The sequence below is a fragment of the Nyctibius grandis genome, chromosome 1 (genome assembly GCF_013368605.1).
Source record: "Nyctibius grandis isolate bNycGra1 chromosome 1, bNycGra1.pri, whole genome shotgun sequence".
Lineage (NCBI taxonomy): Eukaryota > Metazoa > Chordata > Aves > Nyctibiiformes > Nyctibiidae > Nyctibius > Nyctibius grandis.
This window is the reverse complement of record NC_090658.1, coordinates 7,076,922-7,136,234: the sequence shown is the minus strand read 5'-3', so window position 1 is coordinate 7,136,234 and position 59,313 is coordinate 7,076,922. Positions and strand designations below refer to the sequence as shown.

The following is a 59,313-nucleotide window of genomic DNA, read 5'->3' as shown; positions in this document are numbered from 1 at the left end:
TGGTAAAATGTGGCACTTCCCTACCTCATATGCAAGGCTGGTGTCTTTGTTGCTCTTTTTCCCTTTAGAAGAGCTTAGCAAATATTCTCAGCTCTTTTTTTCCCCTCTTTGATGTCTCTTTTTAAAATAATAATAATTATTAATAATAATAATAAAATCCAATAGATGTAGTGTTGTCTGGACTACCAGACTGCCTTTAAGCCTTATCACTTTGGTAGGCTTAATCAGTTTAGGGACCTGCATATGAAGTTAAGCACATGCCTAAATGACTGCAGGATAAGCTTTCCAAATCCTTGCCTGGAAGAGCCCAAGATGTCAGGATATATTTCAAGGCGGCTTTTAAACACAAAATAACTGAACTCTTGGGAATGGCACAATTAGGAATAAGGTACAATTGCTACACAAAGCAGTAGGAGCAAGGAGTGGGGAAGACATTTGAAGTCATTCAAATGTGAGTCAGAGGCATATTAAGATTGGAAACTTCAGAAGAAACAAAGACCAAGCCACATTTCTCTCTCTACTTTTCCCATCTGTGAGTTATATAGCACGTTACTATAGGCCTCACTGGTCCTGACACTGTTGCAGCAGCCATTTGTTCATGTGGATGAGTTGTTCCTGAAAAATGCAGTTGGCACAGACCATGCTTATTTTTCACACAAAGAATGCAGGTCTTCCTGTTCCACATATTTTTCTTCAATGAGCGTAGTTATTGTTGTCACTGGGAGGAAAATCCTCCGTCTGTCTGCTAAAATATTTGAGCGGGGGAGATAAAACATGAAATCTTTTTGTTGTGGCTGAGGATTTCCTCTGCAAGCCTCCACTTCAGTGATTCACTGCTCTTTTCCAAAAGAAATGCAAAGCTGGGATGGGTATTAATTACGATTTGCAGTCCCGGGCTAAATCCTCGGCTGGTGTAACTTAAATGTTCGCCGGCACCTGTGAAGGAGATGGAGGCTGACCTCGGTGTTCAGAGCTCAAGCATGTGCCACCTCCTCATTCTGCTCTGGGCTGAGGGACAGGACATCACGCAGCCTTGGGAGCGCTGCTTAGTGCCTTTGGTGCTGAGAGGCATTGCCAGGTATGGGGCATCATTTGTGCTGTCCCCTTCGGTGTTTGCATGGCAAAGCTCAAGGCATTACCTGGCAGACGCTCTTCGGAAGTCACCTGCCGATCCATATAACAGCATGGAGTCTGCTTTTGTGTTTTCTTCTTTTAGTGCAAGAAAACTATGCAGCTAATGGAGTCATAATAAATTTTGGCAGGGATGAAACAAAAAAATAGAGGCAAGTGTTCTGATTTTTCCTCTAAAGTTAGAGCTATTGTTCATCTGGGCAACTTTTTGTGTATGAAATGAAGGCAAAGATCTGTGTTTTGGGGGAGAGCCACACTGTGGCTAAGTGCAAAGGAATTCTGCCACATCTTTGCCATGAATTATATGTTGTCTGAAGGATTTAACAATATCACAAAGTTCATCAAGAACAGGAACACTCATTTTCCTATCTTTTTCTGCCAGCAAAATGAACAAGCGATTTAGCTTCCTTAAAGAAATTCCATCCGGTAGCTGTGCCAGCTCTGTCTTCCTCATGTTCGTGTGCGTTTGCTTTGTTCCTGAGTCCCAGATGGATTTCTGAAAATGGCACAGGGTTGCCAAAATGCATCTGAAGACACATATCATCACTATGCACAAATTGTAAAGAATGCAGCCCCTGGAGCGATGTGTGATTTCATCAAAAGTGACTTTCCAGCTACGCTGAAACCTTTCATGTCTCTTGTGCAATCTGCAATGCTAAAGCAAACAATTCGAGTGCCAGATTGTCATAAGTATCTGAATACTTCAACTTATTAAAGGGCCACAAGCTTATCAAATCAGAGAAAATATGAAATCTCAAAGAAGATTAAGCTGCTATAAATACACCCAGGTAGATATAATCAATTTCTCTCCCCTACAAAAAGAACACCACACCCAAACACTTTTAAACCTATCAAGGATTTTTAATTAAAGCACCAAGGCATACTTGCAAACCTTTGAGTTTCTGGAGCCCTTGGGCCACGTTTTTTGTGCAGTGCTGTGCTTCTGGCGGTGTTGGTGGAGTCCTTTTGCTGTCTCACCTGGGAAAGAGCGAGGAGATTTTGGATTTTTGATGGAGCTGTTCAGTGTTATTGCCTACTTTTTGTTTTGGATATGGCAGCCTATATAATCTTAGGTTATGAAAATAATAAGAAATAACAGAGGAAAAAGTGGATTCTGGATGAGTTACGGAAAGTTTTCAAAAGGGTGGGTTGGCAGGAGGGAGGTGTACTCTGTAATACACATTGAAACTGAAACAAGTGCAGGATTTTTTGTTGGAGCTGGGGTGCACAGGGACAAAAATGTGTACACAAAAGTGTACCCTTACAGAGAAACCCCTATGGGTTTGGGCACCACGTTTCGTGGAAAACGAGAAGAAATGAAGTGAGAAGAGAACAGAGGAGAAGGCACAAGGCTAGGAGAGACAAGAGTAAGGGCTTGGTGCAGTAAAACCTCTGGCTAAGTAGAGGATGGCTGCAAGGAGAAAGGGAGGGCGTTGCTCTCCGTGTCTGTTAGCCATAGCAAAGGGTGCACGGCCTTTGAAGCAGAAAGGAAGGAGGCTTATGCAAAAACTTACTGGTGAGAATGATAGCTTGCTCAGGTGGGGAGCAAAACCTCCATCAGGGGCAACTTCTCAAAATACATGGAACAAATATCTGCTGAAACACTGTGTTTGACCTGCTTTAAGGTTTGGACTTCCTTGTGAGGGCCTCTGGAGCCCAGTTTTCCTCTCATTAGTAGCACTGCTGCAGCCACTGACTGCTGTCGTGGTGTCTTTTTGTCGTGTCTAAAAGAGGACGCCATCTCAATGCAGGTATTTGGATACAGTGCATGCTTTTCCCCTGCCCTCCTCTCCTTTTCCAGGCTTTGGGAACAAATCTTAAATGCTCGCCAAGTTTCAAGACAACAAGTGAAGTAGGTCACGTCGTAACTTTGCCAGCTGATTTATTTTAAAAGAGTAAACCAGTGATGAATTCCATACAGCCTGATGGCTCTTTTGGTAAAGTCACCATCTCCTCTTCAACTCAGTTTACGGTGTTAGGAGCTCGGTATTTTCATGGCAGCTTTCCTCAACTTAAAAGGAGAATTTTTTTATGAAGACACTTCAGTCACTTGCTTGCTTTCTTCTATGTTCTTTTTTGAACAAATTAGGAAGGTTTTTGTGTTCAAAGGCAGTGCTTATATTCTGGTTGGAAACTTCCTTTTTTTTTCTTGCTGAGGATTTCAGCTGGATCAGCTTCCTGAATTGAATTGCTGAATTAACACCAGGGTGAATGCAAGGGCTGGCAGGAGAGAGGCAGTGAGCACATCTGGCTGGAGGCAGGGGGTAAGGACAAGAGACAGTCTGGGTGAGGAGAACAAAGCGGATCCAACCCCCTGGTCACTTCTCCAAGAGTCTACCTACACCACCAAAGGAGCTCACAGCTGCGGGGTGGAAACTTGTGAGAGATGGCAATGTAAAGGCACAGCTGTCCCTGGAGCTGATTTTAAGTTGCAGCTTTTGTTTTCCTTCCAGAGTGGGGTTAAGAGCAGGTTCCTCACTGAGGTTGAGACATCTCTGCCACAGCAGCAGCACCTGCAGGTGTTTGCTCCCCTTTCCTCTCCCTGGGTGCTGCTCTGCAGGCAGCCACCTTTTTCCCAAGCAAAAGCCCATTGCTCAGGCCCAATGCAGCAGACAGGCAGGATCCAGTCCTGGCAAAAGGCCGCCCGCCTCGCTGTGGCTCCTGTGGTCGGGCAGGTGTTTGGTCCTGGCGAAGGCTTTGCAATCTGCCGAGCAGAAGGGGATCAGAAGAACGCTGCCCAGACTGAGCCGGGACATGATGCAGCCCTTGCTTCTGTATGGTTTGCAGCCCGCAGTCGGTGCTGTTTGCAATCTGCTCGCTGGTAAAGGTGTCCTGTGCCAGCAGCTATTGGTGGTGGAGCTTTAGGGGTGCTCATCCCTCTTCTCCTCCCTTCCCCTTTTCCTAATTTATCTTTTAAAAGGAGCTGGGGGACAGGGGCAGTGAGAAAGTGGGTTGGGAGCTGATGTTGCCGGTGAGGCAGGGGGAGACAGCACTGTATCTGAGGAAGGTAGATGGGACTCGCAGCTCCCTTTTTTTTTGGCCAAATCTGGGCTAGCAACAGAGAGGGCTTTATAGCTGGTGTTGCAGGGAAGGCTGCGTGCCAGTGTGTCCCCACCACTGTGTCCATACCTGCTGTTTGCTTTGTTGCTCTGTGGCTGGTTTGCAGCCCCTACATGCACAGACCATCTGCCTGAGCCCTCGCTGGCATCGGGTGGGCATACCTGCCCATGCCCACCAGAAGGGCTTTGCCAGGCTCAAGCAATCCTCCATGAAGAAAAATGCATGTCCTCTGTGCTTTCATCATATGCATGCTTACACAACTGGCTTTGTGACTCATCCTTTTGGCTCCTGCGATTGCATTTAATAAACTGAAGGCTGAGGTTTCACCCCACAGAGAACAAAGCCCTCCTGGATGCAGGACGGCATATCATCAAGCTGCCCCGCGAGCGGTACATTCCTGAAAGCCGCCGAGAGCAAACGTCTGCGCCGTCTGCACCGTCTGCATGCACCCTGGTTTGTACCCTTCGAGGCACAGAGGATTTGTATGTGTGCTTCTTTGAGGTGCTGAGAGTGTTTAATATGGGCATAGACTTCTGCCTCACATAGCCTGGTGGCTGCTCAGTTTCTGTCTAACTGATGGTAGAAATGAGACATAATCACAGAAGTCTTAGAAAATATCAGCATTAAAACCACTTATGTTCTGGTGACCTTCCGTAGTAGTGCTATTGCCTTTAGAAGTAAGATGGAGATCTACGGGAAATGTGATTTACAGTCAGTTCTCAGCTTTGCCACAGCCCTTCCTCTCCGACTTTGGCCAGGTTACTTCTCTTGACACCATGGGTTTCCCTAAAAATCATAAGGATAATATTAATTTTCATGCTTTAAAGCTGTGAGGAAAATTAACTGATCACAGAATCAATCAAGTTGGAAGAGACCTCTGAGATCATCGAGTCCAACCATTGCCCTGACACCACGTCAAGTAGACCATGGCACTAAGTGCCATGTCCAGTCTTTTCTTAAACACATCCAGAGATGGTGACTCCACCACCTCCCTGGGCAGCCCGTTCCAATGTCTAATGACCCTTTCTGAGAAGAAATGCTTCCTAATATCTAACCTGAACCTCCCCTGGCGAAGCTTGAGGCTGTGTCCTCTTGTCCTATCGCTAGTTGCCTGGGAGAAGAGGCCGACTCCCACTTCACTACAACCTCCCTTCAGGTAGTTGTAGACTGCAATAAGGTCACCTCGGAGGCTCCTCTTCTCCAGGCTAAACAACCCCAGCTCCCTCAGCCATTCCTCGTAGGTCATACACTCCAGACCCTTCAGCAGCTTGGTCGCCCTCCTCTGGACTCGCTCCAACACCTCAACATCTTTCTTGAAGTGAGGGGCCCAGAACTGGACGATGAATAGTAGTAGCAGCTGAGACTCCTGAGAGGGAGTTAGAGAGGTTTTGCGTTGTGGCATTGAAATGTACTGAGTATGGAGAACAATGCAAACCATAGCGGGTATGGTTGTGGTCCTGCTGCCTAAGCCTGCGTGTCCCACCTGCAGGTGTGTAGGGGCTGACTATTGCTTGTAAGAAGCTTCAGCAGATAATCAATTTTGGTTTTAACATAATGCCCACGTGAGAAAGGCTGTATTAGTGGAAATGCCCCTTCTCCTTCCTCATTTTGTCTGGAAATTCTGCCCATGGTGGAGGAATGCTCTCAGGAAGGGGTTATATGAGCTTTGCTATATGGGTAGAGTTAAGCTAACAGCTCGTAGTCCCCTGAAGCCCTTTAGTTATGTGCCAATAATCTAATGAAGTTTGCATTACCATGGCCTATGGTTATAGGCAAGTTCCTTCGCATGGAAGTACTAAAAAGCCTCACCCACATGTGTTTGTGTGGGATCACCAAGAAGCAGCACAGCCTTTATGTTTGCTCAGGCTTTGAGCTCTTTGTCTAGCAGCGCCAGTTACAACTGGCTTTTGCAGTGGGGCTGTTTGTCCATGAGAATTGAACTGGGACCATAAAATGGTCCCAGTTAGCTATGGTCTAGTTAGCAGTGATGCCAAGACAGCTGATGCCGTTTCCTTCCTGGGGAGAATCTGAAACAGTGGAAAATGTGCAATTTTTCGTTGGCCATTTCCTACTTTTTCTTCCCTCGATGAAACCATCTCACCTTTCTTTCCGAATTTCTTTCATTGACGGGGTGCAGTGCAGTGTGGGTGCGCAAGTGCTCCAGCACCAGGTGAAGGGAACCGGTGGGTTTGTCAGCAGATGTCTGCCCAAGGAGGGACAGAGCCCATGGTCCCAGCATGGGAGCGGGGAGGCCAGCTATCGGGATGCTGCTTCGATTTTGTTATAGGCTTTTCTGTGACCACCACCAACTCTGAAAACTGTCTCTATTTCCAGTTCTTTGCTTCCTAAACCGTTCGCTTTGCAAAACTACTGCAGAGTTTTTGATTCACAAAAGTGCTCTGAGGCCTTGGGTGTGAAATAGTATGACAAAAGAAAGCATTCCAGCTCTTTATTACATCGCACATTTTAAATCATGGAAAATTGGTCTAAAATACAATAAAATTATCATAAAAAGGAATACTTTCCAATTGCCTGTCAGGATCCCTTCAGTCTCATAACTGTTTTCGTGTGAAGCAATGAGTGTAATGCTTGTTGATAGTTGTTTGTTCCCTTGTTGTCTCGAAGTCGCTGGAAGCAATTTACAAGTTACTCTTGCTCAATGTCTAGGAAGAGAATGGAAAAAGTTTACTTCTTTCTTTTTGGTAAAGAGTTCATTCCCAAAACAACAGACGGGGCTAAAGATGATTTGAGCCTCGCCGTTGACTTTGGAGGGTGAAGGATCTGGCTCTTCGTATCCCCACCGCTCGCTATAGGTGGCACTGAGCAGAAATGTGGGTGTCAGGCCCATACGCCCGTTGCTGTGTCTGTGTGTTTCTGTGTCCAGTTGTGCCATTCTTGTTCAGGAGAAGGTTGTTAGGGAAAGAGTCATGAGCCAGCAGAGTGCCCAGGTGGCCAAGAAGGCCAATGGCATCCTGGCCTCTATTAGGAATAGTGTAGCCAGCCGGTCTAGGGAAGTGATCGTCCCTCTCTACTCGGCACTGGTGAGGCCGCATCTTGAGTACTGTGTTCAGTTCTGGGCCCCGCACTTCAAGAAAGATGTTGAGGTGTTGGAGCGAGTCCAGAGGAGGGTGACCAAGCTGCTGAAGGGTCTGACCTACGAGGAAGGGCTGAGGGAGCTGGGGTTGTTTAGCCTGGAGAAGAGGAGCCTCCGAGGTGACCTTATTGCAGTCTACAACTACCTGAAGGGAGGTTGTAGTGAAGTGGGAGTCGGCCTCTTCTCCCAGGCAACTAGCGACAGGACAAGAGGACACAGCCTCAAGCTTTGCCAGGGGAGGTTCAGGTTGGACATTAGGAAGAATTTCTTTTCAGAAAGGGTCATTAGACATTGGAACGGGCTGCCCAGGGAGGTGGCGGAGTCACCATCTCTGGAGGTGTTTAAGAAAAGACTGGACATGGCACTTAGTGCCACGGTCTAGTTGACATGGTGGTGTCAGGGCAATGGTCGGACTCGATTATCCCAGAGGTCTCTTCCAACCTGATTGATTCTGTGATTATATGAAGGACAGGATCATTTGTTGTTTGATACTGTGGTACAGAGTATCTTTCCCTCCAGTGTGAATACAGTCCCATTCATCCGACTTGCTCCTGTGCTGGCTGTGTCATTGGCACTTTACTGCCAAAACCAGCATTTTGCTCACCTTGTGCAATCTGAAGACAGCATTCAAACACTTTCTGATCAGTCCGGGTTTGTTTTCACACGTTACCTTCATGTATGCATGTCTCTTCATAGAATGAGGGATGGCATTTGGAACTGCAATGCAATGACAGAGTCTCTGAGGGCGTTTTAAACCGCAGTCTCCCTTTGCAACCTGCCCAGGGACCCGACCCAGTGCTCTAGGAGAGCGATGTGATCATCTCTTGGGGATTGCACGTCTCCCACAGCACCAAAAGCACCACAGTTTGTTCTTTCTGACTTCCTGCAGACGGTCTAATTATATGAAAGAGCATCACGCTCCATTTGGTCAGAAGATGTATTCTTAGCTAAGTTTACCTAATGCTTTCCTGATTTGTGTGGGTTTTACTTACCCCCCCTCCACCCGCCCTTGAGCTGGACACCAATGTGATCTTAGTCCAGCAATCAAACATGAAAGAGAGCCCATATGTATAAAGTACCCTCCTCATGCTGGAACTTGTCCAGAAGAGACAAATTGTCTTCATGCATGAGGTCTGGTTTTGCCTCTTCCCGTTAAAAAAAAGGAAAAAAAAAAAAAAAAAAAAAAAAAATCTGTCATGAGAAGTGTCTTGGGATAAGGCAGGGCAATGCACTGGGATAAGTCAGGCCACTGCCAGCGGTGCTGAGCTGAGCTGTCAGACCCGAGAGCTCAGAGATGCAGTGATGCCTCTGCCATGTGTGACCATGTTCATGCAAAGCCAACACAGAGCAAATGAGCTGTAGGCGGGGTGCTGTCACTCGTCCCTTGCACCCCAGGATGAGCAGCAATTGTATTGATGTGGTGTCTTTCAGAGGAGGCTTTCAAATGGGCCTCACTGGTTGCAATAGCATTCACAGCAGTCCACATCTGGCTTTTTACCTGAAAAAAAACTCAGCCAGTGGGTAGAAAAGCTGGGAGCGCTGGTACAAAGAAGGGCCTGGCAGCGCTTGGCATTTTTTGGAGGTGCAAATATGTGGTAGATGTCATTTAGCTGTGTGTGGGGTGATAGAACTGCTGTTCCCCTTCTTTGTTTTGCTGCCAATTGTAGAATCATAGAATGAACTTCTCTGGAGGGCTCTGGCTTTGAAGAGGTTGGAAAGCAACTATATGTCTGCTGAAAGCAGTGGGAAATTTTGCAGACAGCAATCTGTGAGAGAAACAGGTGGATATTCTTGGTAGGAAATATCTCGCTGTTTCTATCAGATTTGCTCTTCCCTATGCAAGATCTGGTTAAAGAGACTTCTGCAGCTCACAGTATAATTGCCAGCCTGGAGGTCTCAGATGGACCAGATACAGTCCTGTGGGACTCCCTGGCCTTGCAGATATCTTCTTCTACAGCTAGAGTTATCTGGTCTCATCTCCTCTCTAACACAGGCCAAACACCCCCTGACAGTGCCTTAGACATCAAAGCTCGACTCTCATTCCCAGTGGGTGAGGCCCAGCTCCCTGTGTGGCTGCCTGGGTGCTGTTTCCATCCCAGGACTGAGGTTCAGCTTGGCAGTGTTGGATCTTGCATGCAGCTGGATCTCAAAAAGTACCTCACTCTGAGGGCTTCCCACCTTCCTGCTCTGCATCAGTGCTGGTGACGGTCAGACGTGGAGCACGCTGCTGCTTTCCTTTTGGCTCACAGACTGAATCCGTGGGGCAGTCCTGTCCACTGCAAAAACACCGCTGTGTTTCTAACCAGGCCACCCAACGTAGCAGTGACAGATGCGGTTGTGTTTGAGGTTGAGGTTGGGTCAGCTTCCTCTCCCACCTCCAGCCTGTGTGTCTCTGGTGGCTTCGTGCCTCCTGTCTGTGTGCTAGGAAGATGAGTTTGGGTCTCCCTTTCCTTGTGGGGACAGAGGCTAGTTGCAAAGTGACCCAAGCCAACACCCCTGCTCTGTTGTGCAGCCAGTGGTGCTGGGAGGGGAGCAATCCCACTGTCCCGGGTGGCTGATATGGGCGTGAGAGAAAGGGGGGGTTGACCTTTTGAGCAAAAGCCACATTAAATTACAGGACCACTGACGGCTGTGCCACTATGGGCAAGGGCAAAACATAGTTATTTGTCAAGGTTAACCACCACCATCGACCTCTCATGGACAGCTAAAAGCTGTGGTGCAGCTACCACTGTGCTGCGGCCCCTGTGAGCATGAGGCCGCATGGGCTGTTATTCAGGGAAAAAAGGCTCAGTAACTTTTCCTCCCCTTACGCCGACCGGCTGTACCTTTTAATTTGGCTTTTCAGGTCTTGTGTACCCAGTTGTGATTAAACAAGTGGTGAAATAGTTGGGGAATGAGGCTGTGAGTGTAGGGCAGGCAAGGGAAGCCCTCAGCTTGCTGGGGAGGTAGGCACTGCTTCAGCATTTCCTTTGCTAGGCTTTGTTTCAAGACTTGCTTTGTTCCTTCTGACTTTCCCCTCTCTGAGCCCATCCTCCTTCCCCTCTCTGAGGCCATCCTCCTTCAGGATATCATTACCCACAGGCTGATTTAAATTTGGCGAGCCTTAATGAGGCCACTCTGTAACTCAATGCACTGTTGTTTCCTCTCCACATTGGCCAGAAGTCATTTCCATTCCTGTTACTGTGCATTCTTTCTCAACCTGAAGAGACTCCTCCTGTTTCTACACTCTTTTTCTGGGTGTTTCCCAGGCAGGTTGTGAGATGAGGGCTGTGTAAGAGAACTGGTGCATTGAATTCAGGTCACCATTGCTTTCAGGCGTGGTTACTGCTGCAGAGGTGGTGGCAGACCTTGCTGTGTCTCCAAGCCATCTCTGGCTGGCATGCCTGGGTGCACTGGAATAGCCAGGACGTGCACGTGAAATGAAGCTGCGCTTTTGCCTCCTGGTAGGGGCTGGCTTTGGACAGCGGCGTTGTGCCAGGCTGGATCCCCTGTCCATTTGGGGCGTGACGGGGACTGTGGCAGTGCTGGTAAGCTGCTTGAGATCTGTTCTCACACTTCTTTGGCAGGAGGGAGGTGTGTGAAGCCAGACAGTGCCGTGGTGCAAAGGTGCTGAGGACAGTGGGACACAGGAATCCCTGTGTCTGCATGTTCAAGTGCATTTGCACCTTTCACATCATCTTGGCTGACGCAGTGAGCCCTGCTCAGCCAGGCAGGGCTCTGCCCAAGGCCAGCCATGCCCTGGCTCTGGTTTTTACATCTGAGCAACGTCCCCTCAAGAGCTGTCCCTGGGAAATGGGGAAGGGGGATGGCTGCAGCTTGGCTTTGGGGACAAATGAATGGGTTAAGCACAGCTGTGCAGAGGCAGGAGCCAGCCCAGGAGATGATGCTTGGAGTGGGAACTACTTCCCGAGCCTTCTCTGCTCCCCAAACTTTCTGAGTCACATCCTGCATCTACCACTATGGTGTGCAGATGCTCTCCCTTGCTTCAGGCATGTCTCAGAGTCATACCAGAGCCTTCCTGAAATCCATAGAGTGAAGCACTGTTCCAATCTGAGCGAACCATTGGTCAGGCCCGTAATAAACAGCAAACTCTTGACATTTAACACATGTAATGTTGTTTGCCCAGTTTTAAAAAGGAAACATTATCTAAGCGCTCTTCTGAAAACTAGAGCCACCCACACGTCGTTCTGTTAGGTTTGGCCGGTTTGACCTGCGTAATATTGCTATCGCTTCCAGAATGTAACATTCTGAATCCCTTACCAATTGTGCACTTTACTGAATGAAAAGCTTCTCTGTGTGTTTAAAAAATCCTCCCCGCCAGCTCCTTCTTGTGATAGAGAACAAACAGGGAAAAACTTATAACTCCCTAAACTGATGATAGAAAATTAGCACAGTCATAAAAGGCATATGGGGCTTTAGCAATGCAGTGGAAAAGGAAAAATGACTAAACCTGCCACTCAGAAAGTGAAAGGCAGAGCCGAAGGATGACTGCTGCCATGTCGGCCCCCTGCGCAGGCCGAAAGGAAGCGCTGCTCTGTAGGACTCCTCCTGCAGACACTGTGCTCGGCAACCTACTGTTATAAAGTGCATGACTAGAGGGATATCCTAAATTAATTTACATGGCTATATAAATATATGCATGTGTGTATTTTGTATGCAATAGAAACCAGTGATTTCTTAGCCAACCCCTTAATTTGTCTGAAACAGTGCAGGCATAATGGGAACTGCCCACACATTTTTCCATTAAAAGTTACAAAGGGAAGGGGGGGCGGAACTGGTGATAGAAAAACACATGCTCTCTCAGCTGTCACATAAATGCCATGCAGCCAGACAGCAACACACACTCACACCAGTTTGCTGGAAAAAGTGTCATCTTCAGTCTGGGCTTTCTACTGGTTGTCTTCCTGCTCGTGCCCTCCCTCCTAAGCTCTGCGGGCTCCGTGTGTATGGAGGGGAGGGACGTGGCCGTGTGTGCACCTGGGCGGGTGCATGCAGTGAGGGTAACGATCCGAGCTGGTCTGTATCTGTTTTGCAGCCTTTCTCTTCTGGGTGAAAGAGAGAGAGAGAGAGAGAGACCCTTGCCATGCCACTGCCCCTCACATGGTGCCAAGTGATCGTGTGGGTGACTACAGAGCCTGCACAGCAACTTTGCCTGGGAGGGTTATAAACAGGCTCCCTGCCCTGACAGCTTCTTGACTCTGCTAGGAACGGCACTCGCCAGGTGTCTGCGTAGTCTGTCCAGCCTGAACGTGAGCCATTTTCTCCAAGGTGGATGAATGTGTGTTGTGCTGCTGAGCATAAGCCAAGGCAGTGCCGCCTGGCAAGCACCCGCTGCAGCGAGCCACACCGGCTGCTGGGCGGCTCCAGGGGCACTTTGGTGCAGAAAGTAGGAAGGGGAGCAAGGGGAGGCCTGGGGGAGCACTGGCGGTTCCTCAGCCTCGGGCAGCTCCCTGGGCCATCACCATGAGGTGCAGGCGCTCCCTCACTGCCTTCCTGCTGCCCACCCCAGGGAAGAGACTGCGGCATTAGGGCTCGTCGTGGTCTGTCAGGGGCATCCCCTTGCTAAACGGCTCACATATCCACTGCAATCCCCTGCCATGAAGCAGCAGGTTCTTCATCTGGGACAGGTTCCTTTTCCCCCTCTCCTGCCTTCGACTCCCCGCCTGACCCCCACTCAACTGAAAGTGTCAGGTGCATCAGTCATTCATTGCAACCAACCCTACAATCTCCATGCAAACGCTATATATGGCAAAGGCAGTCCTAGGAACTCACCAGCGTTTTTTTGAAAGCATGCATTGTGTTGACAGTGCTAAACCATTTTGCACAGCGGGGGGGAAAAAAATGCAGCTGGTAACTCATGCAGGACTGTGGGGATTCGTGAATGTGTGTATGTTTTTGTTTTTCGCTATATTGTCCTATAACCCATATGCATCACTGCGGGTTGTGTTAGTGGAATTTTGCTGCTCAGCAGCTGTGCGGGCAACGCGAAGCCAGGCCCACTCATCCTTCTAACCATCAAAGGTACGTGCTCAATCCATTTATGGCTGCCTCGGGGCACTGCTCCACACATCTTTCTCAGCAGCAGTGCCAGCTGAAGGCGTTCCCGCCAGCTCGACTCTAAAGCCGTGCCGTAATCTGGATCTGTTGATTGATCGGGGTTTAAAACTAACTCGGATGACTTGACTGGCTCCTTTTGCTGCACAAACAGCTGTGCTTGCCCAGGAGAAAGGTAGTGCAGAGGAACAAGAGGCTGGGAGGTGAAAACACCCTACTCTGGCTTTGCTGGTGAGAAATAGGTAAATGGAACTGCTCAGGTATGGAGAGGTTGCCTTAAAGTCTGTACTTTAAGTTTCCTTTTGGGAAGCAGGATGGCTGCTGGTGGGGACCTCTCTGAGGATTTCTCAGTGTTGAGACCATGAGCCCTGTTTAGTTCTGCCTGTTTCAATCCCCTTCATGTCTTTCTTTGGTTGGGTCTGATATGCCCGTTCTGTGGTAACTTAGAAACATAACAACAGCTTCTTCTGACTACCGACCTGTGCCTAGGAACGTAAGACCACAAACCCTTCCTCGGGTCTTAGTCTAATACGAAGAGCTCTACATTTAAGAGGCTGAGCCAAATCTGGCCATGGTGAACTCCAGCACCTTGCTAAGGACGACTACGCAAAGTCATTCCAGGCACAATTTTAGTCGTTGAAAAGGAGATAAAGAAAATAGAAAAGAAAAAGCAAGCAGCTCAGCCCTGAATGGATCATAATTTATTGCAAAATAGGACTGACTTTGTTTGCATAAAGTCGCTTAAGACTGCAGAAGTGCGAATACTCTCTTGATCTGTGCTCCAGGACTCATCCTGTGAAAAACCTGGTAGGTCCTTACCAGTGGTTATTAGGGTCCCTCAGAGTTTCTAGCCTTGGCAAACCATGAGTGGTAACAACTGAAACTTTGTGCGTCATTTCATTTATTAGAATAATTTTTCCTCTTCCCTGACACTTTATTTGTTATGTTCAGTACTAATGGTGTAGTAGCATTTCTCAATAGCACCATAATTTATTAATCCATAAACTGCAGCGATGTGTTTTATATTTCAAGAGTTGTGACTGCCCTCTCATCACCCTGCCTGAGAAACCTGAGACTGTTGTTCCCCCCACACTGCTCGGTGAAGTAAAAAGCGGAGCTTTCCCCCCATGTTGCAGAAAATACCTGTCTCCCCTATTGACTGATCCTGGAGTTGCTTTTGCCTTTCATCCATCTGCTGTCAATTTAACTGGCTCCGCTAGCTAGTGGCTCCTTCTTATGACCTTGCAAGAATTTACAAAACCTGGTTTCTATAAAAATTAGGGGGCGATCCCCATGTTTACCCTCTTGCTCAACTAACCATGTTTGCTTACTACCAGCTAGCACTAGAATATAGCCATGTCTCCCCCCACCTCTGACTCAAGCCAGCATCTGGGAAGACCCGATGGCTTGGCCAAGATTTCCAGCTGCTGAAGTTACCTCAGCAGATCAGTTGCTGTGGCATGTGCGCAGTAGCTTTGCCCAGACCGCTCTCTTTCTGGAAACCCAGGGCGTTAAGTGCAGCGCTGAGGCTCTGCAGCCTGTCAGACCAGGGCTGGTAGATGCGGGGAGAGCCTTCGCAGCGTATGCACCACACGTTTGGTCAGAGTGGGTGTCCAAGGCCCAGGCTGCGTTTTAATCCCCTGATTTGCACTGCCTGGGCAGAGCAACACAAGCCTGACACTCCCCAGACTCAGCGGACTTCTTATGCATGTGTTGATGCTGGGGGGAAGCGTGAACGCGTCTGTCCGGGGAGTCACAGTCAGCCAGCACCTGAAAGGCCAGCAGAGCTACACAAAAGGTTTACAGTGTATATGTGTGTGTGTATGGATATAGCAGAAGGATTTGTCTTTCATGGCTGTCTTGAATCTTTCAGCTCAGGCTGACTGCAATGCAAGGCCGGATTTACTGCCGCGGGAGGTTGCACATGCAGTGCACATATGTGTATAACCACAGAACCCCAAAACAGGCATTTCGCTAGTAACACTTAGCCTTGGTTTTTCAAATGAAGACACTGACTTGCAGCAAGACAGCCTTTTACAGGATGGAACTGTAAGTATTTATTTACCCATGGTAATTTTTATCTTTCATAAGAATGCAGGTATCAGCTGCTTAATTACAGGATTACGTATGTAAACTTGCACTTTATAAAAATTTGGAAATAAAACCTTTGCCTAACAACAGTCTTATTTTTGGCAATCAAGTTCCATCTACAGAAGCCTTTCATGTTAGAGACATATCCCACATGTGAGTTATTGTTACAATTCAATAAATACTTTACAAAAATAACGCTAGCTTTTTAAAAAAATTAAGACACTTTAACCACCAATAGTTCCTCCCAGAAAGCCTCCTTAAAGAACAGCTTCCTCTGTAGGACACTGTGCACTCAGCATATGAATAATGGGGGAAAAGGGCTGGTTGCATGCTTTATCTCAGGGAACTTAGAAATGTGTATTCCACTTTTCCTGTTCTTTAAAAAAATAAACTTTCTTTTCTTAAAAGAAAGAAACAAGCAGATCTAAACACTTTTCATATTAAAAACTGGGAAGTAACTGTGGGGTGTTTTTTTTTCCTCTGACATGGTTTCCTTCTCTGGCCTCGCTCCTCCAAAGACTTCTGACACGCTTAGTTTACAGGTAGCTGCCCTGAAGATCTGCTCCCCAGGATAGGATAAGACACAAGCCCTGACAGCTGCAGCTCCATATCTGAGACGTCTCCAGGAGTGAGCTGTTTGCGACTCTTGCAGCACCACTGCATCGGGACCTTTTCTGCTCTGTAGGAAAACCACGGCTAGGTCTCCCGGCAAGCCTACCCCTGATGGACTGCAAAGACCTGAGCGAGAAGGTAACAGGAAGAAATCCATGAAAAAATTGCTAGTAACTGACTGCGTTCACTTTTAAGTATTACCCTTCCACAAAAAAATTCTTCCTTTCTTAGATATGACTAGTCATGAAACCAATTATAGAGCAAAGTGATGCTGTAGGTGCATTAATCTTGTAAACCGTTCCCATATGGAAGAGTACATTCTTCAATCCTCTCGTTTATAACATCTTTTAAATATGTGCCCTCCTCAGCTGGGGCCTTAAGGCCTGACAGTGATGGCAGCTGCCCCCCCCACCCCCACCTCACACTTCTGTTACAGTTGGGGAATAAAATGAAATGCACATTATTAAATGAACGTTATTGCAGTATAAAATCCTACCAGGACAAGTTTTATGTATGTCTGTATGCAAAAATAGGTGTGTGTGAGATAGAGAGATATGTGCTGATAAATTACACACACTATGAAAAATACTTATGTATTATATTACAACTATATACATTCATTAGAAAGAAACTGATCAACCCCTGTCAAGGAGACAATGCAGCAGCCGTTATCAGTTCTTTGGCATCCAGGAAACGAATGCTATTTTGTGTCTGAAAAGGAGGAAAACCTTCTCAGTATTCCCTTGCTTCTTGAAATTGCTTGTAGTAGTCTTCGTCTGAAGGGTTTTCTGTACACTTCTGCCCATTGTTCGGAGGCCGTGCTTCATTGTAGCGGCTCCAGTCCCCTTTGCATATAATCCAAGGCAGAATGTCCACTTTGTAATGGAGTTCTGCTGAGAATTCGATGCTGATCAGGTTTGGTGTACCTGCCCCTTTCCCTCTGGTAATCAGCTGCATATTATCATCGTAGCAGCAGTGCTGTGCAGCAAGCGTTGTGCTTTCCAAAGAGAGCATGGAGCGGATGCAGTATCGTGCAGTGGGCTTATAGATCTCCAGTTTTTCCTTTGGACCACTTGCGTCTTTCCAGCGAAAGTTTTTCCTCTTAACTCGATCATAGATTTCAGCAGTGCTGTATGCAACTTCTCTGGGGTAGGAGCATGGGCAGCTGGGAAGATCATTGACCACTTTGTGCATATATTTCTTCAAGAACTCGCTTTTGCAGCTCATCCATCTTTCACAGCTATCAGTATCTGTTTAAGGGCAGGAAATGGAAACTTAAGATACATTGGGCAGCATCTCAGTTCGTATGATCAGTGATAACAAATGAGTAAAGCGTAACTGTTCAGCACCAGTGCTTTGCTTAAGAGCGGGCTGTCAAGGCTTGCCTCCCTGCCTGCAACCTGTTAATGTGCTTTCTTGTCAGATAAAGAAATCACACTTCGACTGGCTCTAGGGCCTCAGGCAGTGCCAGTCTGAATTACAGTGCAGCACCATGGCAGTAAGAATCGCTGACATTTCTTCTACCTGGCAAATTCTCATTAAGCTCCTGACAGCACAAGAGACACTGTCACGGGTTTACAAGCGACAGAACTGAAACAGGGAAATCCCAGTAGTTTGATGCCAGTCTCCAGTTTAAACCCCTAGTCCACACACTCACCTTGTAAAAACAGCAGATTCAGATGTTGAAGGATTAAGTTTCTCATGATGCTAGAAATACCAAGATGGCAAACAAGGCCTGGATTACTTTTTCGAGAGTTCATTATTAAGCCCTCATTCAGTCTGTCTTTTAACTAATAAATGCTTTTTTCTATTTGCTCTCCACCTTCCCAAAGGGGTATTTCAAGCAGCTGTAGTTCAAACATGGAGACTGACATCTTAGCTGGCAAATGCAGCCAGAAATGATTCAGATTCTAAAAGGGCGTATGTGACATAATATCAGTGTCTGTACATTAGGAGGATTTAATGGCACCAGAGCCGTGACTTATAGCTGGGATTAAAGAGATTTATAGACTAGTAGCATATTTAACACTGACACTTTATTATTTTGCAAGAGTCTTGGGAGAATCCAGTTAAACCTCTCCTCCCTAAAACAGTATTTAAGGTATCTGTATCATGCTATGGGCTTTCGAAAAAAACCTGCCCATCTTGCTCCACACTTCCTTCACAGGACTCTGGAGTAAGACAAAGACTGGGACCTCAAACTCTTACAGCAAACATGCTTGTAAAATATTTACTTAGTGATCTGTGTCCTGTTTTTCTATCTCCTTAAAGAGTCTTATCCCGACTGTCATTAACTATTGTGCTCTACCACCATAGGAGGGAGGTGCTAGATCCCATTGTTTATCCAATTAGTCCAGCATTCAGTGTCTAAGAGTGGTCGCACTATGGTTTCATTGGAGGGATGAAATCAGAACATTATAGAGGTTGGGCTGAGTTTTAGATAGATCAGTATCAAGTCATGCCCTGTAAAATTGCTTTGGCTAGCCCCACTGCAGCACACCCAGTTCTAAAAGCTATTGTCATTTTTTTGATGTGACGGCTGTACCTAACATGCTTTTATAGTATCTTCTATTTGAGGCTATTTCAGCAAAATGCTAAACAGTGTTTGATTTCTTTCTCTCCGTTTGTGTGGAGCCTTACAGCTCTTTACTGAACTAGGACAGAGAATCACCATTTTATGATGAAAGAGGCACAGAATTTTGCTAAGACTTAAGAGGAGAAAGATTCTATGACAGAAGCAAGCTAAGGTTCAGATCACAAACTTAAGCAAGATAATAAATGGCCATTATTACTGACATTTTTAATGGTAAATTCAAAATCTTGGTCCCGCAGCGAGAGTCGAAACAGGAAAATCTAAGGAAGTCTCTTATCTATTACTGAAAGATTGACTAGGCTGCTTACCAACTTCAAACAGTTTGGTAGCATTGAAGTCTTCACTTCCTGCAAGTAAGCTCACTTCTGTGGCAGCTGTCCGGAAGGTGTCTTCGATCCCTAAAACAAACACGTGTTAGCGGTGGTGAGTGTATTCCCACTAAAACACAATGCAATCAGCTGCCTCCCTGCCATCCCCTCCCTCCTCTCTTCTGCAAGGCGCTTGTGTTTGGCAGGGAAGTAATCTGACGTTGCTGCTGAAGGGAGTGTTCATTTAAAAGTATAATGACCAAAGAATCTGTGGTGTGAGGAAGATAAAGCATTAGCTTAGCCCAAAGGTCAAAAGTTTTCAAGTTTTAGAGCTTAGATTACATTCAAGTAACAAACTGGTCAGTTCTGAACCCAGCACAGGGACAGCAGTGAGGGAATCAATTTTGTTCCTCCTCTTCCCGATGCAAGGCTTGCCAGCACCTCCCAGTGACTCAGGTAGGAGCTTTGCACACCAACAGCCAGCTTATGTGACCAGCATCTCCAGAGCATGTATCACAAGTGACTGACAAGATAAAAAACAAGTGTCCTAGTGGAAGCTCTAGAGCCCTGGGTAAAATGTGATGTCTCGAGGAGACAGCCTTTGTGCCACTTTCTAAAACAGAGCGATGTGCCTGGAGACGGGTGAATAAGTTCATATCATTTTTCAGGAAGCATGAGGAAGAATGATGCTTTTACAAGAAGACTGGTGCTCATTGGTCTCTCCCAGTGCCAGGGAGTTGAAAGGTGTGAGTAGGTGAGAGATAACTAACCTCTCCAATCAATCCCATCCCCCACAACCTGTAGCAATCAGATAAAATATCAGGATCTTAAAATATCAGGATCTTCCAACAACCTCTGGTTAAGTGTTTACTATCAGTAGAGAGAAACACAGATTGCCAGAAAATGTTTGAATTGATCTTGCCAAAGTAAACATCCTTTCATTGCTGCTTTCGTTTGGCCTAATGCTTCCCTAATGTTTCCGTGCCATGTAGCCTTAAAACAAATGTCTCTTCAAAGAAGCATTTGAACAGGTTTGGTTTTTTTTTCCCCTCTCCATTGAATTAAAGACCTCCAAAGAGAGCAGAAAGCTCTTTAATACATGATAACTATATGGTTAATAATGAAGTCTGTTCACCGTCCATCTTCTTGCCAATGAACTTTCTCCTGATCTCCTGAACTGGGACATAATTGTGGCTTGCAAAGCTTCAAAACAGCCTCAGGCTGCTTTTCAATAAAATTATCATAGGGTTTTGCCTCAACTCCAGCAGTAGATGCAGAATAATAGATACCCAAGAACCCATTACAAGGCAGTAATTCACTGCTGGAATTATAAACTTTGCCCTTGTAATTTTAAAAATGTCAGCACAGCCTCAAAGAGTGAATATATTTTGCTTGCTGATCGTTGGGGGTCTGTCATATGACATAACACATTCTTTCAAGTTTGCCAGTGTTTGATGCTAGCTGGTAATAAATACTGGAGAATACAACTGGGGGCTACATGCTTTGTTCTGGAATTAACCCCTTCTTATTGAGGTTTTAGGATGTATGAGAGCATCCAGAAACGTTTCTCTCCTGAACTGCCTAGCAGCCATTACCTTGCAATGGATGCACGCAGCTATCTGCGAGTGAGAAACTTATCTCCAACTCTCTCACTCAGGCTCCTAAGTCTTCTTCTCTCCAGCACTGCTGACATTCCACTTCCCATCAAAAAAACCTGACCTCCAGTTTAAGAATTTCTGCCTTTCTGAGTCACTAAGTAAACTCAGTGAAATCCATGCAACCACGGCATGTGTTTTTACTTCTTTCCCATCTTGGGAAGTAATGAAATTGCACATATCCCGTGCATTGTGGCAACTACTGCACCACTGCGCTGCAAACTTGCCTAAACCCAAACACACAGCAGCATTTAAAGAATATCACGGGAAAGTTTTCCATAGCAGCTTTAAATTTTTATGATGTAGGTTTGAGTGCTCAGCCCTGCTTTCACCGAAGCAAAACCTGCATGATGGTAGGGACATCTCCGTTACTGGCATTTAAACATCAATGCCTGTAGATGGGTAGGAACTAAGTTAAGCTACACGTTCCTTCATCCCATTGTGCACAGCTGTTGCAGGACCAAACTTGCTGGTTTATAATTCTCTAATTATGAAGCAACATGTAATGAAACAGAGGGGACATTTCCACCTTAACATTGACTTTCTAGGACAGGAAATTTTGTAGCTTAATGCCCCATGAACCCAAAATCTCTGGAGTGAAATGCAAAGCAGGTATTTAAAGTATTTTTTTCATATCAATACACATGGAATCTTAAAGCAACTCTGTATACATTAGGCACAAAACTTAAAAGCCATATAACTGGGGGAGTTACTTGTTCACAATACAGGCATGCCCATGCTGAGGTAACAGCACAGCTGTTTTGAAATTCTAAAATTAATACAAATTTGTTTCAATAGAGTAGATTACATCCATTGGAATGTAAAACGTACTGTGGACAAAAATGACTGCTGTAACCTAAAAAAAAAGCCTGTATTTGTCTTTTAAGTCCCAGGGGACAGTAGACTGCATCTAGCAGCGTATTATTACTAGCAAAGAACCTGCCATTTCATAAATGGCCTTGAAAACCAGTGTGTCTCTTCCCACGGAAACTCTGAACTAGCCAGGGAACAAACGGGCCCTGGGCTTTGCGTACTGGAGGGCTCTGCTCACCTCCCGCCCTCTCCCGCCTCTCCCCATGCCCCTCTGGCAGCAGGTCAGGTGAACATGACCACACCTGGGCAGTTGGGCCTGTCGCAGGTCCGTGACTCTGTGGCAGTGCAGGCGTACCCGCAGGACCTCGTCCGCTTCTGATTGCCGCTCCCGCAGGTGACGCTGCAAAGGGACCACGGGCTCCAGTCTCCCTCACCATCAATATAATCTGTGTCAGAATAAAGATGAGGAAGGAAATGAAGAAACAAAACTCCTACTACCCAAAACTACTGTGTAGTGTTTTTTATTAAGCAGGCAAAACAAGAATGGAATCCAGATGTCTCTACCTGAAGTTCAGGCTAAATGCCAGGCGTAAGCCTGCTGTTTAAATGGTTTTCACACTTGATGCTCCTCAGGGAAATGCATGCAACATTATTTGAAAAAATATTTCCTTTCTCTTTTGACCTTTTGGCAGCTGAGAATCCTCAGCTGCACAGCTGGGTCATGAACCAACAGTACACATTTATTCACGTAATTTCCCTGTATACAGGAATATGTTTTCTGACCACAGACTAATCAGGCACAGGATAAATGAAGTTTTCTTTATCTTCTTTTCAAAACACACAGCAACAGCACAACAATACTCACTTGATTAGTATGTAGGACACAATGATGTTGGACTATGGCAGGCTGAGTGTCATGCGTGAAAATTGCAATTTTGTTTTTCAGTCCCTTGAACAGGAAACAGCTATTACAGGAATACTGCCACGGATATAGGGAACCCCATATGCATCTTGCACCCAGAACAATGTGCAATTTGTCGTGTTTCATGCGAATATTAAATAACATCAAATCTGACTCCTTACTAGCAGGAGTCTTCTGAAAACGAAACACGACTTTATTCTCTTCTGGTAGACAGCCAAGGGCAAACAATACCAAGTCTGCACCACGGTAGCTCAGTGCCACTGTACGTATCTAAACCCCTTAGAACCTGGCTCCTTTGTTTGCTGAGTTAGTTGTTGTACATCCCGCCTTGTGAAGGCCACCAAATGGAGGCCATGAACCAATCCCAGTTTTCTTGCCTTCCCACGGGCCTCCCCAGCTGAGTGTTGTCTCTTGCTAGGAACCAACTGGCTTAATGGACTTCTCAGCAATCTACAGGAGATGTTTAACTGACCCTGTGATCATAACTTGCAGCCTTTGCTCATTTGGGTTAAACCAGCACTGGTAGCAAAGCAAAATCATGTTTAGTGACTCTGAGCCAACCCTGCTCTATAGCTATAGGCTGAACACGTATGTACAGGCAAGCCATAGGGACAGATCCCTGCCTGCACTGGCCTCCCCCCCACTCCCCCCCACTGCCATGCTGTCTGTGGGCTTCCTGAGCTGGTTAGTAGAACACGTAACTTGATTTGTACCATATGTAATGACTGACGACAACTCTGTGGGGTGCTATTAAACATTTATTGCCAGGAGTATGGGAAGGTTATATATCTCACTCGGAGCAAGCTGCCTAGCTGCGAGTTCCTCGTGGCAGGGACCTTATGTGCTTTTCATCCTTTCTTACACTGCTGCTGATCGGGAAGCCACCACATGTGAATCAGGTGTCCATGGTGTGACGCGGGTGGGAACATGGCCCTTGCTCTACCATCTGTGTGCAAAGACCTGCGATTCTGGGATTTGCCAACAGGCAGGCACTACAGCAGTCTGAAGGGGCATAAGGTGTCTTAGGAAAATGTGATCTGCCCTCTCCCCCTGCCCCTGCTCTCCTTCCCAGCTCTTTTCTGACTCTGAATCTTTTCTCCACGTGGCTGGTGAGGAAGTGAGAGGGTGAGCAGGTGCAATGCTTGTCAAAGAGCCCAGGCCGGGAGGCCCAGGAAGGGCAGGCAGAGCCGTGCGGTGCTTTTTGGCATGGGCAGGACGAGGGAGATAGAGCCGTGAAACGTGTGAACAGGTCAATGGGTAGAACTAGCATAAAAGCCCCATATGTGTAGGATCTGCTGCTACATCCTCCTGGCCAAGGCCAATGGCGCACGACAGTTTAGGTTAGTCAGAAGGCCAGGAGTCTTTTGCAATTAGTAGGGTGCTCTGGTGTACGGCAGAGAGCTCTAGGATAATTTTTAGGCCTACCTGCCTAGTGTTTATACTGCACTATGAAACACACAGTATCTACTATCAAATATACCGTGTTAGATTTTCAGCTGAAGCTCAACCTGTTCTTCCTCTTTTTATATTTGTAATTCTTATTTTTTTTCCTACCACAATTATTTGTGAAAGCAATTTTATTTTACCTAAATGAATAACTACCTAATATATGAATTCTAGGCAATAAAGTGTGCCCACAAATAAATACAGGTGCAAAAAGAAGGGATAAACTTTAATCTTCTGGCCACAAAATTTAGTGCATACGTATGTGTTTAAATACGCCATTCCACGAAAAGTCTGTCTCAATTGTTAAGCCTCTAGGACTTAAAGTTAACCAAATCAGGGGAAAAGAAAGACTGAATCAGTGCATGACTGCCACTCTGCAGTACCTAGGGAACGCAACAGAGGTGCCAGAGTAAAAGTACTGTGGGTTTGAAACCCTGCTCTAACTAAAAATCTTCTGTATTTACACACAACTTAAATCTGAGAGGCTTTGAGCTACCTTTGAGCACATACTAGTTCACCTCCCTTGAGCCGTCCCGTGTGGATAGTTACAGCCCGTCGGGGCAGTGGATAACTGTAGCTCCTCTCTGTTTCTAGTTTCTGCAACTGTTTCATACAACAAGCTGAAAACAATTGTTTTCGCCATGACACATCTGGAAGAGAATCACACACGCAAATACACAATGTTCCTGCTGCATATGCCACTCCCCACACATGCACCAAATACTACCACGTTTTAGATCTTGCTTATTTACCCAATAATCATATTTTGGTTCCGAAACCACCACACGATTCTAAATTTGTACTTACCCCTACTCTAAAAATAAATACGAAACCTTGTTTCCTTCCTTTTAAAAAAAGTACACTTAGGACTATAAAAAGGTCCTCTTATGGGATAACTGGTATGATTTTCAAGATTATAGACTCACTAGTGGAATGCAGCTACCACAGTACGGCTTGTGCATCTGCACAGATTTGTATTTAAAAGCTGATGAACAAAAGCCACATGTTGAAAAATGCTATTTTGCTTGGCCTACTTTCAGCGATGCCTCACCATTCTCATTTCCCCCAAACTCGTTTTTACAATCCCAAGATGCCCATAAGAGGCCTGGAAAGCAAACCTACCGTACTCTGGCTGCTCCTTGGACTCAGATGTCCGGTGACTGGGTGCATGACTATCCCACCCACCGAGAGGGTTTAGGAAGTTGCTGTCCTCAGTAGTGCTGTCATACTTGTAGTCCTGGTCGCCGCTGCTCATACGAGTCAAGGTGGAGGACCTCTGCCACCAGTTTCTCCAGTCAGGTGATGGGACTGGCCAGCTAGGCTTGCTGCTCTCTTTCTGCAGATCCTTCTCTGTCTCGGTGTCGGGGCCATCCACCACTTCAATGGTAACCTATGGATTCAAAATAGAGCAGCCTGTCCATCAGTATCTTCTCCTAGCCAGTGGGAAACTTTCTATACAGCGAAGACAGATGACGGGTGTTGCCTTGCAAAGGGGCTGTGTAACGCTGTAGGGTTCGCGTGTTGTAAACCATGTGCGTGTTAGTGAGCCCAGAGATATGCAGCGGCTGAGTGATTCCTTCTGCTACCTCTGCTGAATCAGACCTTGGAACAAAGGCTAGGACAAATCCCGCACAAAATAATAACCCATGCTGTGCCTAAAACCTTTGCAGCAGAATTTTCTGCCTTATGGGGAAAAGATGTTTAAACCTGAACATACAAGACCAGAAAAAAGAAAACCAAATCTGTTACCCTAATTATGCTGAGGCTGAATTTGAGGCAAGCATGAAGCACGTCAGCGTGTAGAGCCCGTTCCAAGGCCTTAGACCGACTCAAGACAGGGCTAAGTAAGTCCACGAGTGTGACGGTGGAAGACACAGAGCCCAGGGTCTCTGCCAGGTCCGCACCTGCCGTGCCCTGTAGTGGCAGCCCAGCCCAGCCCCTTGCACGGCCTCCCCGCAGCACCAGAGTTTCCATCGCACAGCAGCATGGGCTGTCACCGCTTTGTGAAACCACACTTTGCAGTGATGAGAGCCAGCAGCTCTCTCAACCATCGCCGAGTAGGTCGCTTGCTGCTAAGCCCTTTTTCTGTGCCGGACAGTATAATGATATACCACCCCTTTACGGTTTCTACAGAAGCCCAGAGCCAAGATTCAAAGTTTGCTGCCCAGTTCCCTCACAGACATCATGAATGTAAATATAATTCTGCATAGGGACAACCCACAATTACTCCTGTGCTGAACAACGTGTAGTTATGAAACCCTTGGATAAACACTGTGCGTGCGTATAGGTGGCTATTTAGGTAGCAACAGGAACTAGCCATCAGAAACCCTGGCTCTACGAGCCATGCAAGCATAGTGTGGCCACAGATAAGTCATCAAATGCTCTGATGCTTCATGCTAATGTGGTTCAGTGATTACATCGGACTGGCTAAACAACCATGACACAGAAGTGACTATCCGATATACCTATGATGTGTAATAGGTACGGAGGTATCCTTCATGTTTTCTAGATTTACAAAGCAGTCTTTCAAGTCAGTACTCCACAAAAATCGGGTGTGTAGAACCAGGAAAAACAGAATAATGTATTATGCTAAAAGTTATTTACATGGCTCTATGGATTTGCATTTTGGATAAAAGCTTTAGTTTTATGTAATTGTTATGAGTAAAATCACAAGACACCAGAAAAAGAAAGAAGGGAGAGTTAGTGTTTCTTCAGCTACCTGTGATCCACAGAGTAGTGTGACATAGGAAGCACAACAGCACTGCTGCCACAGCTTCGTAGCTGCAGACACAGCTGCACAGACAAGACAATGCCTACATATCCTTTGTTGGAGAAAGGAGATTTTGCATCTATTTCATGCTTTGCATTTGACCATAGACCAAGCCATTGAAATGAAACAACTCTGAGGCTACGAAGAAGCTCCACTGGGAGAAAGAGGAAGGGCGAGAGAAAGTGCAATTGTCAGCCTAATAGCATCTTTACACAAGAGGTATTTTACTCCCAGACTAAATATGGAATAGGAATGATTACTTCATTAAACCTCAGTTTCTACAGACCAGGAATGAAAATGGATTTCATAAGTTTGAAAACATCAGGGTTAGTTCAGGGATCCAAAATTGTTGCATCTATCCAAGCAAAACAGAGTTTTCACAATAAGTGAAAGGAAATAGTGTTACTGAGCGGCTAACGCTGTGCACTGCGGGCCAGTCGCAGGGCTTTAGTGCTGCCCACGTGAAAATTAGTATGACTCTAGTACTTTAGTAGCAAGTATTTTTTAGACCACATTAACTCTGTAAGCAATGACTCAGCAAAGTGGGGAAAAAAAACCCCAAAACAAAAAACCAAACCAAACAAACCCTGCTCATAAAAAAAAAAAGGCAGGGGGCACTTGATAGTCACTCCATTTGCTTTGGTATTCTGTAGCTGTTCAATAGTGAATCAGCATGCCCTCGCATTATTTCAGCCAGGTACAGTTTGAAGAACCATAGGGATTTGATTTAAGACTTATTTAGGATGCCAAGTCAGTTTAAGCAAAAGAGGGTTTGTAGGGACAGAGAAACTGCTGTTGGGCTGTGTGCTACATTGGGGAAGAGAGGCAGGTGTAACGCCCAAACTTCCAGGGTCATAAGACCTCATCAGACCTCCAACAGCGTTGCCACTAACTTACTTTCAAGACATCTCTGTGCTATCAGATATCCCTCTTCAGTCTGTTTTTACTACCAAGGAGGCTTATTACAAAGGCCTTTAAAATCAGTTTTCCAACACACAGCCTGTTTAAAAAACGAACATAACAAAAGAAAAATCCAGTGTGGTAGTCTGACACACACCTATATTCCTCTCTCCACTATTTTAAGCTTTGATTACCAACTTGTTTGTTTAACATGTGGCATAAAAACCATAGAGTGAAAGAAATTCTATAAAGAATCCTGCGATAGTCTCAACGGCCACTCTTGGAAATGAGAAAAAAGGCAGCTTCAGTCGACTCCGGTTCTGTTTGTTTTCAGGGACTCAGCTATGCTCTGCCCAGCCCCAGCTAACTCTAACAGACCTTCCGGAGGCAGGGAGCAAATCAGCGAGCAATCCTAGTAATCCCTCCGTGGTATGACACAAAAGTTAGGGCAGAGGTGTGAGAAGAGGCTGCTGTGTTGGGCAAGCAATTGCTCCCCTACCCCAGTCTAAAATTTTTGAAAAAATCAGCATTCACTGAATTCCTCCCAGTACTTACAATAGACTTAACAACATTAGCCCATGGCGATACACACACATGATACATACACATGATACACAAACAGGTATCTCGTTTGATTGGTTTCTATGCTGGGGGTTGTTTATAAAAAGGAAAAAAGAAATCAGATCTAGAACTAGAGTCATTAAAAATGGGCATTTAAAGCAGCTCTGGAAACGCTTTCTTGCTGTACAACTACTCCAACAAAAACATGTTCTCTCAAAAATTAAAAAATAGACCTGGTGTAGTATTTCTATCTTGGAGACGGTTTTAAAGACTTCATTTTCTCTGATTTCTTCTTCCAGTGATTATCAAAACTGTAAAGATTATTTTTTTTTTATTCTCAAGCTTCCCAAAATGTCTGTGGTAACATGGTTCTTGTATAAATCCACAATCATCTCCAGAAGTATTCAAACCTAAAATGAAGCCACTTCTTTTATGGTTGTATGAGCTATAAATAAGGGTGTTCCTCTAAAAATTGTTAAAATCAATTGGCACGGGTACATTAAAACAACAGATTTGCAGTCAATTTCTAATGAAACAAACGTATCAAGCACAGATGTCTTCAGACACCAACATCCAATTTTCTCCTGGCCAAAAATATGCAGAAGATAAATATTATCCCTGCCTGTTGGAGTGTACAAGAAGTTCTGTGTACTTCATCCTGTTTACTGAGACAATGTTTCTGAATTCACTTTGATGGTGTAAACATTGCCCTAAGCAACTGGAAGATGATGTTTCGGGAAGAACTACATTTGCAATATTGTGTCAGCAGTGGATTCTATGACATTTCTGTCCTGTTTCCTTCATGCAACTGATACAAATTTGCAATGCAGAACTTGCCATTCCGTGAAGATGGATATGTGCACGTCAGCAATGAGGTAACTACAATAGCAGAGCAGAAATGAGTTCATTATAAGACATTAAAATGGTAAATTTAGGTTTACACCACATGACACCAATTTACTTCCGGTTATGTCACAACCACTCACTTCTAGAACAATTTCCTGGACTTGATGAAAAGAAAAGTGAAGGACCCTCAAAATTTGCTGGAAGCAACGAAGACAACGTGACTCAAACCCTGAAATTTGTATTTAATGTTGTCAGTCCTAGTTGCACTCTCTGATGGGCCTAACTGAACCCCAGAATTAAAAATCTGGTGCAAAATCCAGCTCTGAATTTTGCACTTGCAGCAAGCTCTCGTTACACCATGACATTAAGAAATCTGTGCAGAGGTAATAACAGCCCTGGTACTGGAAGTGGTTTAACCATGGCCTTCTGGCACCCTGCTCTGCCTAGACCAGTCTCTCCAGCTTGCTAAGAGGTCCCGGCATGGCTCCGCCGTGCCTGGTGCTGCAGCTAGCTCAGCGCAGCAGGCAGACTGACCGGGGAGACGGCCTTGGGAGCAGGGAGTTCTCCATGGTACGGACCCAGCCCAAGGGCCAAGAAAACGAACAGGTCTCTGCTTTTCTGGATCTTAATTTAATGACAGGGACAATTGCCTGTCTACTACCTTAAACTATTAACCCTTAAAGGCATTACAAGAAATAAGCATTACTGGAGCCCTCCAGTTCTTACTGTATGATGGGATGTACTGGTCAGAGCTTAGTGTTACAGATACTGCTGAGTCTTTTGTGATGATACCGAGAGGGTGTTGCTTTCCCACACAGTGAAACCAGCAGCTTCAAATGACAAATATAAATGCTACCTAAAAAATACATCTAATAAAATGCGTTAAAAGTGAGATGTGATACAGATGGAGGAGAGGGAAATGGTCATGGATGAACCTGGAGAAGAGTTGGTTTGAAGTCTGCGGTTCTTTTTTAAAAGCAGATCATACAGCCTTGTTTCTCTGTAGCTGTGTGTGTTCCTAGAGTGGGTGGCTCTGTGCAGATGTCTTTTTAAGAGAAGGTAGAAACTGAATAGATATCAAAGAGAATAAATAAAGCTAAACCAGCACTGGAGTGGCATGACTGGTGGATACAGCCAACAGGCCTCATGTAAAATGATAAAGACAACACATCACCAAGCAGGCAGCATTAACTGCTCTGGCTTCAAATCACTCCTATGAATTATTACCAATCCCGCAACTCAAAGCGAGGATAATAATCACAACAGATTTAATCATATACTGATTTACTTCAGTTTTCCAGGGCACATCAACATATTTTTAGGACAGGAATCTGACTTAACTCTGCACAGTTTCTACTTGGAACCTGTCACCTCATCCAAAATGTTTAACACATCCAACACAACTGGAACTCACCCAGCTGTGTTTCACGTATACTGGTTGCGAAGCTTGATCAAGCTTCAAGTTCTCTGAATAGCATTAATATCAACAAAATGCCCTTGGCTGTTCATCAAACGAGTGCAAACCTACACAAAAGGCATTTTCCACTTGTGAAAGGCAATCCAAAGGAAATATGTGATCAGTTTTTGCCATCACCTTCTCATCCAGAAGCCTTCCAGGTATTGACAGAATTGTTAAAATGACAAAAAAGAAGAAAACACCCCAAATGAAACAGCCAGTCTTTGCTCAACAGCAGCTACGGCAGTTACTCTCAACCAACCAGGGTGGAAGCAATGCTAAAGCACAAAATGCCACTTGAAATGATGGGAGATTTTACAGGGCTAGAACGACACCAAAAGACCACTAAGTGTCGTCCTGGTCTTGCATGCAAAGAGTCAAGTTGTGTTTGGATTACTGCAGCTCCGACTGTTGTTTCTGATGTCTTCCTAGAAGACAGTCCACTCTACTTGTATTTGATTATCACCTGATAAATACAGTAGTACCTGGGGACGTTAATTTTCTGAATCCCTGTGATGGTGTTCTGATATCCAGCACTTCTTCTCCGAAACAGCACACAACCAGGGCATGATACAGCAACTGCCATCTCACAGGAAACCAAAAAAGGAATGGCCGTAAAGAGAACTCACTGGAGTATCCTTTCGACCTGCTTTTTCAGGTTGTTTTAAGTCTGTTTATTAGGTTTTTAAAATTTCTAGGTATAATTTCCCTTAAAAATGTTATTTTTGGTCTATGCAGGTTTGTACTAGTAGAAGGGAAAAGAAGTTGTGGGTCCGTGAGTAGTAAATGTGGCCATTGTGCTAGATTAACACACACAGGCTTTTTTCTCCTTTCCAACCTCACTGTCTTAGGAGGACTTTTAAATTAACACCCCCAGGATTGTAACTTACAGAGCCCAAAGCCATTGAACAAAAAGAAAAACAAGTATTGATTCTGCTCTCACCTGCCAAAGAGCTCACGAGAAATTTGCAAGTCAACAAGTGTCATTTCCATTCTGGTCCGTACAGTACTGTTTAACAAGCAAGAATTCACTATAATCCTGTTTTTCCTGAAAGAGCAGGCCACCTTTTACAACCTTTAGGCAAAGAAATAAACTTTCATTGACTCTGTAATGAATTAATGGGAGTTTTATCTCCATGAGGCCTGACCTGCTGCAGGACTGTCAACCAGGAACTGAAAGCAGCTTTATCTCTATCCCTTTTTATGCACCTAAGTAAGCAGAGTAACTATAATGCAGAACTTAGGGAGCCTGTTTCTGAAAGAGCTGATCCTTGTGCGCAAGAGCTCTGGGATTAATGTTGCCCCATGTTTTCCAATTTACAGGATGAGGCTTCCCAGTTCTCAGAGTCCAGCAAAACCGCTGACATAGTTGGCTGACGTGTTTCCAAGATCAGGTGGTGGAAAAAGAGGTCATAGCAGAGACAGTTACTATAAAGACAAGCCAGGGAACCGTTTCCATCTCATTTATCTATTCCCTGGGTCAAAACATTGAACGCGGTTACCAATCAGAGAAGGTTTTTATTTCTTCCTGTCCTCCTCTGTGGTTTTCATAGTGTTCAAACAATGATGTTACACTATTTACCTCACGCCACAATCTGGGGCCCCTATAGCTTCCCTATCTTCCCTTCCTAAAGCTTTCTGGAAGACTTCTCCTAGTGTGAGGGAGGTGTACAGTCGCCACATGTTAAACATGTTTACTGCCTTGGCCCGTCAAGTCTTGGACCTGCACGTGAGCCAAATCTGTTAGGCTGCTTAATGTTGCAAGCCATCGGTGACGTAATGGAGTGTCAACTCTGAGACAGCTTGTTCTTGCCCGATCATGTTGGTCTCTCACCAACAGATCTATTACATCTTTACGTATGTACTTCTCAGACATATCAAAAGGATGGTAATTTTGTGGGCTGGGGGACTATAAGACGCCAGGAATTAATTTAACCAGAAAACCAGTTCTATTAGTGTATTGGTTTTATAAGCACATCTTAGGCAGAACAACATTTCAATTTATTGTTTTGGTTAAAAAAGACTGCTTATTAATGCCAATTTTGCTTTAAGGCTCTGAATTAAAAACAAATCACTCATTTTTTCCTCTTTCTAATCCTTGAAGTTTCAAGATGCAAGTGGCTTGCAAGAGGCCACTCCAAACCCAAGAACAGTTTGAGGAATAATATATAACAAAGTTTCTTGCAGACAACTTTTTTTTACCCCAGGCAGCTGCTGCAGAAATTAAGTCTCGGTTCCATACAGAGGACCATATTTTGAGCTGAAACTTAAAGACTTGTTCTCTTATAACCTTTGGGGATGGTTGCATTTTATAATAGAGAATCTGTTCACAAACAAATTTTGCAACAGAGAATTGAAACCAGAATTTAAAATACCCTTTTAATATCAATGAAGATAATATGTTCCAAAATAGCAATAGCAAAGATGGCTTTAGTATCATAAATAGGTCTATATTGATACCCACACTTATGCAATCAACACTACCCGAAAAGAAAAAATCAGAAAAAAATGGAAATCTGTGCATTCATTAAGAAAAAAAGTACATAAAAACATATATTATGTTATATTATGTTATGTTATGTTTATTATATTATATTATATTCTCTCTTGGTGCTATTGGTAGAGAGACAGGGTGTTCTGACTGCACGTCATGGAAGCAAAGCTGAATGTTGTCTTGGTTCAGTAAAATAATTTTGCATTAAAATTTGCATTAAAAAAATCACGTATTAACATAAATTTGTACCTGAATGTTGGGATTCTGCCCATTGATATCTGCTTTTGACAGGTCAGGGAAGTTTGGGAGATCCAGGAGGAAAGATCTGGGTCCATCTCTTTGCAAGGACGTATGCCCGTTTTCCTGCCGGAATCGCTGCTTAGGGAACGGCCGGTGGGCAGCCTGGAGATCAGGGTACTCTCTTCTGTCCTCGGGGTTCAGGGTGAAGCTGTCTTCAGAAGAATGGTCATCTGCAGTGAGCATGTTCTGGGGAAAAAAGCAACTCTCTGTAACAACAACTGAGAGGGCGTGACGTCCTGCCAGTGCCCCCGTCTCTGGCTGCAGAGCGCGTACAGAAATCCTTACAGCGCACAGACCCACCACTCGCTACTGAAACACAGGATTTATGACTGGTGTTTTCTAGTGTGCTCGTGACTTTGGTGTCTGACTCTCACTGAAATAGACTTGTTTCCAGTGGTGCAAATCTATAACCATCCAACACAAGATAAAACCGAGTCGGACTTGGCTGCTTGGCTCTTTTAGGTTCCTGAAATGTTCCAGCCCTGCGGTGAGCACCTACACATTGACACCAGCATCGAACTTAAAGCAAAGCTGGAAACATGAAGCTCTGAGGCAACTCCTGGCAAATCAAATTATATCACATTAAACGTGTCCCTAAAATGGTGAAAGGCATCTTTATGTTAAATCGTTTTAGTTTGCTTTGTTCCACAGTGGAGAAAAGACACTGACTGCTAAGTGCATGTTGAAATTTATGGTTTTAGAAGATCCTACTGCTGAACTGGCTACCTCCCCCTTTCTCTCCTCAGTCTGCAACAACTTCCATCTCCGTGTCTGTGTTCCTCACCCAATTTCTCTGGTCTTGAACGTCTGAACCGTCCTTCCTCTGGGATCTCATTTTCATGTTTGCCTAATGGTGGGATTGAATTTCACCAAGTTGTGGGTCAGCGGTCAGTGCTTTTGTTATTGTTGAGTGTACTTTCGGGTTTTGTAGTATATTACAGCAGGCTGCCTTCGAACCAGTAGCACTGCTGCCACTGCCTTTGACCTCACCAAGGAGATACAGTTAGTATCAAAACACTCGCTCCCTGGGTTAAGACCGGCCTGGGGACTTGGGGAAAAAAAATAGCAGAGAAGGCAAATCTTCTTATGGCTACAAAATAAAAAAGCATTGGGCAGATTCAGCACAGGTTTTGCTTTTGACTCAGCTGAAAAATTTTAGGCTTGAGGTCTTAGTACGACTGCCTGGGGAGCTTTTATTTTCAGTTCATAAAGAGACAGCAAGCATGGAGAGGGTAAATGTTAAAGACCTATCTTTTAAAACAAGCACAATTAAAGTGGAATGGCCACATGTGGTTCTGGCTCTACTGAAGCATATTTTTGCCAGCATTTCTGGTTAAACGCAATCTCCCTCCAGCTCCCCTGGCTCAAATTAAGCTAGCATACCTTTGCTAAGCTCTCAGATAGATAACAGTTCCAATGCCTTCTCTTTTATTTCGTGTTTATTTGCTTAGAAGGTTCTAAATTGACCTTTGAAGAGATTTTACAATATAATCTGTGCACATTACGGGAAAATATTCAGTGAGTTACATAAACCAAGATTTAAGAGTTAATCTGGGACCAAGTGAAATAGTCTCCAGCAAAAACTACGGTGGTTCTCCTCTCCCCTTCTCGCTGCACTGCATTTGCAAAGAGCAAAATCAGATTTAGCAGAATTAATGTTGTCTTGGTATTTTCATGATCAGAATGATTAGACTTTGCAAGTGCCAAAAGGGTACCTTTGTAACTCTCTCTACAGCACAGATGCAAAAAGTACATTCTGAATTAGTGTAGATGTGCAGTGCCAAAAATGTATGTGGTCCTAACAGTCAGTATTGCTTGAAGGCTAAAACAAGGATGCTTCTCTTTGTTGAAAAGCAGGTGGGACTTTCAGATGCCTTTGGTGGGCCACCCATTAACACAACCCTTCTTCAATATAAACTCGAAAGCAAATCACACAGCAGCAAGCTCTGGAAACAAAATTGAGAGCCACTTAGCTAACGTTACGTTCCTTACCCATATGCTAGTGCTTTAACTTAACCCTTAGCAAACAGAATTTAACTGCAGACTTCTCGGTGCGTGACGATTAAATGGCTTCTCAGTTATGTCTGACTAACAACAAGGTGTAATTGTGCTGTTATTAAATTACTTCAGACAGGAACTAAAAAAATCCGGTACTTAACTACTTTTTTCTGGGGTATCATGCCCATAATCTTACCTTTATTAAAAATAAAGTGAGATTTTATTAAAAATAATAAAATTCTCACACACAATTTCATACTTTCACTATCTGCTCGCCACTTCAGGAGCATCCTGATTCTCCACATTAACATACCATGCAGCTAGAGCTGGCCAAGGACTTGAGAGACCTACATTTAATTCTCTGATAAGACTCGCTGTGTGATCTTGGCAGGTCATGGTCTGTCTGTGCCTTGGTGGGGATAACAGCACTTCCCTTCCTCACTGTGATGTTTGCAGGGAGCTCAGCAACTACAATAATAAGGGCTATATAAAAAGTTTTTAATAGTGTCAGACAGATGGAATATCACATGGAGTTAGTTAGAAAACTGTCATGGTGAAGTAATGACATCAGGCTGATCGGGCCCACTACCAAGCTGCTTGGGGCAGGGACTGTCATTAATTACAGACTGAACGAGTTGGGGTTGTTTAACGTTAGAAAGAAAAATGGAGGGGGGACGTGATAACTGCCCTACACCAAAAGCTGCTGCAGCGGGGAGGGGGATGGACCACTCCATTTGCTCAGGGTGGACACAACGAGAAGACCCTGGTTCAACGTTAGGCAGACGTTTCTAATGGCTGTGATAGCCAAGCTCGAGAGCAGATTTTGGGGGTGAACGTGGAGTTTGTCTTTAAGAGCAGGGTTGACTGATGCCTGGCAGGAATGACACAGGTTAAATAGTGTGTCCTCTGCCTAAAAGCTGCGTTATCTCTTGCAGTCCCTTTCACGTTAGGACAAGCCCACGCTATGCCTCCTTGGGGCTTCTGGGTCATCCTGCAACATAAGCACACAGAAACGCTCGATACGCATGGTCATTTCAGTTATCTGCTCATAGTACCCTGAGCGAAAGACCATTTGTTTCCATTTACTAAAATAAATAGAATGCTAATTTTTTAGGTAGGTAATTCTTGGTGTAGTGTCCAAGCTGATTTGCAGTATTATTAAAAATGCCTATTTCTGGTAAAAAGATAAAAGAGGCTGCCATCAATAAAAAATGAGCTTGAACTGCATGTGAAGAGAAGAATATGGTCTCACACTGTTCTGCTGCATTAACTCAGGCAAGGGATCTTCCAAGGCCAATCTAGCAGGGAAAAGTGTGTCCTTACTGCAATGCCAGCATCCTTTCTGCAGAAAACAGGGTTTGTGTTCCAAAGCTAATAGATGAAATTTAATTGCTTTTTTCTTTTTGCGAGGGGGGGGGATATTCTTCTCTTCTTATTTCTAGTATTTCACACGTTTACACTTCACACTATTTATTTTTAGGTGTACACAATTTGTATTCCCGATTGCTTTTGGGAAAGCAGCGTTGCTTGCCTTCCTTTAAAAGCTGTGTCACTTCATTCTGAACTACTGACTCAGTTTCTTTGATGTTATGACATTTTGAATTGAGGTACGTTGGTTTCTTACTCAAATGATGCATCTGCTCTAAATATTTTAAGATAAGTCACTTTTTTCCCTTCATTTAACAGGATTATTCACAACTTTTAAACTTTCCATGAAGATGATTTTAAGGGGTTACTCATGCTTGCTGTCAGCTACAGTTCTGCTGCTCCACGGAATCAGATATTTATAGAAGTTCCTAATACAAAACCAGCCTAGGATTGCTGAGTGTTCTAAGTGTGGACAGTATATAAGGGCAGAAACACATGATTCATAGCTGTGTGACAAGGCAACGAAATAAACCCTAGAGAGAGAAAATCTTGTATTACAGAGTAACACACCTTGCTATGCCCATCGCTGAAAAAGGGAGGGCAAGAGTTCAGTACACACCAATGTCTTTGAGTCCATCTACAACCCAGGGAAGAAGAGCAATTCACACGGATTTTGTGAGGATAACTTTAAATGTTGGTGAGCCAGGTGGGACTTGCACTGTGGCAGGGTTTAAGGCACCAAGAGACAGCTCCGCATGCAAGAAAAACTTCCTACCTGATACTGCAGTTTAACTGTTCAATAATCAAATAGGTATTTTAACGCCCTCCGTTGCCTTCCTATTTTGCTTCTCCCTCTGTCACGTTAGACGTTAGCTGCAGGCAAGTGTATCGTTTCTCTTCCCCACAGAGAAGTTCAACAGAAATGGGAACTTGCAAAAATACCGAATTAGGGAAAAAGGGAATTTCTCTGCATTTTTAGCAGGTGAGGAATCCGTCTCCCGCCTCACTTCCTTATTTTAATCCCATTTCCAGTTCTGGAAAAACAACCAAGACAGAGAGTGAGGAATGACTGGAGCTACAGAAAATATTCTGGAGCAGTTGCTGTTTCTCTGTCCTTCATACTTCTTACTTTCCTTCATTCCCTCCCCACTTGCCAAAGCGAGAGCACATTTGCAAGCACTGCTAATTATGGACTTGAAAGAATTTGGGAAAACTGATGCAACTTATATCCCTAACAGCTCCCAGGCAGCAAGGGAATCTATTACTAAATCCCTGCTGCAGCTACATTGCTTTTTTATTCCTTGTATAGTCCTTTGAAATATCTTGTAAAATGATCTTGACAAGAGGTCTTGAATTGAAAACCGACAGTCTGTCAATGCACTTTCATGATGCACCTGTACAGCATCTTCAACCACCAGGAACAAGGAACGGTTATTTATTAGGAAACTTCACAGACGCTATAAAAGATTATATTGCTATCAGAGACAAAATGAGGCCTGGGGCCTTCACAGAAAACCATTATAGCCATTAGGACTGGTTTCATTTCCCACCTGCCTAAACAGATTGTTTTGATTTTGAAGGCTGTCATGTGTTTCCAGGTTAGTGCTAAATGATCACTTTAAAATTAATCGGTCTGGGGAGGCTGAGTAACACACTGGGATACTACATGAGACTTTCACCTCTGCAGATCCAAGATCTATAATGAACTTGGGTGATCTCGTTCCCAGGGTTTATTTATTTTTTGTCTATCATGAGTATAAGCAGCACAGGACCTAGCAGGAAGAGGTACGAGGACAGCGTTAGGTAAGCAGACAGTGAAGTTAACAGCTGAAAAACATTATCAGAGAGACACGGAGAAAAATTTCTTGTGTGATTAATGCCACGTACGGTCCAGGCAGTCAGAAGACCTTTTTCTGTTCTTAGCAATGTCTTGGCTTTCTTATTTAACAGGCAAATCACTTGGGTTCATCTTTAATTCCTGTGTGACTAGCTGAAAGCACGCAGTGGTACTGAGCCTCACAGCTCCGGTTCACTCTGAGGAGTCACTGATGGTTTGTATCTCCAGAAGAAGTCAGACCAGAGGGGTGTCACACCAACCACTCAGCTACTGAGACCTCTCATTTTCTTATAATGTGCCTGTCCTTCATGTTCACATATATCAATGAAGTGAAAGGCCTTACTTGTCTTTAGAAAGCCACACAAGTTAATTGTTGTAATAATTAATAGCATGTTTTAGATAATCACTGTTCATAAATCATTTTAAATGGACTATGTTGGCTTGCATGTACACAATTGTTTTCACTAAGGGGTTCCAAAATGTAGCATCTGCTTTAAACATTGTGTAAGTAGAAGATGAATCACTGATTACAGTTAGTAATTAAAAAAAAAAAAAAAATAAAGGGTTCTGTCTATTTTTTAATAATTCTCTATTTAGTCTGGCAAAATTAGTAAAATGACATTGTATCCAGTTCTTTCTAACTTGCAGTACATCTGCATGTGTGACCAAGGGGCTACGCTAAGTCCAAACCCACTCATCCCCAGGGTACTGCTATGGAACACATGAGCTTCAGGGGCTGTACGGCTCTTGAAGTGATTTTGTTTCTGTGGAGAAGAGGATGGAGTCACAAATACTGTTGCAAGTAGGACAGCAGAAATTCAGAGCAGACATGTCGATCCACAGTCACTGCTGGAGCAGAGGTCTCCTGTAGACAGCTTAAATGTTGGGTGCCAGTGGCAGGACTGTTAGGCAGTGAGGTGCTTGGGACGCCCAACTATATACCCAGCCCACCACAGCTGGTTTTCTGCTGTACGCTGAAACAGCTCCCAGGAGCTGTGTACAGCAGAAGCAGAATCTCAAAGCATCTGGGCACGTTTATCTCAGAATCACAGCTTTTGAATTTTAGGTTTTTTACATGAAAAACTCCCAGCCCTCATAGCTACACAGAAAATCTTGAGAACTGAACACGTAGCCAGGACTTATGTTACGACTGCACAGATCCTAGGGCGGTAGCGTTGAGGCCCCCTTCACATCTAAGGTCTAGTAAGTCCCAGACCACTCTTTCAAGGCACACGGCCAACACGACGACAGGACCCTCCGCAGTGGAGGAAAAGGCTGTTGCCTTGTTGAACCATCTGAGCTGACACACCCTGAGTGCTGGAGCAGCCCTACTGCCATTCCTCCCCTACTGAGCCTGTTTATTCACTTGCAGCCGTCAAGCTTTGGTCTATCCTTCGTTCAGTCTCTGGTGGGGAGTTTCTCTCACCAAGCTCCCTGTCTCTTCCACACCGTTAGTAAACAGCGGGTCCCCATCTGAACTGCTCTGGCAGACAATATTTTTTCCTCAGAGCTTAAGGAGAAAACCAACCATATTCTACTTGGATCTGGCAACCTTTTCCTACATGTTGTGGACACACGTTTCACAGCACAGCTATTTCTTATGCTCTGTTGTTTGCTTGTATTTCATGTTTTCCTTCAGCTGGAAAATACAAACAGTATGGTTCAGCTTGGAGGTGAAGAACTGCCAGTTTGTATAAACACTTTGATAATAAAAAGGACTTGGTGGTGATTACAGCTCAAAGTCTGCTGGAAAAAAACAGAGGCTCTTTAGCAAATTTTCTAACATAGTACACACTGGTGCTTTGTTCTTCAGCAGATACTCAACCATCCATGGGACAGCCAAGCGTGCAGAATTAAAATTGTGTAGGGCTTTGACAGATGTTCAGTGCCAAGATTTGCTTGTAGTTAATATATATTTTCAGTTGCCTAAGCTGGTGGTAAACATTTTAGCTGTTCTTCACAACTCTGAAGATCTTCCCTGTAATCACTGCCTGGCTGGAGCTCTCCATACAGAACGCACTGATTTAGCGGTTGAACAGGCAAACGTACAACTGAAGAACAGCCCAACTATTCTGCTCCAATAACCCGTGGTACCAAAATGCAAATTCTTTGAAAGTTCTGATTCTTTTCAGGCTTTATAAAATACTTGCATAAAGTCAGTAGTATAATAAAGCTTTAAACAGAAGCCGTTTATACCATGGCTAAATTTAATTGAACGAGTCCAATCTCACCCATCATTTGACAACTGCATCATAATTTACACATCAGGTTCCAAGAGAAAAGGAAAATCTGCCTTGAGCTGCAACCAAACCCGCAAAAGCAAAGGAAATCCAGAATATTAATACTTTTTGTACACAACTTTCTGGTCAGGCTTTGCAGGCCAGCACACACAAAGTCAGTGTAAATGAAAGAGAACAAACATACATCTGAAATTATATTCATGGGTTTTAAACTAGGTCCTTTTGCAAGTTTATTCCACTAAATCACTACGGCTAGGATTTCACTAGGTGAACCGGCTTTAATAAACGAAGTTTTCATCTCTCCCTAGCCAAAAGAGTAACCTTACTTAAAACCTTTTCAATTTCCAAAGTTGCCTTCAGCTGTTAGTTTCCAAGAAACAGCAATTCCCAGCCTCTGTGTCTCCCTCTCATATGCCACTGAATATCCACCCTATGCTTTCAAAAGTGGCTGTGACTCTGGCTGTGTTAGCTGGCAGATGTTTTTAGAGACTAGAAAGTGTTTAGTCCCTGTGGACTAAAAGTTACATGATGACTTCACCACACAAGCAAAAGCTAATAACGGGAAAGCAAGAAAGCAGACAAGTGTTATATTCCAAACCCATGATGTTTCCTGTGCTTCTGGCAATACTACTTCTGTGCCTGAAAAAAGGCAAATCACTTGAGTCTTGATGCTCAAAACACGCACACCACTGAAGCACGGCGAGATAATTTACTTCACCCTCCCTTAGCTGCCTTCCTCACCAATACTCCTTTTTCTTTTGATGGAAGTTAGGGGGTGAAAGGCAGAGGAAAGGCAGTGTTTGTTTACATTCAATATCTACGCACCAGCTATATGCCTCACAACACTCTCTGGAAGGGGTTGTTACTACACCCAGGAGTTTACAGCAAAACAGCAGCAGAAATCTGAGCGGCTGCCTCAGGACCACGCACCTCTGCTCCTGCAGCAAAGTATTCTTTCAAGCCTGAGTGTACGGTTTTACTCTCTCCATTTAGAAAACTTCGGAGGCTGATCCACAAGCAACTGGAAGTCGTTAGTATAAATGGCATCTGTACATGCAGTGCAACAACTGTCTTATTTTTGTATCAAGACACCAGCAGTGGACATCATGCCCTCTCTCTACATCTCCGTGAACTGCCCTGATGACGGCACGAGAGAAAGAAACAAGAGGAAGCAGATACACAAGAGAAAGGCCTCCCTCCAGTGACATTACAGGGAAGAAGAGCAAGCAAGTAGATAGGCAGTACATACCATGACAAGACAACACGAAGACCCTGCTCTGTTTAAGAGGGGAGAGGGAAAGGATTTGCCCTGCAGAGAAGTGTGGGCTTTTTGTGTTATGAATTCTACGCATGTATATATAAATTTTCTTAGAACAGTAAGGGAGGGGGGCTATTTCCTAGAGCTGATTAAAGAAGCATGACTCGATTTTCAATTTCAAACGACTCGGGGGGCATTCCAATTGACTGCAGACAGGAAATGAATACCATACATGCACTGAACGAGGCAGATGCTTTTGAATCTGACACTTACGTGAAAAGAAAATATCTTCATTTCTGTCTCCCCTCCGCCCCATGATCACTAGTTAGTGCTGAGCTATTTTTAGGATAAATGGTTTTATTTTTCAAACTTGTTACAATCTTAGCATGTGCCTGAAGCCACCCAGACGCCGCTGACAATAAACTGTATGGAGCAGGCCAAATGCATCTTTAGATTAGTCCCAGCAGCCAAACGCAGCAGCAAGGTAGAAGAGGAAAGATAAGCGGTTCAGGTTTGAGATATCCTAACCTCCTCTGTTAGGGGAACAGAGATGGGACCCTAGCTGATACGCCAGATCCCAGGGAGGGAGAGCTGCTTCTGGGCAAAGAGAGATCCCAAAGCGTACGCAGCAGACACACTGCAGAGCAGGTTGGAAGAGCATTTCCTGGTAGGCTGTGGCACAGAACTCACTTCCAGCTATTTAACTGTGCTAAAGAGATAAATACACATCTTTTCTCCTCATACAGCTCTTACAAGTAAACCGCAATAATTGTCATGGGAGCACTATGGGGTTTATAACCTGATTGCAGCGTAATTGTGACTCCTTTTATCAATGGCTGCAGTGCGTATTGGGGAATTGGCATATACAGCTCTTTTCCCCCACTTAGTCCATACGTGTGCAAACACACGATTTCAGCTGCAAACTCCTCTTGTATTTTATTGTGGGGAGACTTAGCTAGAATAAAGAAAAAAGAATCAGAGAGGTGGTATTAATCCAGCCTTTACTCTGATGTTATGCAAATAATTAGTTCATTTTATTTGATGTTAGGACTGCCATAACTATATTCCTAAGAACATGAAAAAATGATCCTCTTAGGAGAGAGACAGGAGAAGAAGAAAGAGAGATGGGTAGGTGAGAAAGGCAGCTCTGATTTACATTATTCAAAAAGCCATGAATGCTAGATCAAAGAAGAGCAAGAATCAAATTCACTGCCACTGAAGGATTTCAGCAGCTTTTTCAGAGCTATTGATACCTCAAGGGCAAACTCTTTTAAACATGAGGTGATGCCTCTAACTAGCCAGAAATCCCACCTTATACTGGCTAAGCCTCATGTAGTTTCCTTTCATCAGCTAGCATAGTGGGGAAAGCAGAGAGAGCTAAGACACTGCTGTATCTGGGCCTGATGAAGGAAAGATACAGCAGAGTGCAGAAATAGCATGTGTGCATTTTCTGCACCAGATGTTGCCTTTTTAATGGCAATCATGGTAGATGTTAAATGAAAGAACAGATTCTTCACTGAAGAGCTGGGTGTTTGGTGACCACTGATATTGTGGAGTGCCCAGGATGAGAGCCCTGGGCAGGGTTTGTTTGCTCAGCTTGCTGATAAATATAAAAATCACCCCGTATTTTGCTGTGGGATGAAGGTGGGATATGATATGTCAGGAGCTACCACAGCTCAGCTGGCAAGCAGTAACTTGTTCATCAGTTTGGACTCACATGTCTAACCTGAACATCCAGAAGGCACAAGATCCAACCCTAAATCAAGTCCTGGACTGTCAAATGCACTACAGATTGGCATCTTTCTTCCCCTCTTCCTTTCCTTGGGTCGGGTGTCTTTGAAGTCTGGTAGAGAAGCTTTCAGGTGTTCTGCCTTGTCAGGACACTTCAGTATCATGCCTTAAGCAAGAGCCACTGGAATTGGGTGCAGTAAAGCAATTTTGCCTGCTGCATCCCCAGATGGTCTCCTAAGAGCTGCCCCTGGGCTCTGATACAGCTCCACTTGCCCCGGGCTCATTGCTGCTGCCATCTTCATGTCCCTGGGAGTGCTCCATTCATCCTGCCTTCCACAGCTGCAGTGTTACACACATGGCCACAACGGTGCATTACAGATTATTCAGCTTTTTCCAAGCTCTGCTCACAATTCAAAGTCTATCTCCCCCCACCAGCACTTAGTGCAACTTTCATGAAATGGATGACCCTTTTCCTTCTCCATGTTTTGATCAAGAGCAAGAGCTAGTGCTGCTACCATTTAAATGCATATCAAAAGCTCCAGGACTCTATGAGGCTAAATAGTTCATTTGAAACCTTTGGTGCTATTGTTCCAGTACGCCTGACGACACAGGCATAGTGTGGCTGCCCCAGGTTCCCTTTTGATATATATTTTCACAAATGTTAGACATATACATACCAACCCCTCTATTCATTCTTAATAAAAGCTTGGACTCTAAAGCACAAGATGAGGAATAGATACTCCATTGGCCAGCTGCAGCAAGCCTTTCATAAATAACACTACAATCAACCCCTGTAAAGGAAAATGATACTCCAGAAGCTCTATCCTGACATACATCTGTTTTCTTATTGTAGGAAGGAATAAGATAGAAAAAGTTAAATGCTGAAAGCCTAAACAAACTCTGAATTAAGAAGAGATGGTGGTAGTAATGATGGATGAATTGTAAACCACCTGCAAACGTTAAGATTGCTGCGCTCTTCTGCAGACCATTGAGCCTATACTGCAAACCTCCAATAGACGTGGACTGTGCTCTATAAAAATCGTGATGAATGCAGACTTGTTTTTATATTATGGAGGTCCTAATCCTCCTCCTCCTCTGCCTTTGCTCTATTGTTACAACATCAAAGACCAACTGCTGGCCAAGATACAGTCAATATGAAAAGGGCGACCAGCAAATTTACTGCTTGACTTCATTCCCTTTAAATGGAATAGGCACCATGGCCCTTTTTCAAAGTCCAATCACAGACATATATCTTTTTTATTGGACATCATGTACAATAAAGTGAAGCTGTAACTTGGAAAAAAAATAGAACACCTTAAAAAAATCCCATGAGGTGAACATTCCTTTATAAAAATATCACTGTGGTTACATGTTTTGAAAAACTCTGGGCACTCTGCAGTGCAAAAGGCATGGACCAGCTAGGTTATAGTTTAGCTAAGATGCATACCCATGCCTAATATCGAGTTGGTTTACAAAAAAAAACCCAAACAAACCACAACCCTAATAAAAAGTGATATATTTCAGAGAGAATGCCAGTGTCATTCAAATACACTGAAATGGCAGCATTCACGTCACAAGAATCATTAACTGCTTTGTTATCGCCTGGTCTGTGCAGTGAACCTTTACAGACGACTTCAGTCCTGAGAATCTTAAAATCAGCATCACAAAATACCAAAATATACACTGCACCTTAAACAACTCCGGTTTGATTACTGAGCTAATTTCAAGAGACACTTTCAGATGAGAGTTGTATCTGTAGACATTAAAGACAGGGACAGTTTTATTGCTGTTGTGTTGCTAAACAGATACTAAATAACTTCTTGCTATGAAATTAAAAAGTGTATAAGCAACTCATATAATGTAGGAGGTGAGTATACTGGGGTGTTACAGAATCCACGCTAGTTAGCTATGGGTTTTATTTTTTAATAAATTATATGTCAATATAATGAGAAGTTTTTGTTTTAAACTATTAATCCTTTTTGTTTCTTTGGGTAACTTGTGCAAAAAGACATTAGTAAATATCTGATTACTAATGTTATATCTAGATCAAGTTCATATTGATTTTAAAATCCTGCACTCTTATATGTGGCAAATAAAACCAAGCAAATTTATGTTTTGTTACACCTGTAGTAACCTTAGGGAGCTGGTTCCAGTGGAGTAATTTTGGTTTCCTCATGGCAAAATCTGCTGCTATTGAGTTACTTCTAAGGCGAGAAAGATACCAAACCTATGTGACTAATTTTTGAAGCACTAGCTTAAAAAACTAGCTGTCTTATTGCTGGGTCCTCTTTGCTGCTCTTTCCCTCACATTATGCTCTGTTGTCGGTCACCTCCTCTTTCCATCACAGCCTACAGCACAGACCTTCTGGTGCAAGGACCTCACCTCCTACTCAGCCTTCCCGGGCATGGACAAGAAAAAGTGTTTCAATGACACTGTTCAATTGTTCAATACCTGAACGCCCAACTCAACAGGAATGCAAAGGCAAGATGCCTGAAGAAAGCTTTCTGGAAGTTAAAGCTGGTCGTAAGGCTTGTGGACAATACCCACTCAGTAATTGTTCCTTAGAAAGGGAGGAATCCACTTTTTTTAGAGCGGTGCTGTAAACACTGGCAGAAAAAGATGGGTCACATTCTTTGGGTGGGTTTTATAGTTACTTACACTGTACTCATAATGGTATTGTCATGAGTACTGATCTCAACGGCCATGTAGGCAGAGAAGAAACTTCAGTCTTTCCGAGGAAGAAGAGCTACTGTGCAACAAAGCAGTCCAGGATTTTTCAATATGTATGAAACTAACAATGAAACATAATGGATGGAAATGAATTCATGCAATCTGAAGAAAGCCACATGCCAAGGCCCAGCTTGTCTTCATGGATGAAGGTCCAGATTATGTGTGTCATGTGCATATCAGTTCTGTAGAAAAACTGAGCTGTGAAAGATTCAAATCCAAGAGGAACTTCGGCTGGGTCTGCAGCTGACACAAGTCATTGACTCACTTTGCTTTGTGAAAGTCAGGGGAGCAAGGTCAATTTAAACACACCGAGAATGGAGGTCTAGCATGCAGGTGTAAAAGCCAAGGTACGTTTGAACTTCTCCTGCCTTTCAACATGGACTGACTCCACCAAGAGTGGTGAGAGAAAGATTTCATCTCTGATTTTCCTTTCTCATCTTTATGAGCACCTCTGTAAGATTAAAAGTACCCAAATAGCCATTACTCTAGAAGAGCTTAGAGGTGAACAACCCCAGGCCTGCTTTCATCCCGCTGACTGTTAAAAGGGAGAAATAAAAAAATATGACCACTGCTACGAGTTCTCCAAGCACTGAAAAACAAGGGCAAAAGGATAAAGGAGCTGCTTACCAGTACCGCCCACACCAGCTCCTCTGACCAAGTATTATACTGCCACACAACTGACCGTTGTGGCAAGCCATCACTTATTACAATAATAAGTTACATTTTGCTTGGTCTTCTTTCTTTTTCTGGCATTTCAAATCAAAAGTACATGGAAATACCAACAACACTGGAAACATTCTGCTCTTACTGATGTATCAATGAACTGACTACTCTATTTCTTGGAAACGTTATTCATCTCTATGCTTTGGACTATGAATTTAGCCTGGCGTCCTCTGTCTTCAAAACTTGTAAAATGGGTATCCTGGAGGCACAATGGTATTAAAGTGCAACAGTAACCACTGCATCATTTAATGCTTCCTTTTGCAACTTACTAAAGCACTTTGTATTTTTCTGCTCTAAGTTATCACTTCATTATTCATTTGGACAGTGCTTACAGCCTCCATTCAGGCCTGGAGACCTATTACACTACACACTGTACACAAGCAACACCACAACAACCTCAAAGAGCTTGGGTTGAGATTTGAAAAACAAAATAAAAATAAAATGCTTCAGTGCCCTAGCTCTTCTACCACTGAAAAATAATGCTTTAAAAAAAGTCATCTTTTATGGAGACTATAATTCAGTCAATTCAAAGAGATCTTAAGTAGTGTAGTCCTAAAGCAGACAGCAAGATAAGAATCATAACAAAAAAGGCGAAACAAGCCTAAACAACACTGTGAACAGAACAAATGAGGCACAACTGGGTACGACCGCATTTGTTTGTAAGGAAGACTGGCAAAACACACAGAAGAGCAGAAAGCAGCCAACTCAGACAATTAAACCTGCCAAAGCTGCTTAATGTTGTCTGTCGCTATACTTTCAGGATATAAGCACAAAGAAAAACCTACATCGCTTCAATTTTTTAATTTATGTTTATCTAAGGAAGCATTTAAATTGTCTGCATATATATTTTAGGTATGAGTGCATTTCAAGATTTTAAAATGATGACTCGGAAGAATGCAAGCATGAAAAATGTACAGCAAAATAATTTCCTACCATTACTTGCCTTCTGTGCACTTCTACATACCGATGACTTGGTTTTCAGAAGTTGTGTCTCTCTCTGTCACATATAGTTTTATAAAGCTTTTCAAACATGACTAGTACATTTATATATTAGTTTGGCAGGCAAAGATAGCGTAGTCTGCATCATTATCAATACTACTGTCTTCTGCACCTTCTGTAAAGTTTTCAGATGCTGTGACACATCACAGCTGGAGTTTTCACCTAATCAATAATTCTTTCATTGTTCCTTGTTTTCTTTGAAGACGTTTTCCACCATTTTGGAACAATAAGGCACTGATTATTAATATACAGATGTAGTAGATGTGAGTAGAGACAAAAGAACAACTGCTGAATTCAAAACATGGCTCCCAATTTACATTTAATGTGTCCTGGATTGGTTAAACAGATGTCTCCCCAGCAAGAGAATTCCACAGCAGAGTAAGGTGTCGAAAAGCTTAGTATGCTGAAGCTTTAAGTACTAAGGCTCGGTTACCTATTAGCAGGTCATAACATGTACGTTAAAAATCACGAGGGAGTACACAGTGACCTGCTCCAGACAGTAAAATGATGATGAAATTGTTGGGGTCATAAAGACCAACAGCAGAGCTTCAACTCTAGGCCTCCTGCTTTTGTGGACATCTGGCACAAGGAAGGACAGAGCAGGGAAATGTGACTGAACCTAACGGCTGATAACCGAAGCCGGAGGAGTGAAGGAGAGATTTTTGTGCCAATCAGATAACAGCAAGAGGTCAGTAGCAGTGTGGTTGCACTGCTGTTATACTGCTGCCGTAGCTGTGATGGACCAGCTGTGCTCTTCCTGTGTAGAAAAAACTTCTCTACACAATCAACAAAGACCACAAAATAAAAGCTACTCCAGAACTAGTGCTGATTGTCCAAGTTAGATGAACCAACATGAAAAGTACCAACTCAGCTCCTTCCAGGATCTCTGTGTACCCATGCCTTGTCTCTCTACTCTCACTGTCACCAAGGGCGATCATTACAGCTCTAGACCTTCTCAGGAACCAGAATCAAACCTACCACTCCTTTCACTACCATGAGCTAGCTGTCCAACCGTCGTAGGGCTCAGAATCCCATGTGAGCATGCTTCCCTTTAACCACTCTCCCCCACACACAGCGCCAGAGCACAGGTAAGGATGAACTGAGAGAAGAGAAAGGCAAAAGCAGGAATGTCTCTGGGACCTCTGCCCTGTAGTAGTCACTGTGGTTTGTGCCTGGCTCCATGCCCATGGGAATGGACAGAAAGACACCGTGATGGCCCAGAATGAATTTAGAACTACATACACGCTGTTTTTTTCACACAAATACCCCAATATTATAAAGAGCTGGAAAATGATCCTAAACCTTACTCAAAACAGAAATAAAGAACTCCAGCAGACTCTTCTGTATAAAGCACTAGGAAAAAACTGCTGAGTGACAGTTACAGAGAGAAAATTGAGAGGCACCCTGTGATTTAATGCCAGGTATTTATCACTGACGATCCAAGATGAGCAGTACAGTAATCGCTAGCTGTTGAACTGGAGAGAAGTTCAGCAAAATATGCCTCATCCAAACGTCTTGGTCAAATCTAATGTAGGAAGTTACAGTCGTGCCTGCCTAACGTTGCTCCTCGTAGCCATAACTAAATATAACCTGGATCCCTGTTCAAAATTATTGCAGTAGTCGTAGGTACTGTAAAGCTTGCCACATCCTGTCCTGAAGGTGTGGTAGCTCTTTTCCACCAGGGATGCTTTAGTTTGCTAGGAAATGCATTGAAGTGATAGGTATGAAGAGAAAATTCCTGGAGTTTTCCTGAAGCCAGGTTTGGAAGGTGGAAGAAGCACGGACAACAGCAAACACCCCTCTGCTCAGAGCAGCTGTCTCACTCCTTCACCCTTGTTTCCCATTTTATCCTTTGCTTCCACGCACGCAGCACCAGCACACGTAAAGCTAATCACCCTTCCTTCCCCCCTAGATCCTGGAACAAGCCACAGCCCACTAGCAAAACCACTAAAGAGCACACATAATTCTCTCCCTTGGGAGATGAGAGAATGAACTGCACATGGTGTAAGTCATTCGTAAGGCTTAGTGCATAACTGGAAGAACATATGCTAATGGTAAGGGTGAGCTTTAGCTAAGAACCTACACAGCAAAGCCTACTGAGAACACGGAGGTTTTACTGTCACCGTCAGAAAGCACGAAACAGCATCCTCTGTGATGAGTAACAACCTCACCAAAAGAGACTTTGTTTTTCAGAGAATCAGCCTGCTTCATTCACAAGCCACCTGCTCTGAAAGTTATTTGTGTAATGTATAAACTGCTTTTAAGGCAGAGAAGGATTTAGAGCTTGTATTAAATACACGATGTACATCCACTTATTGGCATCTTATATAGGCTAAGGACGCTCTGGAAAACACGAATGCAAAACGCTGAATTAACAGTTTTTCAAAGATGATTTAGATGATCAGTTGCTATTAGAACTAACCAAATGTAAAGCTCCAGAGCTCAAAGAAGCTTTAAAAAACTCAGTCTAAAACTCTCCCAAAGTAAACAGCTTGGGTCCTACTTAAACTGAGAAAGCCAGAAAGCTGAAATACACCACTGAACCTGACGGGGGATCATTTTGCAATTTGCCTGAATCCAGTACAAGGGGCAGTAGGAATACACAAACCTTAAAAAGACTGAAACGCACCCCAGCAAAGGTCACGGACTGCACACCATTCCTGAACTCACCGCGTCGAGCTGTGGATCTTAGGGGAACATTAAGAGCTCAGCCCTGTAAAGGACTCCTCACACGGCTTGGAGAGCGACTCTTGTGCAACCGTTTATAAGCAGCAGAATGTGTTTCTTCTGGTAGGACTCAGAGAAGATTTCTGACACGCTGTAATTGCTTTCATGCTTATTGAGCAGAGGGGCAAGGACAGGAGCAAGGAGATTAAAAGTAAAAAGCTGTTTACAGCATTGTACTTCTTCTCAAACTACATTCTCTTTTGTGGCTCCAGCTTTATGTACAACTACTGAGTTTCATGCTAATGTAATACTGCTGCAAGTACCGCAGTGGAGAATCTGACTTCATGTGCTATGGCATATATTGTTGGTGGCTCTGTTACTACATTTTACAAGGTCATTTTTCTTGGTGTGGGAACACTGTTTTTCTTGGTGCGCAAGGCCTGCTATGGAAAAATCAGAAGTGATGGGAATAAACTTCTTGATGAAATATTTTCTCTCAGAATGAAAGCACAGATTCCAGAGCATCGTAAAGTCTTGCAAACGTCTTTCAAAAATTTATGTTCAAGCCTTCCTTTCATTTTAGAACTATGTAAAAAGATAAAAACATACCCAAGCATAATTTTTCCATCTCTTAATATAGCTTCACTTGCTCTTATTCAGCAGTAAAATTTTGTACTTATTTATTTCATAAATATACTTCACCATAGTTTCTAGATGCTAATTAAATTATACCTAAGAGTTCTCACCAGTAAAACCAAAATCTCCCTCCCTCCCCAATTCTCCTTTTTTCCTGTGGTAGAGATGGAAGGAGGGAATAAAATCTGATTGAGAAACAAACGGCTGATTCCCTCTTGTAACTCAAAACTGTGAGATATTTAAAAACTCCAATCTGCATTTCCCATTTTTGTGTTAGTTTACACTACCACAAATCAATTCCAGCAGCAGCATGAAACTGCAGCAATGCAGAGGTCCGGTGCCTATTTCTGCAGCAGTGAAGCGAGGAAGCCTGTGCTTGTATCCCACCCACCCTGAAGAGGACCAGCAGAGCACATCAGGGTTTTCTCCTCACTGCTGCTCCATTACAGCCAGTCACAGCGGCACAACATGACCCCAGACATCTGGGAACTCTAAGAGACGTGCACAGTACGGGGAAGGGCACCATGAGTAAAAATAAGAGGGAGGAAGAAATAACTTGTTTAATTTTAGGATGGAAGTTTTTTCTGGATTTCTGCCATCTATCAGTCTAATTAACTGCAGAGGTTAACATCATTGAAAGACCAAAAGAAATCAAAACCTATCCTCCAAAATCCTTCCTTCATTTGAAGGACCAAGGAATGGGAGAAAGAGAAGCTCTTGCTCCCTTAATGAATCAGACTTCAAATGCATACAGGTCTGTATTTTAGACTTATTTCAGTCTCCAACAATATTTTAAGATTCCTAAGGATTCCTCCTGAATGCGTTTCATGTAAAAAGGCTCAAGGATGTGCTAAGTTTTTGGGGTTTGCATTTGACTAACACTTCAGATTTTTTTTCAGACACACAGGACCGAGTTCTGACCATTTTATTTGTGCAAACAGCCCGCCTAAGTCCTAAAACACCATACCCCGTATTTGATAATAGCCAGTTTGTTTTTATACAAATTTGCCTTGTCAAAATACATCTATAAACAGTTGCAGCAAAGATGACTCTTTCCTGGCTTTGCTACAATGTGCGCAACAGACTTCGTCAAATGAAATTTCATCCAATGGAACACTGACCTAATCATTTCTCACAATCTTTTCTCTCCATAGACCTACCAAGACAGAAAAAACAATAGGGTTCTTTTTCCGTACAAGCGACAGCAACCCGAGCGATTTCTGTTTGCTTATACTTACAAATCTGGTTGTGTACAGTTTTACTTTCCACATTGATTCTTTACCTGGGAATGCAATGCACTAGAATTTTGCATTTCACTTCGGTATGTGCCACGACAACTGCCCAAGAAATCCCAGAATCTGAAGATCCCAGTGCAAACTTGCCATCGAGATACATATTGCAATGCTCTGAATGGAAGCATCTGCCTGTCAGAGTACAATTTTCTGAAGCAGGTTACAGTATTTTCCAGCTAGTAATAGAATCAGTGAAAGTTATAAAACCAAAACTGATAGACTTCCATCTGTTTAACTGATTGCTCTAATCAATATACTTCCCTCCTGTAATGTCTTGTACAGACACGCTCTCTCAAATACAGAACTGCAGAATCAATTCAGTTGGGAAGTACATAAAAATTTCAGTTCTACAAATAGCAAAACATGATGAAAATACAAACTGCTAAAGCTATCATGATGCTTAAAGGCACAGAGTTTTATTAAATTATCTGTAAAAAACCACCAGGCAGAAAAAATTCTTGAAGTCAATCATCAACAGATTTTCACGAGACAGCCAACTGCAACGATAATGCTCTAGGATAATTATCTGAAGATGATTTTCCTCTCGTTTCACCCTAACCTTACAACAGTGCTCTAAAAAGAGCTCCTTGGGGAAACGGCATCACCCAGAGTTCCCACTTGCCCAGATGTTTCCCTCATTATGTTACAAGCCTGTCAAGAAAAGGCAAATTCAGGGTTATTCTAATGATAGCAAACACCTCATAAAAAATCTCTCCAAATTTACTTTTCCAAGGAACATCATTTTGAAAGGCATTTCAAGTGCCCATGAGGAAAGAAAGCATCATTTATAAAACACTATTACCAGAAACCTTGAAGATATTAAAAAAAACATCCTGGAATGTCAAGCTGGTGATAAAACTGCAGCTTAAAGAGAGACAGCGTTGTGGGGCCTTACCCAAAGCACAGGGCCAAGTGCTCCCAAGCAGGACTCCCACTAAGTTCAACAGGAGGTTTTCTGAGTTAAGAGGACCTGATTCCAGTTCATGACTGGGATGTTGAGTCTGCAGATCTGGGTTCCCTCTTGTAGCTGGTGGTTTCACTTTGTGGACCATCAGCCAGGGATGCCATGCAAACAGAGCGACCGTTACAGCCTGCACTCGCCTTATTTTTCCTTATGCTTTATAGAAACGTGCTCTGCTGGTACTATGATTCTTTCAGAGAGGATATAGGGGTTTACATAAATTTATGTTGATAATAATTATACATTTTCCGTCAGTTCTTCGCATGATTTGGTGGTTGATTTTTCTTTAACGCTTGGACACCGGGGAAAAAAGTTGGTCAAAGCACATGCAACTGACCGGAGATTTACAAGCTTCGCCTGGGGATTTTGAGGACTCTGCAGCTTTTATCACTGTCTCTAATCATTTTAAATAAATGGCAACACATGATACTGACTGAAAAGAACCACCTGTGAAAATAAAGAAATTGAACAAAAAAGTCCTTTACCTCTGACAGACATAATTCGCCAGTGGTTTCACAGGATCAGGAGATGGGAACAGACTGGCTGGGTCACAAGCCTTGTCCTTTATGGTCACAAGCACCTACCACTCTAAGTTTCTTGGCCATTTCAGAACTGAATATCTACCTGTCCATCAACAAGCTTTCCAAGGGAATCCATGCATTTTGTTCCCATATGTCCCAACACCACACACCTACTGGGTCGTTTCTCGCCGTGGGGAACGCTGCCTCCTCGTGAGGGAGGCCCTGGGTGGGACACGGCCCGGCCTGCCCCCACACGCTCTCCCCAGGTGCGAGGCTGTCACCCGCTGCTACCTGTCCGCGTGTGGGAGCCGCCCTGACGCCTCCAACACGGTGTCACACCGCGGCGCGGGGAGCGGCTCTGCCTTTCCCCACCTCTGTCCCCTGGAAGCGTGTAAAACCGAGGGGGGGACGATGACACCCGCAGGCGCCGCGCAAGGAAAGCCCTCGAGGACGGCAGCGCCCGCCGGAGCCGCGGGCTCGGGGCCGGCGGAGGGAGGCCGCGGCCGAGGCAGGTGCACGGCGCCGGCCGCCGTCAGCCCCGGCCGCCACAGCCCTCGGGGCAGGACAGCGGAGGCCGCCGGCCGCGCGCGGGGGAGCGGCCGCCGGCGGGGCGCGCGACGGCCGTCGGTGGCGCGCGGGCGCGCGAAGGGGGCGGGGAGGCGGGGCGGCACTCACCTGCCGCTGGCTGTGGTTGCCGGCGCCCGGGGGGGCGGGGGGCTCGCCGCCGCCGCCGCGCAGCACGGTGATGTGCAAGGTGAGCAGGAGGAGCCCCAGCAGCAGCAGCAGCTCGGCCGCCAGCCGCACCATCCTCTTGAGCCGGGCGGCTTTAGGGCCCCGCGGCGGCGGCCGTGGAGGAGGCGGAGGAGGAGGAGGAGCCGCGGCGGCCGCCGCCGCCGCCGCCGTAGCGGCCCCGGCCCCAGGGCCGGCCGCGGCAGCCGCAGGACGGGCGGCGGGGACCGCGCCGCTCTCGGCGTCGGCGGGGTGGGCGGCGGGCGCGGGGCAGCAGCGGCGGCAGCAGCAGCAGCAGCAGCGGTGGCCGCCACACCACGGCGGAGCCACGTCGGGGCGGGACGCCGCGGCGGCGGCGGCGAAAATCCCGGCGCTGCCCGGCTGCGGCGGGGGGCGGCAGGTAGCCGCGACGGGGGCGCGGACCGGCGGCGTCTCTGCGGGCAGCCCTGCAACCCAGAGTCACCGTGGGCCGTCGGAGGGAGGGAGCGGGCGAGCGGGCCGAGCCGCCGCCGCCTCGGGGAGCCGCGGGCCGGCGGAGAGCAGCGCGGCTCGGCTGCCGACGGGGAGACGCTGCGAGGACGGGGGGGAGCCGGGAGCGTGTGTGCGAGTGAGAGGGAGGAGGGAAGGAGAGGCGAGGGGGGCTGGGGACGACTCTCACATGGCGGGGAAGCCGGGACGCTCCGAGGGGAGGAGAGAGCTTGGGGCTATCGCCTCCCTCCTCGCGAGGGGATGGGGGTGGCCCCTGGACCAGCTTCCCCCCTCCGCCGTGTCCTCGCCCGCCCCGCCGCTCCCCCCCTCCCCTCACGACGCCCGTCGAGGCGTCGCCCTGGCCTGCCCGCCCCGCCGGGTCCCGTCCCGTCCCCTCGCGGCGGGGGGGTGAGGGAGCTGGGCCGCACCGCGACCCCCGCCCTCGGCCCCCGCCGGCTGCCAGCCCTCGACGGGGCGGCTGCGAGCTCCCCGGGGGGGCAGAGGAGCAGATCGCTGCTTCCCCCCCGACCCTCCTTCCTCTTCCTCTCAGCCTCCCCCCCGGCTTGGCCGTGGGGAACGGGGCGGGGGGCTGCAAAAAGCGCCAGCTGCCTGCCCTCCCTGGGAGCTGGATACCTGGCTCCATCTCTCCTCTCTCTTCCCTCCAGCGGCCCTGGGGCTGGCAGGGGCAGCTCCGCACTCTCTCCTGCCACCCTGCGTGCGTGTTTGCGAGCGGCTGGCTCTCCTCCTGGCTCCCGCTGCTGCCTCCACACCAACTTTCTCGCCCCCTCGCTCTGACTCGGGAGAGGTGCGTGTCGGATGCTTTTATACTGCCCTGCCTCCCTCCCCTGCTGTCCCCCCCCCCCGCCCGCTCCCCCCCTTTCCCTTCTCCCTCTATCCAGCTCCTGCTACAGCCTAGCGTCACCCCCCCCTTTGCCCTGCTCCCCTCCTCCTCGTGCCGACCTGCCCCTCTGCAAGCCCGGGTTTGCCAGGGCACCCTGCCGCGACACCCCGCACCCCGTCCCGCTCACGGCTGCACCTCGCGTAATGACTTTCATCGCTGCTCGGCAGGGACGGAGCTGTACTGATGTGTGTCCCCTTCAGCTGCTCTGTGCATCCCTGGCAAGCACGAAGGCACAGGAGGACTCGGGTCTCTGGGGTTTGACACTCCTCACTGTCGTTTCCCTTCCTCTTGGTTGCTGACTGCGTAAGTATGGTGGAAAAAACTTCCTCTCTCGGATGGGAGGCCCCCAAATTTAAAATTAATGTGAATTTGAAAATATGTGAAATTGAGGGTTGGATTATCACTCGCTGTAAATCAGTATCCTTGCATCCAGTCTGATGGAGCCAAACCTCTTTGAGTGCTGAACATGCAGCTCAGCGTAACAAGAACAAACGCAGCTCAAATAAAATTGATACATAAAGACACCTAACAAAAAAACCGGGAGTTTTGGAATCTTTGTCGTCGTCCTTCCACAATCGGGAATGTTATGTGTAAAGACAAGGATAGAAACGATCAGGGCCTGTGCGAGTGTGTGACAGCGGGGAGGCTGAATTGGTATCAAAATGTCTAAATGGGCAAATTGAGGGAAAAAGTGTTCCCCATCCGAAACCTTTTCAGTCTGAGACCCACATCCTCAGCAGGGTTCCTGCAACGTAAAGGTGAGATGTGCTTCCAGCGTGCGGTGCCAGCAGGGGCCGAGGCACATCATGGGAGCCTCTGCCTGCGGTGTGCCCGACCTGGGAAGCTGGCATATTTGGGGTGCGAAGAGAGTCAGAGCTCATGGGAGGTTTCTTGCAGGTCTCGGTGCATCTGAAGGCTGTGGTCACAAATGAGTTGGAATGATGTCGCGTACCCTTCCAGGCAGATAGGTTTCCCTTCCAGTGATAACCACTGTAAATGATGAACCATCAGGCAGGAATATGGTGAAAAGAATTGCACTGGAGTATCGTTAAAGATGCGACCAAAAGCCACAAAATAAAACCTTCAGATTTAAGGATTTTTAATCCACAAACATGTTCTGTGTTAGCACTGCAGTAGGAATGATTGATGCAGGTGATTGTGCAGGGTAGGTACTCCCACAGGGCTGCCCTGAGCATGTTACAGCGAGGTACAACCCCTCCATCTCATGAAATCACTTGATAAATACTCGATATTGCACCGATGCTCCCGGTTATGCGGCAAATCATACAGAGCTATTCAATATTACATAAAGCCATAACAGCCTGTGGGACTGTCACGTGGTTTTTAAAAAATGTGTGGTGTTTTTTTTTTTAACCCAAACATTCCTTGGGCTAATCAAAATATTGAGAAGATAAAAACACTGATGTCCATCAGCTGTCATCGCTGGGCCTGGGCTCTCCTCTTGCCGCCACTGCTGCGATCCTGGCAGCTGCGGCCCTGGGCAAGCACGAAGCGGGGCAGTGAAGGAGGCAGGCTTGGGGAGACGGGCTGTGAAGAGGCAGGAGAATGGTCCTCCAGGTTTGCCAAAGTCTGACCCTACCTAGTGGCTGTCAGGGGATCCCGGCTGTTGAGGAAAAGTGGAAAGTCGGCACGTGAGTTCTGTTTTTCAGAGCTTAATAGTCCAAGTCGATAGCCGGAGCGAGACTGAAGGCTCATAATGTGAAACAGTCCGAGTGACAGCCTGGTGAAAAACACACACGTGGATCTGCTGCCGGGCTCTGGGTAATGTAAGTTCTCCCTCGCCTTATGAAAGAGACTGAACCAAAAGACATCTTTAATCCAGATGAGATGGGCCCGTAGTGGTGCATGTTTCCTCGTGGGACATTAAGTTTTCTGCATTAAGCTGTTGTGCAAAGACATGTTGTGAGGGACAGAGCAATGCTACTATGAGCAGTGAGCGGATGGCAGCGAGCAACCGAAGCCTCTTCCCACTTGAAAAAGTCAGCGTCAAAGCGGCACTTGGATATGGTGATACTGCCTGCGTGGCTGCGCTGGGGGCGACCAGAGCGGAGAGCGTGCACAGGCGTGCGCCGTACATGCCAATTTAAATTCACACTATTAAATCAGCAGATGACTTCATCGATGAATCCAGACGGCTAAACTGCAACCTGTAAGGGAGAAGGACTTAAAAGCAAAGGGAAAAGCTCTGTTTTCCTGGCTGAGGCAAGCACTTGCTCCAGCAGCTACCATCGAGTTGCTGGAAAATGAAGTCAGGGTTTGCCTGGGGGAAGAGATCCATCAGAAGCCTGAGGGGGATGCTGCTCCTGGGAGGGGGTTACGGGCAGCCAGCACAGAGGTAAATCAGCAAGTGGGTCCCACGGTGGTGCTGGGGTAAGGGAGGTGTGTTCCTTTGATGGCTCCTTCCTTGTGAAGGTTCACACCTTGCCCCTCCACCCCCAGCATTTACCTTCCATTTCTCTTCTCTCTGTTGATAAAGGCAGACTCAGCTCCTGTGCGCTTCTAGCCCCTCACCAGTGCCAGGGTAAACACACTGGGCCCAAGCTCTTCGAAAGGTTTCACATGTTTTATGCAGCATTTGTGATATGACAAGCACACTACACGGTCAGGTAGCATAGCTCAGCTAATGTGTGAGGAGTCAGTAAGCCATGGTAGCTCGTCTGATGTACTGTCTCTCTCAAGCCCCGCAGATCCTGCGTTCCTCATTGCTCCGCTTCAAAGAGGGGTTACAGCCGTCCATGTCGCAGTCTCCATCACGTGGTGAGGACTCTCTCCTGGGGAGGTGTTTCAGAGATCTGTTGGCTCCAGTCGTGATGCTGTCAGGTGAAAGGCCCCATGGTCTTCTTTACACCAGCCTGTCAACAAAAATGCACAACAGTTATGCACGGCCACCATGCCACCTTCAGTGCTCAAGGCTGAAAAACTTTGCCTAAGGCTGAGTTTGCGATGCCCTCACTGGCATGTCCTGCTGTTGGTGTTCCTGTCTCCTGCTGTGGCCATCTTGGTTGACCACACCATGTGCTGACCCCACCACATCGCTGTGTAGGCACCTACACTTGGTGTTATGGTCCTGAAAGATGAAGCATTGCCTGAGACACAGCACTTTTCAGGGTCTGGGTGGTCCTAGTG

General features: G+C 45.3%; 1 protein-coding gene and 1 long non-coding RNA gene across 2 annotated transcripts; one reads left to right on the top strand and one right to left on the bottom strand.

Annotated features, from left to right (window-relative positions):
• Window positions 1-16,774: 16,774 nt before the first annotated feature.
• ISM1 (isthmin 1) lies at window positions 16,775-54,875 on the bottom strand. Its single transcript, XM_068413431.1, has 6 exons — window positions 54,735-54,875; window positions 33,056-33,292; window positions 24,902-25,169; window positions 21,714-21,857; window positions 18,944-19,033; window positions 16,775-17,292 (listed from the first exon to the last, which is right to left on the bottom strand). The coding sequence occupies exons 1-6, from the start codon at window positions 54,873-54,875 to the stop codon at window positions 16,775-16,777; spliced, it is 1,398 nt and encodes a 465-aa protein (XP_068269532.1).
• Window positions 54,876-55,113: 238 nt separating this feature from the next.
• LOC137670536 (uncharacterized) lies at window positions 55,114-56,659 on the top strand. The gene is made up of 3 exons (XR_011049308.1): window positions 55,114-55,197; window positions 55,931-56,070; window positions 56,334-56,659. It is a non-coding gene; the product is annotated as an uncharacterized lncRNA (long non-coding RNA).
• Window positions 56,660-59,313: the final 2,654 nt, after the last annotated feature.

Coding starts and splice junctions, on each gene's coding strand:
- ISM1 (XM_068413431.1), bottom strand. CDS start 54,875: ATGGTGCGGCTGGCGGCCGAGCTGCTGCTGCTGCTGGGGCTCCTCCTG. Junction 21,858..24,901: donor CAAGGAGCAGCCAGAGTACG/GTAGGTTTGCTT, acceptor ATTCTGACACAG/ATTATATTGATGGTGAGGGA. Junction 17,293..18,943: donor TACCAAACTGTTTGAAGTTG/GTAAGCAGCCTA, acceptor GCCCTTAAACAG/ATACTGATAGCTGTGAAAGA.